A 65204-nucleotide genomic window follows, 5' to 3' on the forward strand; every position below is an offset into this window, starting at 1 on the left:
CCAATTAGACTAAAGTATAGTTTGCAATCTTATGTAATGGTTTTTTTCACTACGAAGAATAATACTTAAACGTCGGCTCGCAGCTGTGAATGAGAAGAGCGAAAGCGTCAGTTCCTAATAGCACGTGTTTTACGTACACACGACGCATTCGCAAATTACATTCGCGTGTATCCGCGCCTCCCCGAGACAATTTGAGCTCATAAACATAATTAATGGCGGAGCATTAATTCAGAGATTTTTCGCCGGTTGCAAACACATGTTGCCGTTGCGCCGCCAACTGTCTCGCAATTTAGCTAAATAATTACCGAACTTGCTCCCGCGGACGACGACGCATTGCCAGCCACCGACGAAACTTAATTGGTAACGGAGGCGTGCTGGTGTCGCTCTGTTTGGACCTCTTTAGTTCCACCTTTTGTCACTGAGCTTCAAAATTCATTTAAATCAGGTGTATTTGTTCTGGCAATAAGTATAAACGTCCTGCAATGAACAGACGCGTTAGCAAAGTCGTATTCTTTAGCCCGTGTATCCAATAAATATTCAAGTTCGATTATCTCGGAAACGAAGCATCATTGGGTAAAATTGTATTCTTTCTTTTTGACTTATTTTTACATGTAGAATCACAACCTGGCCGGTTGTACCACGATTTTCGGGACACCCTGTATACATCTGACAACATACCGTCAACAGTGCGATAATATCTAAAGGAACCTGAAGTATCAAATGAATTACAAAAAAATTTCAAAATTGTAGACAAAGGTCCATTGCAAGAGAGTGCATTCAAAAGCCTCTGAAAGTTACATCGCGTTCCCCACTAAGTCGCCGTTAGTCGTCGGAGCTGATGGCTCAACAGAGCCAGTCCGGGGTTCACGTGTAGTTGAAGTCGAGTACGTATATGCACGGTCCCTTGTTCCCGGGCAGGGCTGCCATCCTAAGCCGGCTTGACTAATTGGTAGCGTTATAATCATGGGTACACGGTTAGGTTGGTATTACCGCAAGTTATAGCCCCGTCTCCACATCGGCGACCGCCACGCACATTCGCGCGTAAGAGGGGTGCTTAATGACCCCGCCGTTTACGCAAATTTTCCCATTATGCGACGTGGTTTCGGCCCGCCAAACGGGACGATTCCGGGTGCTTTCGGAACGAGCGTCATTTTCTACGGCTACGGTGGGGAGCTTAAAGCGTTCCGAAACCGCGAACACCGCTTCTAACGTCGTCTATCCGTGTTCGCGTAACCGTGTGTCGTCAGGGAACGTGGTTCTCTTTATTCTGAATTCTTGGATACTCATCAAACCTGCTTTGGTCCAAGTTTATCACGTTCTTAACCGGTCGAGTACCATTGAACGCGTTTGCCAACTTTCACTCCAGGATATTTTCGATAAATTCATGCCTTGCTAATAAATTATTCGCTATACCAATAAATACTCTACTATTTTTTTTATGAAACTATGTATTCGTTTCGAAATAATTCAAATACAGGTCATATTCTAACAATACACGGTTAATTTATTCTCATTATCCTCCATCATTTTGATTAGACAGCGGACTGGAAAGATATTCTCAATTAACAATACGTTTCCACTATATCGGAACTATAATGAATAACTTATTGGTACAGCTAAAATTACCACAAGAGAAGCTTTAAATATACTTTCCTTTACCACATTTCCATAGTCTAATACAAACTAACAAACACACATAATATAGAAGTATAAATTTTAAACTTTCGTCCAACCATCATTCTATTATAGGAGCAAGTTACCTCGTGCTCAAGGGGTTAACCAATACTCCACGATATTTTCGTGACTCCGTGAAAATAATCCCCGGAGGATAGGTTATCGCGACCGTGTCCGCCGGTAATCGAAATGATCCGATTTCACTGCACGTACATATACACCGCGTGTGGTCGCCGGAGATACTGATAATAAAAAATCGCCGGATATAAAATAATTCAAACAAATGCGCCCGCACGGAGAACCGGGCCCGCGACGATATATCCCGGGCGGGCTTATCCGCGTCCGGTCATTCATATACGTGGGAAAAAAAGTGACGCTCTAATGGCCGGCTATCTGTAACGGTTAGGAGGTGGGCGAGATTTGTTGTCGTCGCCGAAAAGAAGGGAACGGAATCTTCTCTCGAAGTTGTCCAACGTGATACCGCCGTCGATACCGCGGAGACCTCTCAACGACCGGAAAGATTCCGTCGAATGGACTCTATATATAAATTGAGAATAATCTCAAACGATTCCGTCGATTTATCTATGAAAAACGAATTGCTCCAGAGATTCTCTGACGTTTTAAATCACCACGAACGTTTATAACGTGGGGCAAAAAGCTGCTAGAAGCTTCATATCGGCCGACTCTGTGTCCCATCGGTTTGAATCCCGCGGGTGTGATCGCTGGTAACTAAACTTGTAAATCTCGACGGTCGGCCGACCGAAGCTCGAGCTATGTCCCAGCTGACCGGAACGCATTTGTCTGTCTTGCGACACCGGGGTAAACGACACCGTTGAATAATCAGCCCTGTTCGGACCATTTTCGCGTGGTTTAAGCACCCTGGTGTTCAGAATGTAAAGAAAATTCTATTCTTTGAAATCAAATGACAATGGAGTGACGGGGTGAGTACAGAGCCTGTTAGATCTATAATATAGTGTTAGATAATTCTTCAAAGTTGACACATTGTTGAAGACTAAGCATCTGACGAATAAAATTTATTCGACAGTTCTGATTTATTTATGCATAAGGGATCATACTATCCTTTCGGTCGCACCCTGTGTGACATAGATATACCTTATATTCTTTGAAAATGACGACAGGAGGTCACAGATGACGATACAATCTATTCTACCGATTGAAACTACTTTTCGTCGAATTTAAAATTTACCTAATAGAGTAATGTATCTATCTGGGACATGCAAATATTTCAATGCAATCGATAAACGAGCGAATGCTTCTCGATTTTTGAACGAACAATACTCACAATCGCGTCGAATAGGTTCAGCACTTCTAGCGAAGGGTTCCAAGAAGTCTCTGTTATAGAGCATACCCTCTGGTCTGGTGGCTCCAGTCCCCAAAGACGACGGGAAATAGGAAAATGAAGGAACGACGCGATCAAATGCCTCGGAGATCTTCGCTCCTCTCCCATAAACTCAGACGCCACGAGTTCTCGTCGAGACGTAAAGGCAGTTTCTGGGGAGACCAAGGCGGCCGCGCGCCCGGTAGGGCATTAGAAACAAAAGCTGGGTAAACGAGGAGTTACGAGGGCCCTTTATACCTCTGCCTTCGCATCCGGTTGTCTCGCGTATTATGAGTGATGTCTTAGTTAACCGTTCCGAGCGAGGCGGTCGAGTCTGCCCGAGGCTTTAATGCTCGGGGAGGTGGAGGATGAAAAAAAAAAACAGAAACAGCCTCGCGAGATACAACCACTTGTGCCAGCCGCGCTCCACCTTCGCCGCGAAATTGTGAGGGATGGTTATGGTGCATCGTGCACGCGCGATACGATCCCGCGAGCGGTCACAAATCAAAGCCCGCCGCGCACATTTGCGTCGCTCTTTTTCCCCGGCTCCGGACCGTGGAAAATTACAAAAAGTTCGAGGCTCCGACTTTTGATCGGCTCGACCGTCGCACCTCTCGCCGCGGCAAATGATCTTCGAAAAACTCGATAGACGACCCTCCTGTCATCCACGTCGAAGTTTCTGCATTGAATCCACACCCTTTTTTCCGCCTCTGTTTTTATATTCTTCGAAATGTTGAATCAATATTAAACATCAATTGACGGAATGAAATTGAAAACATTGGAATTTTATACGTATGAGAGAACACGTAGTTACAATATGAATATATATTACATACGTTAACGAAGCTTTCCGCGTGGAATTTTTTAGTATATTGTAAGTTATTGGGTTAGGTCTGAGTTAGTTAGTTTGAACCGACATTTTCCTTGAGAGATTCTCCATTTCAAGATTTGAACTAAAGTTACTTGAGTTTCAGAGTGCTTCGAGAAAATTATTGCCAAAAACTGCACGAATCTTTTGGCAAACTCACTATAATGCTTTGTGTATATGTTACTGGAGGTATAAGAATGATATTGGATGGCTATTACGAGGGTTGATTCGCAAATAATTAACGAGCATTTGATATTTTCTCGAGGCACATCGTATCACCCAACCTGGACCCCTTTTTTCTGCATGGATTTTTTTTTTCGTTCGCCGCGAGCTCTAATCGCCGCCGCTTCCCGCGGTAATATTTAATTTTTAATCCGAGCGTATTCAAATGCGCGCGCCCCGGCTCGCTCTCGGCACCGCTCCTAATGGGAATACAATTTATTCCCCTGGCCGTGGCTTATTTTACATTTTATGCTAAATAAGTGCCGGGTACGCGCATCGTCTATACTCTCGCCCGGCGATTAATTACACAAAAACATTGTACAACGGCGAGAAACGTGTTCGCGTTCCATAAAGAATAAACTGGAACAAATTACCGTGCCGTAATCTTGTTAGGAAATTATGGAATGCTGACCGAGTACAAAATGATAATCTTCATCTCTATTGCGGCCTATTATCCATAAGTACTTGGACACTTTCACTTTCTTGAAGTAGTATGAAAAATATGGAGAAAACTAAAGTTAATTACTACAGACTTGATCCCGTTTAAGTGACAAAAATAATGGGGTGATTATTAAAAAGTGGTCGTCTAGACCCCAAAATAATATATCCTAGTTCTTCTATAATTCAAACAACATGGATTAATATCAATCATACTTGGAGGTACTCACACTACATCATGTTCTTTATGGTCTTTCTAGTGTTCAAATACCTATGGACGGTAGTACGGTACGTTCACGTATCGATAATATCCAGAAACATCACATTGGAGGACCATCTCAAGTGCATTAACTTCCCGCGAACCCTTGCTCGAAAGTTCCAGGGTTATATCCGACCCTCATAATTATCTACAAGGAGAAATTTGGTCAACGTGGCCGAAGGGGTCGACGCGAAACTCAGTTACAGCTTGGTCAGCCACACTCGCGAAATTCCCGGGGGCATCTTTAACCGGAGATTTTTAATCCAGGATCGATTAAGGCCTAATAGGCAATTCGAGACAGGAATTACGTGTGGCTCGAGGGCTGGATCGTTGTCCCACCTTCTTAATCGACCTCACGTCCACTCGTTACTACCTAGACCTTCCTCTTGCAACGCTTTCACCTTTCGTCTGGCTTTGCTTCCGTCTGAATTACGAACGAATACACTAGAATCGAATTTCTCGTCTTGTTGTTCCCCCAATGACAGTTCCAATGTGTATTCCGCTTCGTTCGACAGCTTCAGTAATAAGAAACACTTCCATGTACCGTCGACAGGTTACTTGACCGTTTAACGAGGGACACATCAAAGCCAAATCGAGTTAAAAGATTTTGTTTCTCGGTAATCGACGAGTGTTCTGGGCACGACCGTGCGCATTGACTCGCGCGTAAGTTTACGCGTTCTCGTCGAATTCCAAAGGAGCTTCTGCGGAGGGGAGCGAGCCCAACGAGTCGTTCATAAGTACGGAATGGCTGGAGGAAGATCGCGACAAGTCCTGCGATTCAATTAAACAAGCATCCGAGCAACATCTCCCCGACGGACGTCCGCTCTGAATCAGTGATGAGTGGCTGTAAGCATGTCTCCGTTCTCATTTCCAGACAGGATGGACAGGAAAGAACGAAGAAAGGGACCCCCTTCCGGCTCTATCCACCGCTCATTTTTCGGCCGCCTCTTCATGCATTATTTAAGACTCGGACCTTGGAAACGAGCGTTGAAGTCTCTGCTGGATTTCACCGACGCTTCTGATGGATTCATGCAATTCGATCGTTTTTCGCGTTTTGCGTAGAAATACGAAAGTGGGGTGTTGAAAAATTTAAGAATGAGCGTGAAATAGTACTGGGATATGTAGAATTTGAGGAATATTGTCGACTCATGAGATATTTTTGTTTTATGCTTTTGAGATACCTTGTCAATTGAGAGATAATTGAAAAATGTACTTCATTTCACCCTATATTGGACTTTGTTCTAATAAAGATAGAAGCACTATTGTGGCTTAGACACAGAAGGCAATTTGGTATTTTCTTTAATTATAGGAGTCGTTAAGACTAAAACTGCCGAAGGTGAAAGTATTTCTATTTCTACCAAGATGATACTAGGGTTGAAAGTATACAAATCAATAAATTAACGAACTTCTTCATTTACATATTGCAAGAGAAGTTGCAAAGAATCTTAGAAAATACACTGTCACAAAATTTTAATAATTTTTATGAGTTTAATTTTTATATTGTTAAAAACTGGTCTAACATTCTTGTAGGTGAATTGAGCACTCCTTTCACAACTGTTATATTTCTTCACATACTGTAAAATTACCATTTCAGTTAATTATGTAGTCAGGCAATAATTTCTCAATACTTCTTCCAGTCTCTTCTATAAATATTGAATTCAAACCTATTAACCTCCATTTTGCACAGATTAAACTTTTTATTTCACGTAAAAAGGGAGAAAAATGGTTACTAAAGTATTAGTTAATGAGAAACTAAGTTTACGAATTAATTCATGCATATCAAACTACAAATCTAACAACTACTGGTTCGACTGTAGAAAAACTATATTATGCAACTCGTGCGATTGGCAAATCATCGAAAAAGAACCTGTTTGTCGACGTTTAGAAATACAGTGACAGGTGTACAGGGATTACATAAAATTTACACGCGCCTGTTTTGTCCCTCCCGTACCAGAGTCTTCGTCGAAATCTCTTTTTGAGCGTTTCACGGCGAACTGTTTTGGCAACGCTTTGCATTTCCAAGCGAATCGAGCGCTGGAACAGCTCGCAGTTGTGTACGTGTTCGTTGCAAAATTCAAAGCAACGCGGGGGCAAGTTTAGATTTCCTCCGCGGGAAACTCCGGACATAGCCTAGATCTCGATTTAGACCGACCTAACGAGCGGCCGACTTGAATAATTGAAGGAATCATAAACCTCGTGTCCGGCTATTACCAACGTTGAATATTAAAGGAATCGTTTCTCTGCGGTGGACGCTACATCGCTGTGATCAGGGCACACGGTGGGTTCTTCAGTGATTGGTCGTCAATATTCAAACACTGCTATCTGTGCATTTCATAGTCTACTCTTACAAATTCTCTAATCTAATGGACCACCTTTAGTTTTGCAGGATCTAATAGGCCCTACAATTAAAATCGTTTCAATTGATACAAACGTAAATATGCGCTGTTTTTCGAGATACACAGACTCAAATACATATTAGATACTGACACATTTTTCTATGTACTGCCTGGATTCTGAATACATATTCGTAAATTTTTAGCAATCTCCACTGACTCCTGGTACACAATTAATTTCAAATGACTAGATATTCCAATAGTTATCTTCGAAATAAATAGATTAGGAACCTCTCTTTACAAGAACTTCTTTGTTACCCTAGAGGAATACAGTATACTTCTACATTTTTCGTTAATTTTTCTTTTGGAAACTAAATACTCTTCCTTTTCATAAATTCATTCCAGACATTAACTACCGAATGTCTATCTCATCTGCAAAGATGTTGAAATGATTATTCTTCCTACCATCTACCTGCAACTCAATACGAAAGAGAAAAGAGAACTTTTCCGTCGATCATCAATCTGAAGTATTTCCTGATACGTATCCTCTGTAAAATAGCGTCTTATCTATAACTTCGAGTACTTTCGACCGTCAACGACCCGCAATCCCAACGAACCATCGCGGAGATAAAACAGGAGAATAAGATCTTCTCCCTGAACGATTGCTTAAAGTAATTTCTCATTCGGTAAGAATGTAGGAAGAGGCGATAAAGCTGAGAATTACATACGGCTCATCTGAGGAGAGCAAGCTGGAAAGGAGGATGGCGAGGTCTGGTCTGTCGCGACGGAGGCTCCATTCCTCTTGGTTGCACACCTCCACGCCGGATTCTTAAGCACGATTTGTACGAGTGCCATATTTCTTCGGTAAGAGCGCCGTTTGGTGGTAATAGTTACAGTATTATTTACCGTTAACGGCCCACTTTGCCCGCGTAACGCCGGGGAATTAACTTACTGCGCCCGCCTAACCGTACAGCCAAGGGATACTTTATAGCCGAGCGACCACCGAGCCCTTTTGACTTTGCTTGCTTTTCGACCTAGGAGTCGCGCGCGACCTCGACGATAGCCGAACTTCCTAACCTCGCACTTTCGAGGATTCACGACGGTGTATAGTTCTCGGACGATCGGGGTCTTCGTGCAGGTAACGATAAACCTTGGAGGTAATCTTCCTGCTCGAACGGAAGGAGGTACTTTAATCGCAATCGAAATTAACGTTTTCCTTAAAGATATACGAGGTTTCGAGGCGTTAATCGTCCAAAGGAAGCCACAGGCCACGGGGTGCCAGACTTTTATGGCACTCTTAGCTAATTGAATCGATAACTATCCGAAGCTGTTATCGAATCATCCCCCCATTACCTGCGGGAGACAATTCCGTAACGGTTCGGTAAACCGTGTGTCAGCGGAAACGCATATTTTTCACTGGCAAGGCAGAGCGCTCCAACTTTTAGGACATGCAGCAGACTTAAGTCCAAGATGGACCTAACAATCTTGGTTATGTTACACTTCGAACCGTAGAAAGTACAATAATTGGGTATACTTCAGTTGTTTCACAAATTTCTTCATCAAGGAGCAAAAACCATTCTCTATATTACACTATAACTCAGATTACCGAGTAACATTTTCTCACTCACATTCCATCATCCTCAATTACGTCGCACCAATCCCTAAAAATTCCTTTGTGATTCCTTTCGAACATCGGATAACGCGTCGATAAACCTCACACAGCCGTCAACAAAGCACACTCTCCTCAACCACAAGAACCTCCGCCGTGAAAACCGCTTTAGGGGGGAGGCCTAAAGTCATTAAAGGCTACATCGCGATACGGCATCACGAATGTGACGTCCGGGATCGGGAACACGGGTATAACTATCGCGCTCGGCCAGCTACCCTAACAACACGTGGCCCCGCGCTATGGTTCGCGCCCAACACCTAAGATACGAAGATATATATTATACGGATTATTAAGTGTTCGCGCATTCACTTAATCCCGTAGTGAATATCCCCGGTGGTATATCTCCGTGCCGATCAATCACAGAGAAGGGAGCCAGGATAACCCCCTAGCCAGAGGCGAGCGTCGAATCGGGGATGTTGGAGGGGGGTTGGGGGGAGGGGGCGAGAAACAGCAGAGGGCAGGACGAGAGAGCCCCGTCGGTTTCGGTTCTCCTCTTCGCTATTCGCGCCCGAGTCATATATCATTTCGTTATCATCGACTCTTTATATGCGGTTGCGCTCCATTTTCTGTCTGTTTGCTCCGTTAAACGGCCCGAGCTCTGGTTTGATTCAGTGAAACCATTAGCCGGATTTCGGTCGCCGGCCGCATTTTCCGTTCTCTCCTATCGCGACCGAGCTATCTCTCCGCATCATACGCGACTGACTGCCGCGCCCATTATCGGGCACCGACCGGCGCGAAATGGGGAATGCGTGGACCCCGCGGCTTTGACTCTTGGCCACTGTGCTATCTGATCGCGATCGTTCAGCCGTGTCGGGTCCCGTTGGATACACCGGTCGATCTCGTGTTCCTTCGTCGATGACAATTGAACGTGAACCAGGCGTTAATTCGACGCTTAAAATACTAACGTAGTAATTTCTTTTAACATTTTAGTTTCGGCAAGACATTCCGCGGCGCTATTACTGTATGGACAATTCTGCTGCGGGCTGCATGTAAATGACGTTAGTACCGTGAACGGTGTTTTATTCTATCCACTATTCATTTAACTGCGTTTAAAAATAAATAATGCACAGGATTTTCAACGCGAGGTAAACAAGTGCGCCACTATTCAGTCAATTATCGATGAGTGTTTGAAGGCTCCACGGCACTGAGGGTTCAAACGTTATCCCCACCACTGGGCGTTTGATTGGTTCCACGGAACCAACCCCCTCTCCTAGTAGTGGGGATGACGTCCGAACACTCAGCGCTGAGAGGCCTTCGAACACTCATCGATGATTTACTGTAGTGGCGTATCGTTCAAAAATGTCACTTAAGGGAGAGCTACTATAGTGGCGTATAGGAGCTAAAATGTTAATCGCGGCGTCACATCCATATTTCTTGCGTCCGGGACAGGTCACGTTTCCCAGTTTAGTTTTCTTGTGCCTTCATTCCTGGCCGAGTAACGTATGCGTTCAATCCAAAAACCAGCTGTGCAAACCTGGCCGCCATCTTGCCGTGCAGAATCGGTAGCCCGAAATGTGTGGCTGGTGAGCCGGAAACAACTGATAGCGATGTCAATGATCGACGCTCACGGTCGTTCGACGATGGTTAACGTCGATATTATCCATTGTCCTACGAGTACGAGCGATAAGCCGAGGGTCGATAATAGATTTTACGGGACGGATTCATGCTCCGTTTACCCCGACGGCAATGGCGGACCGACCGCCAATGGGATACGACGCTAATAAAACATCTTGAACGTCGGTTCACTGTATTCACACGGACACTTTTTATATTTTTCGTTCAGTCCTGATCCTGAGTGTGTCTATTTATCGGCAGTCTCACGAGTCCCGTGGAGTACCACGATGGCCTCCCGGAAGGATCTGTAAGAACCGTGGGCTTTCCAGAATCTTTGCGGTTTTATTCGGGGGGTCGACAGGAAATATCGCGTGAGCCGCACAGGAAAGGGGATGAATAAGATTCCAGCCCAGGCGCACTTTCGGTCGCGCAGTTTCGCGACGACGGAGATTGCGGCCAGGACGGGGGGTGTGCGGTGGTTGCAAATGGGGGTGTCAACGGCATCAGGCCTGTATTGTGGAACGTCAATGCCACGGAAACTAACACCGTTCCCTTCTCTTCGCCACCCTCCTAGCCTTTGCCAAGCCAGCGAACAAGCCATGGAACAAGATCTATATTCCGTAGGTGTGTTTGGTTTGATGCCATCTTACGCGTATGGCCCCTGTTCGATTAACCGGCATGCAACGTTCGCATAATGATCGATTGTGTGTGACTTTTTTTTCGAAGATTCACGGAACACGTGACCGTCTATATCTCTCAGTAGAGAACGTATATATAAATCCTGCGGATTGTCACGATCACGGGGAATATTTCGTCCGTTAATGGGAGTATAGCGATCGGTTGTCGTCTTGTCGGATTGCGCCGATAAATTCGAAAATTGCCGATAACCGATAACCGGCTGTCAGAACAATCCACTCGTTCTGACACCTGTGTCACTTCCGGTTATTCAGAGCCCGACGGCGGGGGAGCGTCGTCGAAAACGTTGACAGCGCCTTTGTCCGTCGCGTTCGAGGGCGGAACGTGGCAGCATCGTCGTCGGCTCTATGATTATTTTCGCGACCGGTCACTCACTTTAGATGATGTTCTTCGTTCCATCTAGATCGAAATTGAATATTTGCGAGCGACGAACGCTTTCCATGTGGTCGACTTCGAAATTGGACTGTGTTTTAAGTTTCACGATTCGTTTTTATTGTATACGAAATAACGTCACCACCAGGACGTACGCGATCATTGTCAAAAGAAGAGCGAAACCGGCCACGGCTGTTCATGACATGAATACGTTTTCCTAAATCCTTCGTCAGTTTTGGAAACCAGCCGGGTATGTCGGCGAACGTCCGAAAAAGATTCGCGCATCGTTGCGTACAGAACCACGAGGCTGGTGGACTTAATTAATCCTATCTTTGTTTAGTGTATACAAGTCGCTGTGTAACAGACATTTATCAGTGTACCTGCAATTTCATAATAGACCGAGTAAGAATAGTCGGAACGCTTGGCGGAATAGAATTGTCACGACAAATGTTATTACTGTTCGTTTATGTACATATTTTATCTATATAATAGAATACTTTGTTTGATTATTTTAACGAAGTTTGATCAATTGGATATCGTAGGGTTTACTGTTAACAGTTGGAACAAACATTACGACAGACTGAAGATAATTATACACGTATCGATGAATATGCATTAAATATAATACATATAAATTTCAGACAAAATAATATGTTCAGAAATTCTAAAAAAGATTACATCAAGGTCCATATAGAAATATGTGATTCAAATACGTTCTTTGTTCACTGTATGTGACTGCGTACCATAAAATATTTCAAGAAAAATACAAAAAATGTAGATCACGTTCCACTATGTTTTTATTAAAACTAATAAACTAAATGTAACTGAATATACCTTACAATGACTAAATGTACTAAAAATCACAAAGAAATGGAACGTCTGTATACTGTCGTTTCAGTCAACATAGAAAGAATTACAATAACGGATATTCCGTGAGTAAATCGGAGCGTGGCCTGCTGATTTTCCCAGGCGACGGGGAAAGACCCAGAAAGTAAACGACTGATAAAACGATTATACGAGAGAATCTCGGGCTACTTTGCGCGCCGAAACGGCAAAGAGCGCAGCCCTGGGACCGTGTTACCGCCTAGAAGGGCGTGGATCGAAGGGTTAAGGCTACCGTTTCCTACAACGATTTCCACTTTGGCTCGAGTCCTTATTAATAAAGTCGGATTAGCATAACTGCTCGGATCCGTTGGCCGAACTCCGCATAATTAAGCCGCGCGCCGATTGCTATCTTCGCTGGTGGAGTTTCTAACCGCGAGATAAGCCGATAGGTCTGAAGGAGATCTTGAAATACAAAGTGGGCCGGCAGCGATCCGAATACGTTACAGAAATAGAGTTCCTATCGAGGAGAACTTCGCGCTAAAGACTCGTTGAAACTTTCTCACCAATTCGCGTGTACTACGCGCTCCTGTGTAATACAATTCGTTGAACACGCATGGACTTCGTGGTTCGAGTGTTCGTATTTAAACATTCCGAAAATTAATGTAGCGCCAGAGACGGACGGTGAAATTTTCAATTATTAAGCGCGGCGACATTTTGCTCTGGTACGCGGTGTAATTGGGGTTGCGATAATAGAGGCGATGATATCGCGGCAGAAATATTTGGAGAGTCGGGAGAGTCAGAGAGAATAAGATAGAAAGGGACAGAGAAATAACCCTTGTCGTACGCATAGCTTTAACCCTGTGTACGCGAGAGCACACGTGGGCACCGATAACGAGTTCTGTCAGTGACTGGTGCCGCTGTCACGCGGGATCGTCAACGAAGAAAGGGGTGCTGTTGCTGCACGTTTGCGTTTTGCTTGGCAAAAACTGTGAGGCTACTACCGTCACGACGGTATAACGGCTTATCGGTCGGTGCGGTACATTAAGCACGACCGTTTACTGGCGCTACCGCAAAACGGGGATGCTGTCGGTCACGGTGGCTGAAAGAGGGGGTGTGGGGGGGGGGGGGGAATTCCTATGGAACGTTCGGGATGATAAATCGTTCTTCTCGATAGGAAAGATGCGTCGGAACCACGTACCAGGACCTTCATCGACTCCCGCAGCCTCAAACCACGTTCGCGGTCCGCCTACCATAGCTCTGTTTGCCCCCTGTTCGAACTTAACGCCGGAGCCACGTGAAATCGCCTCCAGTCAGACGCTGTCAATAACGTCTTGACGCTGTCTTTTTCTTATCTCGTTCCGCGGCGGACTGGAATACTTTATCGCTTCGTGAATAGGACAATTTCATATTTTTTCTTTGTCAAGTTATTGTATCAGTACCATATAGATGGAAAGAATTTACTGGTACTATTTGTTAATTGTCTGCAGAAAATAAGACCTTGGCAATAATACCTGTCACGTCGCAAAGTAGCAGCTAGAGGACCCCGACGATCTAAATTGTTTTATTACTGTCAAACCCTATGAACTTGGATTTCTGGACACCTGTAAGCCGTATTCGCTTAGGTCGACATAGTAGCATTGTACTAGTTTTTTTAGAATGACTAAGTCTAGGAATCCAGGAACAAAGTGTAGGATAATCAAAGAAGCTTCATGGTAATTCTGTTCTATTTAATGACGTCCTATCAGCCTAAGCTGAAATGTTCAATTATCCACGGGTATAACGAAAAATATTTTTCCATGGAATAACATTTCCTTTCTTCGAAGAAAGTTTTCCTACCTCGAATACACCATTGCCATTCTCCCCATATGATATTTTCGGGTCCCGAGTACGATGAATCGTGGAAACCACAGGATCGGCATGTATGCGGGTGCGAATGCGTCCACCAAGAAATCCCGCGGGTATCAGTATAATAAAACCATTAGAATGATCCTCGTACGTGCATTCAAACCGTATAAATATCCGCGGAATCCCTCGCGCCGTTTCCAACTTCTGTGTAATGTTAAACTTGCGATAAATCCGAAGTACCCGGGCCCCCGGGGGTGAATCTGTTTTGTCCACGGCGGTATAGGGGAACGGTATCATCCTCGCTCTTGACCATGGACAATAAATTCACGGCTGGCATACGTGGAGCGTGGTGGAACCCCTATGGCGCTGTCGCTCGTATTACGCGCGATATATTTTTTTCTCTCCCGGACCCGGTGTGTACTTTCGAGGTTTCATTATTTTATGTGCATTCATCACGAAAACAATAACTCGGTTGACCTTTCTTTTTCCATTTGAATCGGGATCGGGCGTGTGCCCTCGACCCGCCACGGACCCACGAATCCCAGGGACCCCGCTTGCCGGTGACAATTTTGCGAAACGTCATTCCGTTGGGTGAAAATCAACTGGGGGAAAAAAAATACGGTGATCCCGTTGGTCATGATAATCCTCGAGTCTGTTATGAAATTGGAAAAGAGTGCATGTAACCTATGCTCCCGTTCATAAGTCATCGAACACTTGATTGTTTTGTGAAAAATGGAAATCGAAAAGGAAATGCAATTTCTTGAAGCAATATCATCAATTTGTTCGATTTTTAAGGGAGATAGGGATCTTGAACACACCTCGAATGTCTTTCAGAATTACTTTAAAAAGTTACAAAATGATAATCAACTGTAAATTTTGTAAATAATTGTGGCACTCATTTTCGAAACGGTTATGAACACGCGTAAGAATTTACTAGGACCTCGTGGAAATCATTATAATTGAGTGGATCCTCGGGAGAATTATTTTTAAAAATTCATTGTTAAAGCGTCACGATTGATTTGAATGAATTTTCCTGAATAAAATGAACGCATCAATTGAACAAATAGATACTTGAAATTGTTCATAAGGCTGAATAGAATTTACATGTTTCTACAATGTGTAAAATTAAGATTTCGTCTATTTCAGAATTTAAGTAACATTTCAACTCCAATTCTTTCCTAATCTACGTTTAGCATTACTTACGGGCGGGAGTGTATGTGAATGCACCCTGTTGAAACAATGATTCTCTGCTAAAACGGGTGGTCCGTTTGTAACCCTTCAACATTTTTGTTGACATAATTACGTTATCTCGTGGACACCCGACGAGAAGGCCCCCCAGTCATCAGAGTCCTAAGTAAAGGCTGACATGGCACTACTGGTTCCTTGTGTAGACGCGTATATAATTATCGAAGCGTATACCGAGACGATGTTGGTGTCAGCAATGGTCATTTCCTGCTATCGGCTGGTTCACAGGCTATCCTAACTGCTCTGTCCTGTCTGATTATTCTCCGTACCCATTCTACTCCATAAAGCCTGTTAGAGGGCAACCCGTGCATTACGAGCGGTAAATTAGCGATTTCAGAGTTAATTAACACGGCGAGCCGTTGGGTGTTTCGGCTTGAAAAGAACAACTGACTCGACGACTTGAGCTGTCTTCGGTATTTTATAATAAAAATAGTAATAATAGTGTACTATAATTCATGCACTACTAATTATAGTCATCGTTAGTATTGTAGCTCGATACATTAAATATACTCAAGTTGACTGCTTTTTTGTATTTATACGGTGAATAACACTGATTTAATAATTGTGTAAAAATTCTGCAAAATTCTTTGCAGCCTCATTTGCCCGGAAACAGCTCGCTTAACCCCAGAAATTAATCAGAGCCAAGCTTCGACCAAGCATTTTGGCAGTAATTCCGGTCGATCGATCATTTCGTCGAAGAATCAACAAGTACCGTTCGCGAACGACAGACGGGTGGGTTTCTTCGTGACCGCTAACACCCCCGGTGTGTTTCACCGTTTCGTACCTCTGCCGCCAGACACTTCTCGCGAATATCGATATATCACCAAGCGCGGTAGCGGCCTGACGTTTCCTGTCATCGGTTTAACGGAGCACCCACTTGGATTAAGTGTTCCCGTCCGTGAACGAGTTGTACTCTTCGACCGGTCAATAACGAAACTCCTCCATAGCGAGGAGCGTAAGGGACGCCTGTCGAGACCTCTTGGATGTCCCCCTCGGCTTCGACGGCCGCTTTGTCTTCGACGTCGTTCTTTCAGAACCATCGAAACGTCAAAACTCACGCCGTCCACCTCCCCATCTTCTCCTGATCGTAAATTCCCTCGGGAAGTTCAATACTTTATTCATTGTCGAGCATTTTATATTAAAAAATCCATCAACCGTCGCAGGAAGAGTTTGGTAGGTACGTGTTGGTATAAGATGGTATAAGATTGGCTAAACATGGTGACTGCCACGTCACTTAAATATGGATGACACGTACATTGCAAAAGGTCGTGATTATTTAAATACGGTTTCACAACTACTGGGGAAAATTAATATCGCAGTATAATTTAAAACAAGGCCAACAGCCTCTATCAACTATACGGATACACATTCGACGATTTATGACTTAAAAACGAAATAAAGCGTGTCTGGCTACGTACGGCATATTTCACTGTGGCAGACACGTGTTAAAAACGGTCCATCTTGCGTGCGCGTGATAGCTTTTAAATCTCTAAATAAAAACACGACACTTTGGTTTCCTCCTCTTTCTAAATATGTACATTTTCGAACGTCAATACTTCGTCAATAAATATGTACCTTATTGTCGAATCTCGTATAAGCAAAAGTTAATTAAAATTAATCGTCAGGAATGCAGGTGTATACGAGGCTGTTGGAAACATGGGTCAAACCAGACCCAAGCATCGCCACACGAGCGCATAATAACACGTAATAACGCAATAACGCCGCACGTAATAACACTTCATCAATGTCAATTGCTGGTGTTCAGTCTCGCGTGAATGAAACCGGCCTGACCGAAAACCGATCCAGAGTTAGACAAAGGTCTCGCGTTGAAGATAGCGTATCTATCCACGTAGAAGGGTAGTCGAGGAGAGTGTCTAGGTTATTTACCGACTAACTGCTAACGGCCAGCCGTTCCTCGAGCAGTACTAACTCACGCGCAACGACCGAGAATATGTCCCGAGCGTCCGGACCTTCGTCTTATTGCGGCGAGACCGTCTTGAATGAGTTATCCGGGCCAGACCAAGGATGGCTCGAGTTAATCATACCCTTTGCCCTGGTATCCAACCTGATTTAACAAATATTCATAGCGTTACAGGTCTAACCCGAAATGTTCTTTGGTTACTTCAAGACGCTCGTAACATCCCACTTTGGCTCCATACTTTAAACGAACAAATTGTCTAAATGAATTTCGTCATTCTCACAGCGAAACGTTGTTAGTGATTGTGGCCAGATGAGGGAAAATAATTAATAAACATTCTTTAGGGAGATATCCCCGTTCTCCTTTCCCCGGGGCTGCATACCGTGCGTTTGATTTACGCGGACTCATAGGAATGCTAATTAAATCGCTGCTAAAATTTCTCTTAAAACTTTCTGCGAATCTCTTGCCCGCTGTAAAACAACGGAACTGGTCAAAATTCGAGGAGATGCTTGAGTAGAACGGTTAACGATTGAATCCTTGTGATACTCTATTCTTATGTGAGAGGAAGGTGTTTATATATTTCCTACATATTTTCTTAGTGCTTGCGAAACAGTATGTTACTATTTATACACATTTAGTCCCAAGTGGTTCTGAAGTCGATCATCGACAAAATCGTACTGAATGATTTGACCCTTAACTGGCCTGATGGAAACATTATTTATTACACTAGTCCTACTATACACAAACCTTGTTCTTATTACTCATTACACACCCAATTGCTTTGCATTTTTATGTAAGAAAACTTCGAAATAAACAAACACCTATTAATGAAACTATTAAACAAAAATTAAAATATTCTAAAAATATCCATTGAAGGGTTAATACACTGCTCAACAGAATTAGGTGACCACTACAGTAGACAACCCTATTGCATCAACTAAGCGAAAGAAATGAAACAAATGCTGTAGGTTTAGTTAATTAACATTATCTTCGTGCAATGCTAATGAAAAGTGGTTCAAGCCAAATAAATATTTCCCAAAAATCCATCCATATTATCGTACTATAAATCGATGTAACGTCAAATAAGTGATACGTTCAATTTTTTCAATTTCGGATTCACACCATTTTCAGAATCACCAGCACAGTTATTTTCAGCAATTCATATGAAGGCGTTGTAATCGACAGAATCATCATGTTCAGAAGAATAATGACCAAAACCCATCACGATCCAACGTTTATCGGCATTAACGCGAGACATCGCTGCCTCAGCGAGCGCAGCCGCCGACAGAGGGTGTACCAAAAAACGCGAAGAAGTCTCCAAACACCGTGAATCAACCGGCATCGAGCCACAAGGAGAAAGGGCGCGTCTCGTTTCGACCGGCGTGTGTTATCTTGCCCGCGGAACATTAATAATAAAAGTTTTCGCTCATTGTCCCGCGCCGTCGCGCTAAACGGCAGACGAACGATCGTCCAAGGGGACGCGCGGGGTGGTATAGAAGGGGTGAAGGGGAGGAAAGAGGAACGGCGACACGGTTACCACCACGAGGCGGTATACAACCGAGCGCGTTTTGTCTTTGTCATGAATGCTCCCTTATCTTCCGCGAGTCCATCACCGGAGACCGGTTTTGTCCTGGCGGTAGGACTGTCTGCGAATTGTAAGGAGACAGGAAGCTGGACAGGCGAGCAACGTCTGGACGGGCAGTTGGGAAATATTTCGAAACGTCGATCAACCGCGAAACAAGGGGTCGTGAGTTATACGAATGGGGGTTTTAGTTGATGCAAGTAGCCCCCTTTGCGCCCCCCCTTCCCACCCTCGAGTACTTTCCAGGCTCTGAACGTTGATCTAAACCGTGACGAAACATGCCTGTAACTCTCTCGGTGTTTGGCGACTCGAGGTCCCTCTTTCAATGGTGGACTCGGTGATCCGTCTTCTTATCCACGATTCCACGTCAACTAGTATCCCCTCCCCTCCCCCGTGTTCTTTGTCTCCAACCGTGGTTTCCCCCGATTCGTAAGGTATATGGAGGACGTTACGCCACGTGAATCGATGCCTCTCGATCGTTTGCCGCATCTCTCAACCGACCACAGCTCTCCGTTCTCCCGGACACTCGCGCGCACTTCGCTTTCGGTAAAGGGATACGATGTAAATCAGTCTGACGCCCCGCCGCATGCACTGACCGCACATTAAGTAGCCTTGACCACTCGAGATGGAGGAGGGCTAATCTCCGCAGTCGGACTGTACACGGGGGCCCCTTCGTTCGGGCGAACGCGGCGGTGCGCGTGCTCGTGACGATAAACCGTTCAAACTGGGCTTAATCTGTACAAATTGTACATTCCGACTAGAACTGATACACCTCCCCAGGGGATGTGCTTGTTGGATAATAACGTAAAAATTACGGTAGAATTTGAGGATCCGGTTTTGTAAGAAACTGAGCGTACCTGTTTATTACACTGTACTGTGTTGAACTGAAGATGGTGTGATGGTGTATGGTGATATGGCGTGAATTGAAGAATTTAACACTACTTTAATTTAACACTAGTTAGTTTTATATAATTTAACACTACTTGATAACACACTTTAATTTTGATAAACGTAAAAGAATGTATGTAAATGATGTATGTGTATGTGTGCACTAGTTGTGTTTGCTCTGACTGATGTGTTCTCGATGATGGTTGACTGTGTTCTGCCTGGTGTTTGTATGCGTAGTCGCTTATTCCTACGGGTCGACTTATGATTGGTAGAAAATTCAGAATTTTGGTTGGTGTATGTTGCGGAAGAAGTGGTACTACGAGGTGGAAAAAGTGGGGCTTAGTTTGTATTGTTTCTGAGATTCTTAGAGTTCAACCTCGAAATACAATAAAAAAAACTGCTCCTAGGGACAGGGAATTTTTCGCATGTGATACGCAGCTGTCAAAGGAAGCTCTGTTTAGGTGCGTAAGTCGTTACAATCAGGTTAAGGGATAAGTAGTCCAACAAGCCTTATGGTACAAGCACAGTTTTTTATCAATGAAATATATTCCTACTCTCCATAGAAATGTAGAGGTTTCTGAACGGGTGAACATGTAATTTCATTTAAGTAAAATATATCCTTAAAGTATTAGGATACAGATTGTTCAGAAAGGCATTAATTTTAATCCAACTATTTCAGGAAAAGATCATTAGCACAGTCATATTTTTGTTAAACAGCTCCGTTTTCGTTTGGCTGCCTATTTCTAGGAACACCGGCGTAAAATCACCCGGAAAATGCGATTCGTTTTCGAGACTTGTCTTCGGGAATTAGTCACCCGTACCCGTTCCCGTCCGTCTCGACGTCTCGGATCGAGAATTGCCGGGCACGTATGTGGAAGGAGGACAGACCGATCGATCGTTAAGTTCGTGCCCGGCTGCCGGGGACACTTACAAATTAGCCAATCAAGTTCTAATCCCGCCACGATTTACCCCAATCAGCCCGCATCCCGCCGCAAATACTTTAATCCGTCCATTAATCCTGCAAGATAAAAGTTTCCGAAGTTGTTACGGCCCCTTTGTCGTCGGAATCGGCAATGTATCGGATCCGCGACCGGTCGAACCGATAGCTGAACGATAAGAACCGTTTCGATCGTACGCTATCTGGCACAATTAGCGTTCCATCGAAGACTCGTTAATCGTTCAGTCCCATCAACTAGAATGAAAAGAACAGTGACGATATCCTATAAAAACTGTCTACAGAGCAAAACACAATCTCACAAGTGTATGTTTCAATCCAAATGAGTAATCTCTCACAAGGATGATTTCGCTCGGCAAAGAGGTCCAAAATAAAAACTTGATCCAAGGGTTACCCTTAACGACAACTTCTTCCAACTGGAATACCGTGTCTTTCAAGAGTAATTCCAGATGTATTTAACCGGGCGGTGGGATTGAAATAAAAAAAAAAAACAAGAGAAACGATTCAAGGGGAACCGCGAGGGTGTGGCGGGGGTTAGGTGTGAGCGTCGCTTAAATTTATGCCCAGCATCGCAGCGCTCGTCCCCGGGCAATTTTTTTTCAACTTCAACCTCGGGCGATTCTCTGTCCCTCTCTCTTTCCCCCGCGGGCGCGGTCCCTCCGTGCGGTGGCCATATACAGAACGCTGGACAAACAACAATAAATACATTTTCCCAGGCGGGGTGGCAAACCCGGTGAGGGGTGGAACTTCCATGCGAGCACGTACGGGCATAGCTTAGCGTAATCTGACTGCACACCACCCCATTTCGACCGCCAACCCTCCGCGCCACGACGTACGCAAACCCCGTACCTCCCCCCCCCTGCTGGCACACCCGTCCGCCCCCGCAAGACTGCGACCATCCCCCCTTCTTGTGGTGGCCGAGGAGAGGGCAAGGGAGGAGGTTGGCAAGAGATGCAGAGATAGCGAGAGAGACAGTTGAATGGACAAAAAAGAGAGATAGAGAGAAAAAGGAAAACAAAGAAATGTAAGAGCCGAGAACGGTAAACCCAAAGGGGAGTGGGGAGGGGGTAGGTGGCATCGCCACCTGACGAAAGAATTCCGCGACCTGACTAGAATTTCATTAACCGGGGCCCTGGCAGAAGGGGACGACAAATATGAAGAGAAAAAGAGTGGAGACACCGCCGTGGTCGCGTTTATCGGCGCGAAAGAACTTGTTAAACAGACCGTTTGTCCGTTACGCCGTTTCCGTCGACCTTAAGGGGCCGCGGATGAAAATTATACGGAAGGATGACTACCCCCGGCCCAAGTATTTTCGCTATATTTACTCTTCTCCTTAGGGATATCAATTTTACAGGGAAAATTATTTAAAACTTTTTTAATACAGAAAAGGTAGCAAGATACGTATATAATAATAGAATGAATTGGGTTGTCATTCTGGTTTTCCGTTGATTTATCGTTGAACGTCGTGTAATGCGTGATTACGTCGCGACCCCGCGCCAGTTGTAATACGTGAACTTTTTGTGCGACTCACGTGTGGCGGCGGCGGACCGCTTAAAACATCCCTTAAATTACCCCCATTAGCAAGGGCTGAATACCGGGTAAACGAGAATTTCACTGGCGGTGTTACGCGAGATTTATTCCGTAGGAAATATTCCTTTCGCCCGTTAAATTACATCGTTACGGACGCCAACTCCCCCCCCCCCTCTCATCCCCTGCTTCGCGGGCTGACCTAAACACGCGTGTAAGCCGATTTGCCGTGGTTTTACCGGAAAAATCAGAACGTTTACGAGCGGAAGAAAACGATATTTAACGACAAATTCTGCCGACGAGTCCACGCTGGAGGTTTAAATCTAAAAACCATTGCATCGAACATACAATGCCACTCGTAAATATTTACCAATCCATATTACAGTGGGTGATCAAATTATACCACCTGCATAAATTGACAATGGTGGCAATACATTTTGGACTCAGAATGCCTTTCAAATCTTCTCTTCAGTCAAAATAACGGAAGATAATAGGAACAAATAATGAATATTGTTAAAATACGTTAAAATTACAATTCAGTAATGTATGTAGTAGAATATGTTAAAATTACATTTCAGTTATTTCGTTCCGAATACAGTATCCCCCTTCCCCCCAAAAAAACAATGGACTACTTAATCGGTACACCTAATACAAATGAAAAAATCTGAAAACAAATCCGAAAGGTACCACTCCGACAGTAATAACCAGGACAAAGGGACCCCCGTCACGTCTTTATCAACTTCTTTAATTTCCCGGAAACGCGTAGCAGCGCTGCGTGTCCGTTTAACGGGCGGGGCGCAGGGGGGTGGGTATATTCGGGACGATTTACAGAATTTAAACAGTCTCTGGGGATAAGGCGGTAGCATGGCAGGTCGGATTAGCAGGCTGCCGCCGTCGAAATAATTCCCCCTCTCGCCTTCCCCATGGTCGCCCCCTTCAACCTCCGGGGAAGGTTACGTCCTTCCTGCGGGATAAAACAAAACAGCCAGCGGAGTATATTAATGCTGGGCTTAATGTGGCCCGGCTAATTAATGGACCGACTCACCGGATGCCCGTGCTCTCGTCCTAAAAGTAAAAGATAACGCTTCCGCGGGGGGCATTATTAAAGACAAAAGCGGGAACGGTGTGCACAAACCATCCTGGGCAAATTTTTGCGAAGACCCAACTTACCCCTCTACTGGCCAAATGTATAAACTTAGAAAATAATATTTTTAAGAACAGGTCGAGGGTCAGTAAAGATATCGCCTGGACCGGGCTCGGTGTTGGCTGTTGGAATTGAAAAGAACGGGGAAAATTTTGTTTTTCCGCCGTCGAGATTCCAGGGGTGGTTCTCCGGGGAGTGTCACGGATGCTACGAGGGCGGAGCCTTGAGAACTGCATCCGAGACTGCCCAGTTACGTCGATAAATAGAGAGAGCTGCTTTTCCTCCTTTCGCCTTTCGGAGAAATTCGCCGGGAGCTTTTGGAGAACTTGTTAAGTAATCCAGAAAGTTCGACAACTGAAATAGTAACCGATCCGAGAACGAACGAACAAAATTCAGTCTACTTCGGTGTAACAAATAAATATAGTAAAATCCAGTGAAACCAGATCAGGAATGGGTTAATTCATTATCCAGATAAAAAGTTTCAAATAATGAATAAAAGATAAAAACAGTACTTCGCCATTTTACCGTGTTTGATCGTGGTAATTACAATTTTTTATGATAAAGTAATACTTCTTCTTGATTGAGTAGACACTTGGCGAACAATTATTTAATCACATTAACTGTTTGAAGATCAAGATGACCCTCTACTTTTCACTATGGAACATTCGAATGAAATTCTGCCCAACTCTGAATCAGACAAAAATATATTATTTGTTATTAAAGAATGATCTAATAACTACATCGGCTCTTAAAGGGTCATTGAAATTCATTCATCTGGAGTCGAATGCGTCACTGGCGAATCAGTGATTTAACACACGTATAAGACTCTTTGCACTCGATTAATACATTCGATACTGGTGTAATCGGCAGAGCAACGAAATGGTCAGAATCATTCAACGTCCAGGAAAAAGGATGTTGCAACGAAGAGTCACCAATGGATGGAAGTAATTTAATTAGATTCAGGAAGTTGGTTAACCAAGAAGATGTACCGATTGGAGGACATGTCGGCGGTCGTCGAACGTGTACGGAGATAATCGAATTATCGTCGCTTTGAGGAGCAGCGTCCGTGGATGATCTGATCACGTACCTGATGAACAGATCGCCAGCGATGCGAGCAGCTTCCGAAGGGTAGGCTCTCTCTCTCTCTCTCTCTCTTGTTATGGACCCTTCACGGTTACGTTCCAGCGAACCGTTTCGACTGTGCTCCGCTGGCTTTTCGACGGACAGTAACTTCTCTGTCGAGCAATTAAAGCCACGGCGAGGCACGAAAAGGTGGGCAATATATTGGTGGAATAACCGGTGTTTAATGTTGCAGCACAATCGTAACGAACGTACGCGATAAGGATGCGTTTAAATCACTAATTAAATACCCTCCGTTCGAAAACAGTTTCATACTTTATTACGGATGTTTAGTAACTTGTTTCTATTGTTCGCCGCGGGATAATCGTGCAAGCCGGACATCTATCGCGAAGAGAGAGATAAAGAGAGAGAGAGAGAGACGACGAGTACACGAAAATTGTGGTACAAAGTGGAAATTGACTGACCACATAGGGTCCGAGAAAGGTTTTTGAGGTCTAGGTCGGTATTCAGGTTGGCTGCCGCAGGAAGTCCCTGCGGTCGAATTCCGCTATGCCTAACTCGAAAATACTTCTGTTATTATAGAATACAGAGTATTCGCTCGTTTCATGTCTCAAAGGAGACGTTTTCAGGGTGTGTGCTTGATCGACAGTGGATTTTATACATCTCGTGTACAAGTTCCGGAAACGCTTGGCGGCATATTGGTAATTCTTGTCGATTAATCCTATTCAATATATTGCCTCGCCTGGAGTTATTTTCCGATGGGTATATTAACGATGACTTTAATCAACCTATAATAACAATAAAATGTATTAATGTCGGACATAAATTTCAGCCGGGATGCATTCGATCGGTGCCGCGATTATTATGTGGGCAACTTTGCGCGCATTCGGATTTAATAGTTTGCATAATTTACCTGGGTTGTTGGTTATTCCATTAATCACTGGACTCATAGGAATATACGCTTACGAATAATAATTACACCATTATTTATATCATGTTCGATGTATCCATGGCCGAGAAGGCACGTAAATGGATCCAACGCAATTAATTAACTCGCTTCCGCGTCATCCTCGCGACCGTGTTTACTGTTTCCAAAGTAATAATAAGAAACAGTCGTAACACAAACTGCACAAATTTTTTAAGAATGCTGTCTTCTTATAACGAGACGAGCAATGTCCGTTCACGAAAACGAAATCTTCACTGTGTGCGAGGAGTTTGTAATATTTCAGTCTTTAATAATTAACGTGTCAAAGGCTCGGTATTAATATTTGCTGCGAAGTCTGAACCGCATAGAAGATATTAACGTCCCCGTAATATTGTGTCCAGGCTAAGGGGAGAGGACATATTGAAACCGCACAAACTTTGCTCATAGCATTCACGAGTACTCGTAAATATACCGGGTGGCTTAGATCGAACAAGTGGATTTGAGTAAGCCACTAAAGGACACTCGGAATATTAGGTCTATCGCCGTATCTTTTCTTCTTATCGAGTAGCATTGCATAAAGATGAACAATTCAAACTCTAATTGAAAAACGTATTTGTCTCTGACTGTATTATATACTATTAATTTAATGAATGGGTCCACTGGAATTACCTTTCCTTTATTGAACAAGGAACAACAATCTCACATTTCATTATATTTGCATTGAATTTATCAAATTAAGTTAAGTAGATTATGTTAGTTTAGATTAAAGATAGTAAGCTATAGAAGGTAATTATTTTGTATAACTCTTAAAACAGACACTGGGACTTGAGTAAAAGTAATTTTCTATCTCTCTTCTACTTCTTTTTCTCTTTTACCGACTGCTACATAAAATTTGTACAATATAATAACATCGTGTTATAATCACACAAAAGTATTATATACACTTACCAGAAGAGAAGCAGACTTAAAATACTATTAAAAAATTATTGATAATACTGAAAACATATTATCCTGAGAATATTGAAGTTCAATAGTTAATACTTACTTAAAACTGGTGCAAAACACGTAATCCATATGAAACATCTACTTTCCATAACCAAAACAGTTATCATAATATTTATGAATAAGTGTGCATATATGAAATCCCTGTGTTAATCGATTCTGATAAACATACATTTGCAAAACAATATATTCCTCCGCTACTATATACAATACCTGGATTCATACGTTTAGCAAATAGCGTACATCACCTGCACAAACAAATTCTCATATTCTTATTATTCCAACAATCATAATAATCCAATCGACTGAAGCGAAAAGTCCAGCGAAACACGGGACGCCGATTAAATAAACGTTAAACTCTCGAAATTCCGTTTAAACGGAGCACAGGGGTGGATTCTACATATGTCTTCGACCGAAAACAATTAATGTTTATCGGGAAGCTCGCGCAGCCGTTACCCGAGACATTTGTTTCAGAACTGGTGCCGTTTAAACGTGCAATAAGTGGAGTGAAAGTAGAGTGAGAGCGGGAAGTAGAGAGAGATGGTCAAACTAATTCGATTCTAAACTCTGACCGCATCGCGAGAAAGAGACGCGGCCGTGGAGAGGGTGAGAGACTTCGGGGACGAGAAAGGCCGCCCCCGCTCTGGATGGACACAGATGGCACTAACCGCGCCGTTAAATTCTGAACCTGTAACTCTAATTGCTCATAGACAAGCGGACGTCCTAGTGCCAGATGCCGGTGAAACTTGTTAAAAGCACGCGAACGCGATTACTCATTCGATCCTGTTCGCCCCCGTTGATTTACCGCGTAAGCTAATCGAAGCAATGCGAAAATTAATTGGCTGATACTATATAATAATCGTTGCTCGTATTAATTGGGCAACAATATTATGCAACACTCCCTACCCGCTCTGTGACTACCCGTTGAATCGTAATAATCAGTCAGGATCTTGTTTGGTTCTAGGTAACGAGACGAACACCGAACGAGTAATAAAATGACGATGGATGTTAGCAAAAGCGAACCAAGCAAGAAGGGTGCCTCGCAACAGGAATGCGCTGGCTGCGGCAAACCGATCACGGAAAGGTAAACCAGGCTAACTGATCGTGCAGATCGTTGCGCCTTGGTGACGATGGAACGTTAAATCAGCACTAACGCGTTCTTCTATTGAAGGTATCTCTTGAACGCGCTGGACATGTACTGGCACGAGGACTGCTTGAAGTGCAGCTGTTGCGCGTGCAGACTCGTCGAAGTCGGCTGGTCGCTGTACACCAAGTCCAATCTTATATTGTGCAAGAGGGACTATCTAAGGTGAGTTTTTTTTTTAACGGTGGAACAGATTGACGATAGAAATGATTTGTTTAAAAATGTACACTCCCGCTCATATATGTATATTAACGGATATGCAGTAAATATGTTACAAGGCATTAGGAAGTTGCTTAAAAATCTGAAATTAATATTATGTAGGGGATACTAAAGATCAATGAACAACGATTGTGCTACTATGAAATAATAAACGAAATATTACATTCTCTCTATACAGAGCAGGTATGTTAATAATTGTGGGCAGTAGTGTACGCGTCTTGTTCCTTCTAGATGCTCAAACTCATAAGATTCTACCAAGTATTTATTTGTACGATTATTATGAATTTTATAAATCTTTACACCACTTATTCCTATCTTTTGACCACTCACGACCTGCCTTGTACAATTTTAATTTATGATTTTACACCTACTTTGGGTCTTACGTTTTTATTTCACGATCACTCTTTACATACCCATTTTCGCACCAAATTCTAAAATACACGAGCGTTCTGTATGCCGTGTGTCGCGAACTGCGTGTCTCACGCAGGATACAAATGGCTGTGTGTATTTTCCACACTGCGTGTCGCATGCTGCAATTCCGAGATCCAATGCGTTCAATGCATAACGGTTGAATCAATTACACGAACGTTTTCCACGTTGCGTGACGCTGACGTGTACAGGCCACACACGCGTCCGATTGCGTTGGAAGTCAAAATGCAGAAATACAAGAAAATGCAACTCATTGGTTGCTGCCTTTTCATCGCGCAATATCGCCTGTAACGTACAACAACATTCCATTCACGTAATAAATAAGTACATTTGATCTAGAATCGACATGTCTCTGTGTATCCGTTACGTACATATAGTGTACATGTTATACACTACATTATATTCTTCAACAAAAATAAATGGAAAAAGTATCTCATCTTCGTCTACAGTTTTGCACCTTGGATTATCTTCACGTATTTTACACTCTGTATATTGTATTGTTAATTCAAACATTATTATTTAAACTAATCCTTTCAGAAAACAAACGAATCGTTACATGGTATAAAATCTTCCGTACTCTGTGCTCCGTGTTTTGTTTATGAATACGATATCCGAACGTTAATTCATTGAAATTACAATTCCGTCCGCCTCGAAGTACCCTGACGGACCATTTCATTATGTTTTCGCGAAGTAAATAAAGGGGCAAAGAGGAGGAGAAGAGCCCGGGATGAGCGCACGTACGAAGAGTCCCGCGGAGGCGAACGGAAGCAACAAATCGAATTTTACAGATGAGTTTCCCTTATTGAATACATCCACGTCCCATATAAACAGGCGAGGGCAAATAAACCGTGTTGAGATTACAAAGTCCCGAGGGAACACGCGCAGGTGGCGTGTCTGCAAAGACCGCTCGCCTATCGAACCTCTCACCGTGGTCTTTATTAATGGCCTAATATTTGAAGATGGCATATTCGTGGCGGTTCGTAAGCTTATTGGTTCCCGTTAGTACACGGGCCAAAAGTCCTCTCTAATATCACCGACACTAGGGACATGGGGTGGGCCAATACAGGGCTCTTCGAAACGAGTGACGTAAGCACACCGGGGAGAAAGAAAAGCAATATCATTTGGGAAACATTAAATGTCGCGGTTCTTGTCATAATAAAATCAGTAAAATCTCCTTCTTTTCCGACTGTGCAGACTGTTCGGAAGCACCGGCCACTGTGCGGCTTGCAACAAAAGCATACCGGCCTTCGAGTTGGTGATGAGGGCGAGAACCAACGTCTATCACTTGGAATGTTTCGCCTGTCAGCAATGCAATCACAGGTAAGGTATAATGAGATGTTAATATTTTTGCATGGAAATTCATGTAAATACAAGATTACCTCATCTTCATTCGGATAAAAGGAACAGTGAATACTGTGTACTAAATATTTTTTGACGAAATCAGTAGTCGTTTCTATGGATATCAAAGAATTATACTGTTTAATTTATATTCATAGTGCTTTTCTTGCATGCTACACAATTGTTACTCAACTCAAGGTAAAACATGTCGCCTCCCAATTAAAGAAACACTGGATTACTTATTCGAACACCTAATACTTCAAATTCAATTCAATACTACAAGTTATGCAAGAATAGTATTCAAAATAGAACATTAAGCTTCTCAGACTCCATAAGATACTTCAGTTTAATTCATAAATATATACAATATGGGCCAAGATAGGTGGTATAATCAGGTAGAATGTTATTCTACATACAAAAACAAATCGAAAATATAGACTAAAATTTTTTCATATAATGCTTCATTTCCGGAATAGCATTTGGCCTAACGCGTCTGATCATTGCATTCCATTTCTACTTACCGTAAACACGAATACATAAACACGAATATCATACGAAAAAATGCTGTCGCACTTTTTCGATTTATTTTTACATGTAGAGTCACCTTCTGTCTGGATGTACCATTTGTTTGAATTGAAGAGAACTGCTACCACGAGGTCAACACGCTCACCGCAGAGCCCAGTTTAGCTGACTTTCCGTTCACGCTGATTGTATTATTTCATTTTAGAATTTACATTGCATGTTGGTCACCAGTTACCAACGCTACGATGCATCTGTTAAGGAATATCAAACTAGATATGAAATTTTTCTAAGTTGTAACGTCAATGTCAATTGAAGGACAATCATATTCTTCGATTAGACTTTCATTCGGAATTCTTGAACTTTTCGTGAAGCAGAGAAATATTAATCCCTATGAAATGGATTATTTGACACTGAGGACGCCAGAATACTGACACAGTCTGATACACGCAAGGCGGTATTATTTTATTAAATATAATGAGAGTCGGTGATTAAAGATTCACACCCGAGGGTGGCTGGAAAGTCGGTGGTTTCAGGGCTGGTATTCGTCGTGGCAGCTCATCCGTATAACAATTTAATTCGAGCCATCCCCGGCCACGCGCCCTGAGGGGTTGGGGGGAGGGTGGGGGTGGGGGCTTCGCGAAACTTCTGCCAGCACTTCGCAACACTTCGCTTACTTATTCACAACAACCAAGTTAAGCTGAAACTCGTTCGAGTCTGTGTTTAAGTCGGAACACCTCGGTGAATTCGCCGGATGAGGATAATCGGCGGAGGAATCGGGAAGCCGGGGAGACTTTGCCCGGGCCGGGTAATAAAGTCGAATTAGTTACACCGTGGCTTTCGTCGTTCCTTCCATTCGGCGTCATCTGTCATTGATTCCATCCACTAACCATTCGCCGGTTACTCCAGAAACCATTAAAAAAGAAAAGAAACTCGATAAAATAGGGGGAAGTATGTTTCTGGTGATGTCGATCGGGCGCTCTACGCTTCTTCGTTTTCGCCACTTTCGGCAAAGCACATCTGGCGTCCGTTTCGCGAGGGGGCAGGTTGGGCGAAAAAACCCCGAAATTTCTGAAAAATAGATCCATTATACCGTCGAGGGAAGGAAGAGCCACGGTGAAATTTCAAGCCGTGACGGGCGTAATTGACGCGGGGAACGCCCGCGAAGGGGCGTTGAGACATCCATCCCAAGTGAGGAGAGAGATCCGAGTGGAAAGTCAGAGTTCCGAACTATGCAAGGGACGTGTAGGTGCCCGGAGGTGTACGTCAGATGCAAATCACCGCCGACTAATTTCCCGGAAAACTAACGAATCCCGCGTGAGAGGGTAAGGGGGGGGGTGGGCTCGAATGCCCACCGTGAGAGACGTTCGTGCGTAACCGAGACACCGATAATCCAAAATTAGCAAATTAATTAATTTTCCTGGCCCGGAATTATTCCAGGAATATTCAACGGCGAACATTACGCCAAAATTAACGGTAGCACATCGATCGTACACAATGGCTTCGAAAACTGGCCGAGGGTGGGCTGGGGGTGTTAGTTCTTGCCCCAGACCCAGGCTCGATTTAAAGGGGGATTCCCCGTGGCATTTCGCGTAACCTAATGTCAGGCCGCGGTATTTCCCTGACCTTTCTTGCTCCCGAGCGCTTCCGTCTCGGATTAACGAGCTTCCATTCGACCGATATCAGTGTATCGCGCGTCTGTACCTCAATATAAACGTGCCCCAACATCGTCGCTGCACACATAGGCAACCCCTCGTGATTGGCATTGGATTAATCAGGCTTCTACCGGCCCGGTTGAAACGAGCTACACGTTTTCCTTCTGAAATTCACGTATAATCGACCATGAAAAATAGAGCCTTATTTTTCCCTACCGTGGAAGCGAGTGCCTATCGCGAGGCGGAGGAGAATAAAAATATAAAAAAAAATGAGAGAGAGAACAACAGGCATTTGAGCCCGCGAGTAAAAGGTTTAGCGTTAGGGTACACGGCGGTGCTCTTAGCCGGCGCCACGACACAGCATACACACACGTGACTATCGAGCGAACCCGATTACTGCTTAAAGATACGTCGAAAGTATACTTTCTTTCGTGGTTCGAAGGTAACGTGCAACCCTTAAGGCGAACCATTGGTTAGGGGTCGAAGCGGTTGACCGTAGGTAAAGCGGAAACGGATGTGGCCGTTGGGTCACGCGATCTCCACGAGCCGAGCATAAAACACCTGAGTTGTTTAATCATACGCTCCTAAGCCCAGGAGTCGTACATCGTAAACCCGTAAGGGTAGGCCCTACCGTCTCGGTTGCCCAACCGCGATCGTCTACGTTCCTCTTCCGCGGACTCACCTGCCGAGATGTGCCCTGGCGATAAAAGAACTCCGTTTGTCCATTAAAAGGCGCGTCAGTTGACTTTACGGTGTCAATCAGCCTAATCGATGTGAATTAATTATCGAAACTTATGCTTCTTGAATAAAGCAACTGCATTGATGTTTATTTAAATATAGAAGGATAAACACAAATCGAGTACTTTGACATTAAAATTTGAAACGATTCAAAAAGTGGAGTTAGTCAACTTCAGTTACTTCAATCGATAATTACAATCACGGGTAATATTGTCAGTAAATTGGCTCGGTGAAGCTTACAGTTTACCGAAAACAATCGGAAAGTTTCGAAAGATGCCATGATGGATGGACGAGTGGCAATTAAACTTGTTGGAAAGTCTCATGGGGACCCCCCTTCCGATGGAAGACGTTAGACAGCGAAGCTTTTTCGACTTGCGATCCAACCAGGTGGCGATGGAACTTTGAGCCGCCCATTGTCTATGGAAGCACACCGGGCATTATAGAGCCGGTGTACGGCTCCTCCCCTTGCAATGAGGGGGTGGGCGGGGTGTGCAGTTCATTGTTCGTGCTTATATTGTATTTAGGCATTACGAGGCGGGCCGGTTTAATTGTTATTGTTCCGCGGAGCTTATCGAACCCGTTGCCCTGCTGCATTCCCACGCGAGTCATCGCCTGGCCTCGTAATTACTCGAAAATCATTAAACTCCCACCTTCCTCTGCCGCGTACGAAATGCCTAAGTAACGACGGGACCATTAATAGATACGCTTCCGGATAAGCTTCCCAGTGGGGGAAGAGGGAAAAAGAACGGGGGGAAATTATTACGAAAGTACGATTGTCCACGATATTCGGGTTCCCATCTGGTGCGAATAGAAGACCATTCGTCCTCAGTCGCTAGCGAAGACAGCATTTCGATGTTCGAGCTAGACGGCCGTCAGGCAGCCAACAATGCAAAGTTAACTTCGCGTTACGAATTCACGCTCTCTTCGGGAGGGTTGGAGCGCGAAGAGAGGCGCAACGAGGTGGCGGGCAGAAAGGTCGCGACGCCGGATTGCAGGGGTTGCGGTGGAAAGAGGCGAGTCGCAGTAGAGAAGGGAGCGGCCATTTTGTTTCCGGTGTCCCGGGAGCACTTCCGGTCACCGTCACGCAGTTCTGCGTCGCGAAGTGCCCCCGAGCTCCTGAGATCTCCTTCCACGATTATATTCAAATTAAATGCGGGAGTCTGACCGGTAATATACTGCCGCCAATTTAGCTACAACCCCCCGGAGGGTGGTTCGCCTTACCTCGTTCACCGGGCATCCGACTTTAGTATAACCCCCTTCGCTCTCCTGGAAGAATCCGGCCGAGTCGTTTCTATCTCGTCCCGTTGATCGCGCGTGCCGAAAGCACACCCGAAGCAAAACCAGCGAAATTTCACCTCCCTCCTTCGTCCCACCTGGTGTCCCGAAACCGCGTGTTTCTCGGTAACCTTTCAGGTTTAGCTTTACTACTCCCTTCTAGACCCCTATTCGACAACGTCCAGGAATCCGGTAGATCGTTACTGGTGACAGGTAACCGTACACCAGAGGCATCGATCAGAGGTGAAAATTTTGTCGATGGCATCGCGACCGATGGAAAAACAACACCGAACAAGAGAGTTCTCGGGGGGAGGGTGGATACACCGTCAATAAATGCGCACGACAGGACAAGGAATTCGCTTCCGGTTTTGCGATGCAAAGCTTGGCCCGCGTATCGCGTTCAAGCGCCGCTGCATCCGAACAGTGGGGTTTCAGTTGCACCATTTTCAATGGTGATAATCCGACGTGCCGGGGGCCTCGTTGCGCGTACCGAACCAGCTTTGTCACCGGATAACCTAGACTCGCATTGCCGGCTCCGGTAGCGACAGCGATAGACCTCCCCTCCCACCTCCCAACCACCTCCCGCCCTCTCAGCCTCGACTACCTCCTCCCCTCTCCCGTTTCAGCCAGCCTATTTCATCCCCTTCGTCGAAACAGCCTTCGAAAACGGCCCCCATGTAGCCGCCGTCGTACGCACACCGATCTACACGTCGTCCACGTAGCACACGGCACACAAACTCGCGGTAATAGACGTTCCGGCGCGATTATAAATGAAACGTGTGACACGTAGGATCGAATTACTTGAACGATCGCCGGATTCTCTGGCGGAACGATGCCCGACCGACGCGGCGGGAAATCGAGAGCTGCACGCGCTTCCGACGTAACGAGCTCGTATTCATCTTGGAGCCGCCTGTGTGTCCCCGGGTTCACGGGCAGGATAAGCATATTTAAAAGTGCAATTACGTCGCGAAAGGGTGAATTCCGGGGAGTAAGGGGATAATGTACGTGTGCTGGACAAACGTTTTTTGGATCGATTGACAAATTTTTTGTAAAATCACGTTACACGTATTTCTACGGATCATGTAATGTTTGTCACTTGATTTTTATTTGTAGTTGCTTGTGTTTATTCTTCTGATAGTGTGGATGTTTACTGTTCTTGATCTTGACATGGTCTTCGGATGTATTTCGAACCGATCACGGTTTAGGTTCTGTAACACTCATCCGTCCCTTATGTCAACTTAACACATTTAAATTAATTCTATTATATTGATGACCAATGATTTCCTGGTTCCATCCCCTATAACCAAAGATTCTTCGATTCGTAAAATAAGAGTGAAGACTAACACTCCATGTATAAATCTGTAATAATTTGTGTTACTGATTGTTGCAGAATATTGGAGAGTTAAGTAACATGTAGGCCCTACATCTGTAGGTACCACATTTTAATCCATAAAATTACGCTTATTCGAGTCGTTCGCTTAGGCAAAAAAGTAAATGTTCTGACGTCACGCGTAAAATAATTGGTGGTTGAAAGTGAAGACTGTAATATCATCAGTCGTATATACCCACGTCCATTTCACGGTTATACGTGTATCCCTACTGTTACATCGATGGCATCGTATCGAGGCACACCGATGAAACAGCTATGCATAGTAATCCGAGCCAAAAACTCTGTGAGTTTAATTGAACGCGATAACCGATACAAATTGAACATTGCGGTCAAATGGCAACAGGTTCGGTAAAGGACGCGTAGCTAAACCGAAAATACGAAAATAACATGTTACGATGGTCCGGCGAAATGAAGGAAAAAGCAAATCCCATCTCCTGTTTCGTAGAGCCGGAACGTAGGAAATTGAATCTCGATATCAATTTTGGTTTGTTTGGTTAACCGATCTGAATGCAAAGAACCATTTAATTTAATCGAGTCAGCAGTGTATGATTGGACAAACACAGAAAAACCCCCAGGAGTTTCATCGTTGCAAGGGAAGTTACCATGACGTTACATTATTTTGACCAAATAATGGTTATATGTTATAGGACTCGACGTTCAAAGACCTGAAATAAGTGTCATTCGCCTGGAAAATTCAGAATCGGTCAGAAAACTGGTGTCTAAACTCATAAGCAGCTCTGAAAATGGATATAAATAATTTTCTTTTTATAATTTCTTTACTTTTTAAGTTTGTTTGAATGCATATAAGGAATACAACTGGTAAAGGAAGAAAAAACACCGACATGGAGTTTTTGTTCACCTTGACCAAAATCTCCGCGCTGTTGATCGGGCTACCTTTCAGGATATTCTGCGCCGTCAGACTAATGACCTGGATCTGTCGCTGAAATTCGAAAAACGAACATGGATTCCATGTTGGTAGTTTTTGTTTCTTTTCCAGTTATTTGATTTATAAACATCCAAAAACCGAAAAATGTCAAAGGAATTATAAGAAGAAATTTATTTATATCCATTTCCACAACTATCGTACTTATAATGGACTTTAACGCCGTTTCTCTGGCCAATTCTGAATTTTCAGGGGCAAGTGACATTTAATTCAGTTCTTAAGAGATCTAATCCTATATATAATTACCAACCATTATATTTTCAAAACTAATTAACGTGCCTTGTTAGTGGCCGATAGAAAAAAAATCGAAACACTTCGCATTAATCGACAATCGTGCGGCATGTTTAAAATCCTCGAAGGAGATTTCCACAAACGGCGCCCGTCGCGATTGAAATCTCAATACCCCAGGAATCTTTGGACGAAACACGTTAATCGATCGGGCCGGGTACGTGAACGTGGCACATTTCACGCAGCCGGCACGGGGATTGTTCGCCGGCGGTGCTTTTGGCGCTGACAATACCGCAATGCACAGGTTGGCCTAATAAAACTATGATCGCCGGATAAAACAGTGCAGTGCATGCTGGTAATTAGCGGTATACATAAATCATTGGCAACGTAGCACGTGAATGCATACACACACGCCAACGTGTACGCGGGCGCCCACACCGTCACCCATTACAAACCCCCCGCAACCCCCCTCTCTCGCCACCCTTCAGCCACCCTTCCCCGACAACAACCGGGCGAACGAGAGCCAATGTGTACGTATAATGGCCTACGCAACGTTGCAAGCTTCGGCCCGCGCGCGTGTACCGCCCCGGAATCTTTGCCCTTGTTGGATCAACGTCAATTTCAATGGAAAAATGAGTGACAGTTTCGCGCCGGGCGAGCGTGCAAACAAAGAGTCGGATTAAATCTGTCGAACGAAGAAGAAGAAGGAGAACCGAGAGAGGAAATACTGATTTGCTCGGAAAGTTATTATTGGGGAAAACACAAGATCGATCTTGCGGAAATGTACTTTTCTTTTTTATGGGAAATAGAAACAAGAATGATCAAGAACAAAGTGCGTTTCTGTCGTGCTAATTCAAACGTGCTAGGACACCAGGCTATTAAGAAATTTTACAGAATCTACTCCACTTATCGGGCGTTGCAAATGGTTGGGGCATGTGTACTGCATTCTATATTAAATATTAATGCATTGCCCTATTGTCGAATCATTCTATAAGAGGAAAACATTTCGGAAACATAAAGATCATCCAGAAGCTCTTTAAAGAATTTTTCAACGAAAAGAATAAAAATTTTATATAACAGATGTAAGAAAATTGTCATGGAAAAAAGTAAGAAGAAATTATAAAAAGGACTGAAAACACAAACTTAAACGCAAATTTGAAAGTTATAGACTGCCGTTGTACCCTCGAAATCGCTACGAATTTTTCCAACAATCCAATGAAGTTTAAGCACAGGTTGGGTTCAACGTTGGTTCACCATTCAACTTTGGAAAGGTGGATAACGATGACGGATGAAAAAAGAAGGGAAAAAAAAAGGGAAAACGTTATCGGGAAGCCGGGGATGGGATAACTCTTGGCGTCATAATTAATTCGCCCAGTCGCCTGCCGACGCTCGCGCTAGCGCCGTTGCCTAGACGTAAGCCTCGGATTTTTGAAGTGCCCTCATGCAAAGTGATGGCTTAATCTCCGGTTTAGGGGCCTTGTTAGAAAATGGACGTAGCTAAGCCTCGCATGGCTTAAACGGGGCATTAAACTCTTCTCGTTGTACGGCATACACATGCCCTATATCACTCTGACAAGTTGCGATTAGTTCGGCCCCGCGTAATGTCAGCTTTACCGCCTTAACGATGCCTCGCGTTTTCTGGTCCGTTTTAATATTTCATCGCGTGCATCGTCGTGTGGCTGATTCTTCCGCGATTTTTCGCATCGGTGAAAAGGGACAAAAGCGCCGTATGCACGTAACCTCCAACGCAGGAATCAAATGAAACGGAAGGTTCGAAAGATGCATTCTCAAAAACAGGAGAGACAATTGACGTCCATTGATTTGTTACATTCAATTCTAGTAAAATATTGTTAAAGGAAATTTGAAAGTAAACAATGAGTTAGCACCTACAAGATGAATGATTATGTATTAAGTCACTATTTTCTAAATTTTGCAGATTGAAATTTCTCCTGTTTCCTGATGGACGTGAATTTTCACGAATCAATTGAATGGAGTAATATCCTAGATTTAGGGCGACCAAACAGTACAAATCCGTTCTGTGATTAAATAAAAGAGAAATCTGTTGTGTAGACATAGATCGGCGATGGTTCGAATTAAAAGTTATAACGCATACACGGAACGATTGAAATTGAAACGAAAACGGATATGCCCCTTTTTTTTATAAAAACACTACCGTAGAGAAAAACCAGGTTCGCGATATTTGACTAACCTGTCTATAGACTGTACTGACACAGTTTACTAGCTAAATCGATGCAGTACGCTGTGACGTTCATCAATTGCGTCGTACATCAAAATATTCGGTAACGACCCCCCAGTGTTAGACTCCGATCGGAATCGAGAAAAACCAGCCAAGAATCACGGTGTTACTGGTATCAGCGGCTCGCGGGTATGTTCTCCAACAGGGGCGATGGATGGCCACCCGGCGAGAAAGTAGCAAACGAGAACGGTGTGCTGTGTGCGTGTCCGTGGGTGTGCGTGCGGTATGAAGCGCGCACGACAGAATAATTAACGAAACATCAAATTCCGTTAAACGCGGGAAATTAATCGAGCAAACACGAAATTAGCTGAAGCGGACGGCAGATACGGGGGCTGTGTGCCGCGGCAGCGGCGGCCGGGGGGCACGTACACGGCCGGGTATCATCCGCACACGAGCGCGCGCGCGCGCGTACACACACCTGTACCCTGCGTTACGTGGCCGCCCGATAAAACGATACCGAAATTACCGCACCGCGGCGAACGTCGATTCTGTGAATCATCTTACATCCTTTTTTCTCTGCCTGGCTTTTGTAAGGAATTCCTTACGACGCGTTTTCATACGAGTTGTACCAGGAAGCTTCACAATGGTGGCTCACGCGACCTCAAGACGCCATTCTTCGTTTCACAAATATCATTTGTTCCCTCGTGCTCGTAACGATACACGCTTAGGTACAAACAAACAGCGACCTGCCGCGAAATGTAGTGTTTTTTTTTTCACTGCCCAGACGCGCATGACTTGGCATGAACCGTAGCCAATTACGAAAAACGACGCGTCGACAGCCACACGTTGTACACACATGTCTGGACGACATTAACGGGGTCGAAACACAACAGCGGTGAACACGTCTGTACCATGTAAACTAGGGGAAATGTAATGCAACTACGGTCGTCGCGAAGCGTGTTTCTGACGAGGCGGCGGCGCGGCGGGGAAAAAACGAGGATCGCGGTCGAACGCCGAGAAAACTGCCGGTTCGTATTAAACGATCGGTTGAGGGTGAATATTCCACGGAACTCGAGTGTGTGTAATCGCAGAAACGCGGTCTACGGTAAAAAGGAGCCTTTAATCGCGGATTTAGTTCGCGAAACTATGCGACGAATGTTTCAATGGCCGATTCGGAGAACGATAATATCGCGCGAATTTATGTCCGCCCGCTAAGCAAATTCTTCGAAAACAGCGGAAACACCGTCGATGGCGATCGGAACGGTGTCGGAACGGCGGAATCGAATACGGGAGCCAATAAATAATGAAAGAGAGAGAGACAGGGAAGAAGAGAGATCGAGCCGCGTTCGCGCGTGACCGTCGATAAAATAATAATTACCGGCGACAATGCGCCCTGGTACAAATTGCCCGTTAATTTTTCGCCGATAAACATTCGTAAGCCCCCGCCGTAGAAGCGAAAACCGTATGCACGCGACGCGTAAATAATGGCGAAAATACGATCACGGAAAAGCGCGCGTTCTCTCGAAACACGCCCGCCTATTTGTATGTATGTGTGTGTGCGCGCGCGCGCGAGGTATGAGTGTCTCTCTCTCTCTCTCTCTCTCTCTCTGTATAGAGTACACGCGGTCGAACGTGCGGCGGTGGAGGTTAGCCTCCGCGTAAATATCACTAGACAATAATTTGGGATGGTTATTAGCGATAATAAAATCCCAATTTATCGAACGATCCACCCCCTACCACCGTTGCCCAAACATCCCACGCCTCATGCCCGAGCCAGCCACGATTTATAATCTGTGTTCCGAGTGCTTCGTCACGATCACAGACCACCGCCGCGAAACAATGCGCGGAAATTATAGATTGCTGGGAAAAATAAATTCTCCCGTTAATATTAGTATCGCGGGAGGTTCATGATTCATCGCGGTTTGTGTATCGCGTTGCCGTGGATGTGTTCGTCGTGTTCGCCGTGTTTGGTTTATCGAACGACGAGCATGTAGGATGGGTGGGTGAAACAATGCGCGACCTGATCTGGCTGGAGCAGCTCGGCAAATGAAACTAAGTCGCGAGGCCCTCGTTCCTCCTCTGTGACACCATCGGTTTCTGAGTTACACACAGACGTCTGCGACAGACACCCCGTATCTAGTGGGCTGCAACGGAGTTAGACGAGTACGGGTATAATATCACTTGTCACGTCCAACGTCAGTTCGGAAACCTAGACTATTCGGTTGCCCTGTACGGTTTGCAATAACATCGCCTACAGCCCACCCGACGAGCGAGCGCGCGCGCCCGTTAGGCATAACTCGAACAGTTCTCGACAGCTCGTCCAACCAGGCACGTTTGTGACAGTCGTAAAGGATACGACGTCCGCGGTATGCCGATATCATTCGCGCTCCTGACCCCGAGTGTCTATTAAACGTTGTTAACTATTCCCGAAACGGTAATAAGCTCGACCGATAATTCATGCTTTCCCTTCAGATTCGCCTTGTTGAAACTTACACACGGTCCATGCGATTCCTGTAGAAAGAGAATTATTTGTGACAGAGAAATTTTACCAGAATAACGCGACGATGACTGACCCTCAGCCTTTTACTCCCAAGTTTGCTTTTAACATTTTCACGACCACGTCACCCAAATGTGGATGAGACATACATTGCAAAGAGGGGCTGGATTATTTAAATACTGTTAAAAAAATTTGGGTAGAATTATGACTTAAGAAACGAAATAAAGCGTGTCTGGCTACGTACGACCTTTTTCACTGTGGCAGTTCGCGTATTAATAGTCGATGACGATCACACCCTGGGATTCTTGAACAGCTGAAAACCACGTGCAGGACAATTAAGGATTTTTTTACGGTTTTTCTGAAGAATTTCAGGTCTACATCGAGAAGTGGGATTTGAGTACGACGCTTTCCTTCCCGTAATTACCAAAATCCGGGTCACTTTTAACTAATATTGAAGTTTTAGAAAATGACTATATCACTGGACCAGAAACATACACAGGTCAAAAGTGACCAGGCTTGGCAGAACGTGGATTAATTTGTTCTTCGAGAAACGATGTTCGCGAGATAATCCAACTTAACAATTCTCGTGATTATCATCGCAACACACCTTTAACGTGGATTGACGTATCGATATCGGATCGACGAGCAAAACCCGGTTCTGTTTTATGGACCCGTCGCTGGAAGCACGATAGATCGGTGTCCATCGAGGAGCAACTTCGAAAAGTTCCACGGAATAGTAACACGCCTGGAACGTGAACCACCGTGGGGCTCAGGGTCCCGTCCAGTGCATCAATTTCAACTTTAGCCGGCATCCCCCATTTTTCGAGGACGCATTTTCTTCCACTTAACTTTCCCGGCGATAAGGAGAGACCCGACGAGCGCCGTTCGTCGCAAGGGATGAGAGAGGAACGAGGGGTTCGCTCGAACGCATGCAAAGTAAAGTTGTTCTTTAGTTCGTTAGGTCGGACTACCTACGGTCGGGGGAGGTTTTCCGCTTTACTTATGAGACCCGAAGGTGAAAAGATAACCTGGAAGCATTATTCACCGCGGGAGAGGAGAGGCCGACGCGGATGTTAGAGGAGACTTTAAAGACTAAACCGTGGCAACCTGCTGACGTTATACAATTTGATCGCGTCCCCCCGCCTAAATTCCCTTAATTTATGTTTACGTAGATAGCCACCGGTTTACACGAAAGAAAGTAAAAGTGCTTACACGTCGATAATATCGAAATATTAGAGCACTATGGAGAAACGTTTCCAGAGTTCGTTTCTGTGCGGATCGTATTGTCATTATGATCTCGTTAAAGGCAAAGTTTTGCACACCTCATCACGAGGGTAAAAGAGGATGCCCAAGGGCCAGTCTATGGATGGGCTTCTCTTCGAGGGTACAGGATGGATTCGAACTCCCAAGGGTGAAATGGCTCATTCCGACGCACTTATCCGGCGCAAGCCGTAGATAACCATAGATTAATGGGGCTTGGAGTCTCGGAAGGCAACGGAAAGAGAGGCAGAGGGGGTCGAAGAGTGAAAGGGACAGAGAGATGGAGGTGAAAGGAATGAAAGAGCAAGGGCGAAAGCGAGTAAAGACATGTGTCACGAAAGGAGGAAAAAAGAAGGTCGATCTATAAGAGGAGGGCGTTATACCTTACTCGGCGTCCTCGCTGATTTATTGTTTATTGAGAAATATGGCCGTTGCTAGGTCTCTACGAATTAACCACCTTCGCCCTTTCATTTCTAGCGTTCGATGGACCTGTCGATAAAACGAAATGGAATGAAACACGACAAACGAAAAATATGTACCTACTGTTGTTTCACAATGTTGCTGATCGAACAAACCTTTTGTTCGTATAGACGATAAAATTTTTAACGCATTCATTTCACAACGCTATGTTAATAGACCGTAGAGAGTCTTCGGAACTCCTCCAGCTTTGCGCCAAGTTGATGGACTTTGCTTAATGCAAAGCCGACCCACGGAAAGGATTAGGCTACCTAAGCTCGCTACCAGAACTCCGCCTCTCCCTATTTCACCCCTTTCTCCAGGATATTCAGGATATTCAGTTATCAAGTGCTACCGGTCAGAAGGAGGCCCCGCTAGAAGTCAAACAAGCTGCCCTGAGCGAGATAACACTGTCAGTCGGACCTGTAACTTCTTGGATAAGACAGCTATATGTACATATATCCTCCCCTTTCTCCGTGAAAAGAAAAAACAGCCCGTGTAATTGGATCAACGAAATTAGCATTCCGTACTTTCCACGATTCCTCCTATTACGTATGCCTCTCGCCGTCCCGATGATAAAGCATGGTTTCCCGTACATTAACTAAGCCAAGAAGTTCGCGGGTCGGGATCCTGCAGCGAACTTGCCTACAAGATTTGGTAATTAAACCGTGGTTCGCGCAAGTTTGAATTATCCGTGTTCACGGTCCCCCGCGGCCGGGTTGCTCTTTGGGGACCAATTTGTTGATTAAGCCTTCGGAGGTATCCTTGCCTTCGGAATCTCGTCGTGTCCCCGGCTAACTTTCCAGGCAGCGTATCGGCGCAAAAATTGATCCGGCAAGCTCAGTCCAGTCGCTGACTTTAATTCACGGGATCGAGTTTCGGAGCCGAAATCGATCAAGCTTACCCGGGAATGAGCGTCGCGGGATAAGTCATCTAATGAGTTTCACCCGGTTTAAATCGGCCTTCTATGGATCTCTTTAATTGTGAGCTTAATTTCAGGGTTTACATTCATAACCCTTCCCCGTAGCCCGAGGAGGGTTGGGTATTATTCCGCCGTGGGGTGCAATTTATTAAATCCGTTCCGGGATACGCTCGATTCACGCGTAGGAGGCAGCACAATGCGCGCGCTAGAGACTACGGGGCTCTCACCGCGGGCGAAAGAACAGGCCCTCTTGAAACACACAATGAACCGTACAAAGTAATCGGAACGTTTGCCGCGTTACGCTTCGATTTTCCATCATCGTTTCCCATTACTGCGAGCCGGCACGAATAAATGACCGGCAGTCTGCCGTGCCGCTACGAAATTGATTTTAACGACAGAATTAACATCGAAACAATCTGCAGTTTCCGGTGGAATTACGCGAGTGATTTGGATATTTTCCAGCCAAATTACAGGAACGTCAACACCATCGTCGGTATCCCTGTCATCCACAGCGGCCGGGCTATGCATCGAGGGCAGCGCCGCTCTCTTTCGTGCGTAAAATTGAATCACCGCTTTTTAAACACCCCCCGACCCCCTTCCCCGACCCCTTGCGCTTACTTCTGTACGTTCCGGTCGTCCGTGCTCCCTTGCGTTTGGTACAAAACATGAATTTTCCAATCAATGACCCGTTGTCGAAACGAAAATCGGGGGAAGTACAAGGTCTAATGAAAATGTTCGGGGAGTGTATAAATCATGGTGATTGTATAGAAGTATTGTCAAAACTTATAATAAATACCCCAACTTTACGATTTGACTTGGTATTGGGTTACGATTACAGTAGGAATGCATGGCATTTGTTTCTTTTCTTTTCATTTAGCACGAGTAGTCACAATTATTAATGTGCCTATTAACCCTCCGACTATGGTGTCTGGGCCGATTCTAACCCAGGAATTCAGAAACTGAACGCATCGCTACAGCTTACAGAAACCAACTAAAGTGTACAGTTGTCTATCTTCTAGAAAAATTCGTTCCAACACCAATCCAAAGTAAGATGATCTATCTGGACACAGGTACCATCGTCTACTTTATCATCAAAAGCCTCCAACTTCCAGAGGTTGAAAACATTAAAAATCGATCATTGTAGGGTCCAAAATGCTAGTTATCATAGTCCTGATAAATTACCAAAATAGTCTTAGAAAGAACGAATGAAAGGACAAGTTTTGATCCAAGTTTCACTGTATTTGTTCTTTCGGGCCACCATAAAAATAGACTAGACTAAAAACGTACTAGTCTCGATAACCCAGACGATCTTGCCCGAAGCTTGATCATGGGTGGATGATGAGCCAAACGAAACCTCGACAATGCCCCCCGGTTACAGTTACGGTTACGGTTGCAGCCACAGCAGCCGACCCGATAACTTTGACATTCGATATCAGTCTGGGCAGAAGATTTCATCACTGGAAGTTTGCCATTTCACCTGGCTGCCGGCGACTTAATCACGGAAAGTTAAGTATCAAGTCCTGATTCGCGTTTAATCGTGTTCTCCTTCATGGACCGACAGCTCCATGGTCCGAAGCGACTTAAACGGACCACGGTTCTCCACTTCCGGGCAGGCACGGCACACTCGAATACAGCCCCGGCTCTGGCATCGGCCCTATTCAAATTAGCCGGAGTTTATCTGGAATTATGGAGTACGATGGCGTACTTCTCGAACGGTGCTCATCGACGAGCACGGTAGGTACGTGCTTACGAGCGGATCGATCGACTATCGTTCGATGGCATAATTGGCAGATTTTCCTCGATTATACACACCAATTAAGGTTCTCGCCGGGCCCAGCCGAAAACTGTTTTGTCAATTTCCAATGTGAACTGAAGCACCATCGCGTTCGCTTCGGTTCGTTTCGGCGTTTAAAAAGAAATCGATCTCTGCCTACGTGTACGCGGGAACGTACATATGTACGTGTGTGCGCGCGCGTTCATGCGAACGCGATATAGTTCGTTCCCGTTAACTGGCAATTATGCAGAGTGGGAGCTTAGCCTTTCGAAATGGGCATCGATCGTGTCGACCATCCATACGGTTATGCCGGAGCGTGTATCCAGCCAATACGCTTCCGTGAAACTGAGATAATCGAGCGTCGAGTACAGAGCCGCGATTTCCTTCCCATCTCCTTTCGGGGGGCAGTTTATCGCTCGTGTTAACGTTCGTCACTATCGTTGCCTTTTATTTGCCTGGTCGCCCGTAGAGATCGAGGAATGACGAGTTCGTTACCGATGTGTACGAGTCGAGGGTGAAACAATACCTACGGAACGGCGCTCGTCATAATTCGGGGATCGACGAGCTTATTTGGAGTCCGGGCGTCAATTTCGTGAGATGAGTGCCCGCGAGGCTTTTCTCGCAGTCACCGAGGTCGCGGGTGATCCTGGAGAACTGATAAGTACCAGCTCCGGGCGAACGGTAGATTTATTGCCAAGCTTGTCGGTTAACCTCTCTCGCCTGCCACACCGTCCCTCCTCTCGTTCTATCTCTGCTTCATCCTCTACCACCCCCCTTCACTGTCCCTCCTCCTCCCCCTCTCGTTTTCTTAGAATGATTCTTGCCCCCCACTTCCCCTCGCTGACTTGTTCCGCGACCGAGAACGATTCGTACACCACCCCTCTCCCCCCACTCTATCGCTCAGACGAAACTCGACTTCCGTTTTATTGGCGGAAATAATCTTTGATGTGATTGCGCTTTGCCTTGGAACTTTTTTCTCTCCCGGCCCACGAGGGCGACCGATTCCCCCTTCTCTCCCCCCACCCCCGCCGATCGATTCGCGATACGAAGAGCCGATTGAACTTGAACAGGCACGAAGCACTCTTCGTCTGCATATTTACGATAACGTGTAGTTTCTTTTCTCCTTTCCCTTGTCAGAGTTCGTTACATATTAATGCACGGTCGGTATTAGCATAACATCGAACAATGTCGGTGAGAAGGAATTGTGAGAACGGGATATACTATAATGGATCCGGTGTTTTTCCCGAGGGGAAGAAAAAAAAATGACGATCGCTTTTGTACGGTGGAACGAAGAGCGATGCGTTACAATTGTTCGATAAGACGCGGCATTCATTAAGGGACGTTCCAACGACGATGGCCGAACGTGTCGCGTTAAAATATCGCAGCCTCATTCCGGGCGGCGCGCTTCAACCCTTTCGGCCGACGTAACAAAGCCACGTTCCTGAAGGTATCAAAGACCCATCGCTGTCTTAATTTCCTTCGTAATCCGGGTTATTAATATAGCTTAGGGTCGCGCCTGAGCGTAATTTCACGGCGCATAGAAATTAATAGAAAGACGAATGCTTCCCTACGCGCGGCACGGAATGGCAAATGAAGGTGTTCGAGGGTTGCCCATTTTCGATTTGTAAAACGCGTACGGGAAATCGTTGTGAATTTGAAAATTGTAAAGCTTCTTATGATTAATCTGAATTAGTAATTTGGAAAAAGTTTCGTCGATTCTCGACCAATCGTGAATTCATGTTCGCGATTCGACGTCGATGGGACAGGTGACGTGACGTAGAGCCCGTGAACATTTCCATGTCACCGACGCGCCGTTACGGACGGACAATGAGTCGCGCGATTCGAGACGCCTGGTTGTGTATTATCGAGTGGCATTCCGACGCGACTCCGAAGCGACATTTAGATAGCGACGTCAACTGTCTACCGCGGAGGGGGTAGGAGGGTGAATCTGTCTTGGAAGCAAAGGCAGCGCACTTCCCGCTCCCCCGGCCCAAAGCGTCGGCGACGAGCCCTCGCTACCGAAGCGAGCGAATTCACTTCTGATCGAATTAGCGCGTCACAGTTCCCTGATACCCCGACAGTCTGAATTAATTAACAGGAGAACGCGCTAGGTAAGCAGCCATTATCGAAATAAAGCGGCCCGATATGAGGCGTTTCTGACGGCAGATATACTCCGCAACCAGACGGTACAGGTTGACGCGAGAGCATTACCGCTAACGAGGACAGGGGACGCTATAAATAGAAATAAAGTCAGAAAGACAAATGAAATTTTGTCGAACGTAGCATCGATTTTGAGAAAAATAATTGTGAACGTGTTCCGCAAATAAAATCTGGAAAATTTGAAACGAGACTCTACGTATTATTTGCCTACGGCTCAGATATAATATTGATTTTTAGACTGCGGATGTTTATGCAAATATAGAATTTTATTGATTAAACTTTCGAAACTGGACGCAGCAAAAAATGTACTTACCCTGCCAAGGGTTTTTAATAGGTTCGGAATAAAAACAAGACCAAATACTTTTTACTATACTCGATTTCAGAGAGTCGGATATTCTATAAATGCATAAAATCCGCAATCTATAGATTATTACCTATGACTCAACTAGATAAATTTTATCCGACTATGAACTCTCAGAAACCAAGACAGTCCACATTGGACTCATAGGACCCGACAGAAGCCACTTTGAGCTTGTAGAAATACCTATATAGATTACCTACAGCTCCAAAGGTAAAATGAACCTCGAGAGCCCCTAGAAGTCCTCAAACCTTAAGATCCTTCGGGAGCTTTCCAAACCTTAAGAAACCGACGCAACTTTCCAGAACTTCAAAAAAATCTAGACCACTTGAACTTCCCACACTATATTATAATCCCTTGCATTAAAGTCCTGAATATACTATACACGCTAATAACGCTACGACTACCACAGCAGTCAAAATGACTGATCTGTAATTTCATCTAAGAATTGTAGCAACGACATTGCATTTTCCCAGATTTTCAATGAGTTCTAGTGCTGTATGTAAATGAATAACTTTTATAATCGATTAATATGTATTTTCTCGTAAATCTATAATTTTTGTAACTATGATAAAAATTACTGTAACTTATTCAGTGACAATTCTAGTGTTAAGCATCTACTATTTCATGATACCAAGATCGTTTATAACAAGTCCAGTGAAAACAAACGAATCCATAAGATGAAAATACATCCTCGTCGTAGCTTGCCGTAATATAAACGAATAGAATTTGTCTCTGTATTTATGAAAAATGGTATCCGCTTCCAGCCTGCCTAGTGGCATGCCGGGCAAACGTCTTGGCGCGGAGGAGCAACGTCTTGACTCCATTAACTTCACACTTAGCAGCACCTTAGAAACCCCGTTGCCGTAGGAAGATCTGATTAGGGGTTCGAGTCTCTGCTAAACGCGTTAGTCTCGACTGTAGAACGTCGAAGGGAGTGGGAGTACGGCTCCATCAGGTGCTAGAACGGTGGCTTTGCGCTGGAGTCGGGATAGAGCGACGGGGGGGTTTGGAGCGGTTGTCTCTCCATAGTTTGATGCAAATTGAGTAGGAGCACCACCAACTACCAAGAATATAGACGCTTTCTCTAGCCTCCTCCTTCGCTCTCCATTCCTCTGTCTTTCTCTCGACGGGGACTCAACGATCAAGTACAAAATTTATTCCCTGCAACCTCCACGCCCGCCGTTGCACCTTCTCCCCCACATCTCTGGTCTTGACTACCGCCAAAGTGTTGCCGTTTGGGGTTTCTCCACCCTCCACTCCCTGACTCTGTTTGCCGACGAATCTCGGAGGCTTCCTCTCGACTTAGCGACGTTCAAAGTCGCAACGTAGAAAACGGTTAACGGTTTACGAAACAACCCTTCCTGTCACCGTCGGTGGGTATCCGTTTTGTTCTCCAATTCTTTGGCGTCTCGTAGCTTGTCACCGAGGAATATTAATATCAAACACTAGAATTCACGCTGACTACTAACTATAGAACGTAAATGCGGTTCTTCCGTGCGTATGCCTGCGTTGCAAAAGGACATTGCGGCGAGCCGTTTAACGTCACTAATGTCAGAAGCGTTTAGGCGGTGCACAGACGCAATCTATATCGCGGTATCTAGTCGGAAAATCACAACACCATTATGCTATGATCTTGTTGTCCTCGTCTTCTTCTCTCTCTTTCGCGTCTCTGCGTTATCTCTCTCTCTCTCTCTTTGTCTAATGTTCCCTTTTTATGGCGCACGATTCGAGGCTGCCCCCGGGATCGATTTTACTTCGCACCATGGCACTTATCGTACCCCGTTACGATGGAGCATTGCTTTTTATGGCGGACCATGCTAGATGTTCCGATCGCTCTCTGGTTCTCTCGCGCTATTTTCTTCCCCTCCCGTCTACACACTTCCTCCGTCTGTCTCCTCCCTGTCCTGTCTCTCCCGGCCTTCCGGAATCGCGGAATTAGAAGAATGGAAAATCGAAGGGTGATCACCGACCGCGATGTCAGTTACGTACACGAACAGATGCTATCTCAATTCATTTTTGATGACGGTAAATCACCGCCGCGGTGACTCCGTCCGTAATAACGCGATGCATATTGGAAATCGCTCCACCGTTTCCGACTGAATGGAAAACAAGAATCGTTTCCCCGCGACGACACTTTCAGGAATTTTAACGACGAATGTTCTAACGTCTCGACGTCGAATGAAGATAAATTCACGTTCGAATGTGAACGCGAGCTCGTCGCGTTACGGTGTCTCGCTAAATGTTTAGAGAACGGTACTCAACGCCGTTGTTGGCTCAGGCTCGTTTCGAATGCTACAAATGCTCTCTGCATATTCGTGCAGCTGGGTCGGCCGGTAGGTGGTGAAAAAAATCACGTCTGCATTTACATAAGCGCCGGTATAAACCACTCGACAGAAATCCCGGCATAAAACTCAAACAGGATCCCAGCACGGGACAGCACATCCGTTGAATACGCAATGCCCGTATGTACTCGATGTACTGTCCCTCCTTCACCACTCCCCCACCCGAAAAAATGCTTTTATTATTCACCGGTGAGTTACGATACTAAGATACACCCTTCGCGTTTACACCTACCCAGAGCGCTCTCACGTCGACGACGGATCGCCATCGTCTTCAGGCGCCTTTCAACGAGAATTTAAATCAACCGATCTACACATTCTTCCGAAAATATGTACATAAGTACCTATAGTCTTTCCCATATTTTTTGAGTGGTAAGTTTTGTCAATGTTTATTTTTATTTTATTTTAAATCATCTCTATGAAATACGAAATAAAATTGCAATTTGATTTATAGAAACAAACAAATTGATTACGTAGTGAATTAAACTGGAGAGATATACACTGCTCAAAAGAATTAATGGATCGTTAATGTGGATGGTTCTATTGCACATACCAGGCGAAAGAAAACCGAAACAAGTGCTATGCGCTAAAATAATTGCAATACTTGATCCCCTAATTGTTTCAAGCAGTGTATCAAAGCTAAATTTGTTTAGCACCAAAAGGTTCGCATCTAGGAGTCCATTTCTGATATCTGCGTACACCCGCCATAAAGTTACGTGACCCGTTACGGGCTTAAATAATAAGGGCGCCAGCTCGAAGCGTTTTATTCGCCCGAGACAAATCGCGGGGACAGGCTCCCGTCATATCACGGTCGATACGGAGTACGTATAACACTCGGAGAGCGATGTTCACGGCACCTGACAAGAATTTCAAGACACCGCCATCCGCGTATCCTGACAAAACGATTTTCGAGTCCCTCATGGATCCCGGTGGATCTATTGTGCTCGTTGGAAGCCAGCCACCCTTACGATCCTCCCGTTCGCCGAGGCTTTTTAGCATTTTCGGCGTATCGTCCTTTATGCGGACACCCGGATAACGCACGCCCCCGGTTCTTTCGGCGCGCGGTTAGAGAAAAAATTGACTTTTAAGCCGGCAATAAAAACGAAAAATGCGAAATCTTTGATTTCAGAGGCACCCACTGCCGCAGAAGAGGGGGGGGGGCGACAGTTGGTCGATGCGTATAACCCTCGCGGTAACCTTATTTCTCTTATATCGCAAGCGAAGCACGTTCGTACTTCGCCACCATTCCGAGATCTGCCTCGGTGTGTGTATATACATAGTTGGATACCGCAACGGATCGCTGGAAAATCCTCGCGATTTCATACGTTGAATTTCAACACGCATTACCTGGATGCCCGAAATTACCAGGAAAAATATTCTTCACCGTTACGAATGATTCTCGCTTGTTCCGTTCGGTTTACAGGTGAAATCGTACGATTCTTAGACCCGCGCGAGATCTCGTTATCGAATCACGATGATCGTGTTATAAGGAAAAGGGAGAAAGGTATGGAAGTAGGAAAAGACCGAGCGGTAATCCAGCTACGATGTAGCGTCTGCGAATCGAGTGGAAATTTACATTTAAAGGACCTCGAAGACACTGTCGGAAGCTACGGGGGCCACACCGCCTAGGCGTTTTGCTGCTTGTTTTTATTTTCTCGCAATTTCCTCGACGAGGCGGAACGGAAAGGGGCCTTAAAAGGAATTAGCACGCTTTACTACCCCCGCCTATCTCGCCGACAACCCTTGGCCCCGGGAGTTTCCTCGAATCTTTGCCACTTGAGAGTCTCGTCGACCGTACTGATCATTATGATATCACGACGTCTTAATAATATTAACCTCTGCGAAATGTACCGAGAATCTATTGTCGTATTATTTAACACATTTTTATGTGGACAAGTTTTTTCACCGAACTTTTTCATTCTCTTTATAGATTCTGCATCGGCGATAGATACTACCTGTACGAGAACAAAATTCTGTGCGAGTACGACTACGAGGAAAGACAGGTTTTCGCGAACATGGCGGTACATCCGCCGCCAACGGCAACCCTGGCACAGATCAAGCGACAAGTGACGCATCTTCAACCACCGGTAATTCCTTTTTTTTTTTTATTATCCTCGTTTATTTGCAATCTGTTGTAAAATAATCATAAGCAAATGTTATTTCATCAGGAGAACAATTGTGTACGCTTCGTTTTTGTTCTTTGGAATTCGCACAAAAACTGTAGAAACCAGGAAATAATCAGTGATTATTCCTAAGAGCTATACAGTTCATCAAATTCTTATTGATATCATAGACATTGATATTCGGATAAATAAAACTATCCTTCATGCTTTTGCATTCTAAATCCGTAAACTGACCACGCAGGTGTATCATGTTCTGGTACACATCGACCAGGCTTGCTTTGAATCTTCCGGAGATTACGATCATCGGATGTTCGGCAGAGGTTCAAAACTCCTCAAGACGTAACCCCTTAAGGTGGGTTAAAGTGGCAGGTCGCTCATCCTGACCCTCTCGACAACAAAGGACTCCCCCGAGGCTTCAGCTATGCTTTACTACACCCCACCATCGTCTTACGAGTTAGGATATCGCGTGTCCTTATTAATTAAGCTCGCCCGTTAAGCAAGCCTCATCGCATACCATAACGATCCGTCTTCTAGAGCGGCACTGGAACGTACGAAAGAATTTACTCTTTGTATAAGGATTCGCCCCGGCGTCTTAAGTGGAATTACTTAGCGAAAATTCGTGTACCCGATCAAGCGATTAACCCTATTCCCTGCGAAAAATGTCTTTAGATTACACGACCTGAAAGACGATCTCAGAAATTTCGATTCTTAAGAATTTAGAGAGCTTAATCTATTATTTAAGGTACATGTAAACTTACGTGAAACCATGTGCTCTTCGTTCTCTAAATTACTCACAAGTCACACCAAACTATGCATCCTTCTTATTCGAACTAAACATTTACTAAGTTACTGTCACCAAGGCAATCGAAACAGGTACACGGAAATCTTTTGTATCGGTGCAAACACTACTCATTCACGCATAATTCTCGTAAATATTTCATTCGGCGATAAGCATTCCTAATTTTTAGGGTTCCTATGCAGCCACACACGGCATACTACAGATAGAAGGAGGGAAAATAGACTTTTCCAACGTTGATAAGAATGTTTCTCGATAGAGTGCCCTTTACAAGTTCGAATTATGAACTCGTCGCGTTAAGCCGTTTGGGTTTCTTGATTATCTTAAAGCAACAGCCGTGCCTCCGAACAATATCTTAAGCCTTTGCTGTACCGAGAACCCCAGTCCTGTCTGACCCGAGATGGATCCGATCTACTTAATCCTGCCTCCGTCTTGCAAGGATGTTTACGTCCCCTAACGTGCTTACGTCACGTACCGTAATTTACCAAGCGTAATATTTACCAATCGACCATCGTCTATCGACTAACCCTGTCCTGTATCCTTTAAAATTCAACGAATCCACGATAGATCATTGTGTTCACCGCTCAATTTTCGTAATCTTTGGTAGCCAACGTTTCGTTCGGGGAACATAGTTGGGGGCAACCTTGATCCCTGTTCATTAGTCGAAAGTCTCGCACGGTCGCGTAAAACTGTCGTTAAGGAAGTTTCAGGACAAACTTTTAAGACTGGTCGAAGACCCTAGATTGCCTGGGCACACGCTCGAATTGTACGCATGCACAGAATAACGAGGTCCCCGAGTCTGATGATATCGGACTCGGCGGCGTGTACTACTTATAATATGCAAATTTTCTACCCCCTTAACCGTACTGCCGGCGAGCTACGTGTAATTCAGGGGTTGCTAACCCTTGCGACTCTATTTCTACACCACGTAACTGTTCATGTTCTTGCGCGGAAGCCTTCTGCGTGCGACGCCGCTTCCCCGTGCACGCTGTCGCGACGTGCGTGAGTGTTTAGTTCAATTAATATCAGTTTGCACGTACGCCCAGTCGAAGTGGCGAGTGCAAACTAGGTAGTTGGAAAAAAGAAGACTGAAGAAATTGTTCCGGAAAAAACGATGCTAAGCTCTGGAAAAGTTGTGTACTTTTATGGTTGATTCGGTAAAAGTAATAGATACTTAACACGGTACAATGAGGTACAATTAGGGTTAATTAAACACTTAATAACGGCTTTTTGAAATTCCAATCATATTATGGGATTTTTAGAACCGTTTTACGAACAATTTACTTGAGAATGTGATTTATTTACCATTATATTTCATGCATGAGTTCGAATAATCGTGCAACAAAATTATCGTTCAATTCATTTCACTTTTAAATATTGAAAGTGCCAATATTCAATCCACTATTTTGTTTTAATTAAATCGTAATATAATTTCAATTCAGAATATCGTCAAAATAACGGAAGATAATTGAGAATGAGGATGCATATCACCGCAGTATCACACCCTTTTGATCAAGGAAAAACGAATCGTATAATCATCAAAGCGTAGCTTATACGGAACACGATTTCTCAAGTCTGACTGCAACTTTGATGTTCCGCGGATCCGTGAACCGTTCAGGGAGTATCGATTACGCCGTAGGGTTTACCAGCGGAGGGTTATAAATGACCGTTCTGCGAAATAACGGGATGGCAGACTAATGCCAATAATCGGCGTGGCATGCTAATGTCGTTTGCGCATCTATTACGTTAAGCCTGATGGATCCCTCTTGACATGTCGTTGCCGGAGCGTGAATACCTTCGATCGCAGCGACGTCGGCGGCGGCGGGAACACTCAAAGGTGTCTGCCAACCCAACATCCAACAGAGCCGTTCTATTTCCTCGGTAAATGTCGCCGTGACATTTAGCATCTGAATGGAAAAGACGATCGTCGGGGACAGCCTGGTCTCCGGTTGCCGCTGGTTGACGGGATAGATAATGTCAGATCACGAATCGCCTCTCGTTAATTGTCACGTAACGAACGCGAAACTGTCCTATGTTGAGGGGATTCATCATCTATTCAATGCTGATGAACCATTATTTCCCCGGAATAATTTTCCAGGTAAAGGAAAACAATAATACCTTAATAATAAAAATATAATTACATATCGCGAACGGGTGAACGTATTTCATATTTAAGAAGATCGTGGGAACGGATTAAAACGAGAACGAAGACGACGACGATCAACAGGAGTTAGGGAAGAAAGGATACACCCCCTCCTCCGACCCCTTGGAAATACCAGCCACGCTGCTGGAATTAGACGTCGCGACGAAATGCAAAGTGTCGGTGGTGCTATCTCGGCTTGACAAAATCAAGAGGGGATGGGTTAAGAGAAGAAGGAAGGGCGTTAAGATTCTTAAAAACCGCGAAGAGGGTGCTCGGTCCCAGCCGGAGCCAGCTGCCAGACCCCCTCCACGCTGTTACGCGTCTCCTTAAGCCGTGGCTATGGGAATAGCGGAGTCGCCTTGGGTGAAACGAGGAGAAATGGTAGTTTTTCTGATTGCCTGAGAACAGACAGCTGTCCCAATCTTTCTCAGCCGGTGCTGGCCGTGCCCGGGGAGGATCCCCGATCCGACTCTTGTAAATAATGCCCGGGCGTGCGGCGTTTACCGGATAACTCGAGCGTGCGAAGTGAGCCAAGGTAAACAGGTAGCCAGCGTTGGGGGGTGAGAAAGGAGCAGCGGAATGGAGGAAGAAAAAAAAACGACGGTCATCACCCTCGATAAATTCAATTACCATCGGTCGTATTCTTCAGACAGCCACTTCTGATATTCCACGACGGCTGGGCTCTTACAAGCGACCGACTCGTTGAAAACAGGCAACCCGGCTCATCCATCAAAACCGTCAGTCGGGGTCTTTAGATGCGTTTAGGAAAGACGTCCACGGTTGTCGCGATCGATCGCCAGGATCGTTAGGATCGTTTTTATCGTCGTGAAACTTCCTATGAACGACCCGTAATCCGTCCCCTGTCCCGTCCCACGGAGACGAGTGTAACGCGTTTAAAAATTGGCGAGAAGTCTTATTTTGATCTAATTTTCCCCTCGAGACCCCGACGGAGAAAGCGGAACGCGACGCGGGAAAGGGGATTGGGACGTCGTACGGGGTTGGAACAAGGACGGGATGAAATCGGGGACAGGGAGAGAGAGAAAGATCGTGGAACGGGAGAGGGAGTTCGAAACGATTATCTGAGTTTTAAAACAAACTCTCAAGTGTCTGCAAAGTCCTCCGCGAATCAGAGGGTTGAAGGGGGTAGAACTAGGGGAAAGAGGAACGGGAGAGTACCAGGCGAAGGAGGTTCGCTGGGGAAAGGGAGGGGGGAAGGGGAAGAGATAATATGCTAATGCCAAGACGGAGACTACATGGGAATTTAAGAGGATCAATGTGCAGTACGAGATTCGTACGGGCGAATAAGGTATTACAACGTCTTCTATACTTCTTCCAGACGATTAGACCCTCTAAAGTTCGCGAGACGTGCGCGCAGGCGGCCTGAATTAAATTAAACTTCGGAATATTCGTCATCCTTATCGAACGGCAGGTGTACCGAAGCACGATGTTCTCGCTTGAAAACACGAGCTAGAATTCCAGTAGATAACACGAAATTACGAAAAAGTATAGAATACGAGAAAGATGTTAAAGGAAGCATAGACACGAGGCAAAGAAATATCCGCCGTCGCATCGGCACGTACGTCGTTTTTGTTAATGAACGTATTATTAGATGCACCGTGGCTCCCGTGAATTTCAGGTAAAGCCTCCGGGGTGGCCCCTTACGCGCAGCACGCGCATAGGAAAACTCACATGGAAAAGCCCGGTTTGCGAGCTTATGCGAGATTATGAGTTTAGTTGTGAAACAACGGCACGGCTACGGTCGTCCAGGCTTTCTTTTACAACGATTATTGCGCGGACCAACTCCTGTGCACTTGTGCGCGACAGGCAAACCGCTAACGTCGAGTTTAATTGACTGGCAGAATAGCGTGTAATCTCGCGTTCGTAAAGCACGGGACAACAACAAAAAAATGTACGGCTGAACGTTAATACAAATGTCTTTGAAATCCTCGAAATATTACTCCCTGACGAGTACTTTTTTTTCTCCCTTAATTAACAATCATTATCTCTACCCGAGGGTCTATTTCGTCCACTATTTCTTTCGCAACGAGACACACGGAGATCTCGAATGATGAAGCACGTTAACGGAATCCTTCGCGATATAATAATCCCCGGGTATAATGGCGAGGTTCGTGGCATTCTGTTCCAAATGATCCTCCTTCGATAAACGACCCGCCTAATTCTCTCATCTCGTGCCTTCCGGCCGCGGATAGCCAGGCCGAGGATCGAGGTGCAGAAGGGGGGCCGGGTGAATGGTTGTAGAGGGTGGCGCTAATTTTTGCGCGTAAGAAAAGCGCCACTGTGGAGGAACTAGCTAGCACCTGGCCGGTTCCCAGCCGCGGGAGATCAACGGACAAATGACACGCGATTCTCCCAAGCTCCCGGCAAACCCCTCCGCCGATGGTCCGCATTTACCGTCAGTTACAAACTGCCTTCACCTTCACGCCGAGTCGCGATTAATGTCTTATTCACGGGCGGAAGACTCGCGTGGAAGCTCGCTTACGATGTGCTAGTGTGGTCGTATGGGAAAGGTCTGGATCGGATCAAATAAAAAAATACTGTCGTTTTTCTACTGAGAATTAAATAATTGCGATGATAGTAAAGAGTATAAGAAAACTTGAGATATTTGAACATTTTGAAGAGAAATCCACGAAATCTATGGAACTGCATATATCAGGGTTATCTGACCAACTCTTTTGATGAGAGATTTAAGGCTTTCATGACCTAGCATCATACAATTAACACTGTTGAGGCTTCCGGCTGTAAACCGTGTCCTTATGGAATTAATTGCCGCGTATTTCGCAAGCATTGCATCTAATTTCTTGGGGGATCGAATGACAGACTGATACTGGTGCGTGCGAAGCGGACCCTGCTTTTGTGACGATTCATTGCAATCTAAGACTTTTTTAATCGGTCAGCTGAACAATTAAAAAACTGGCAGGAGGGATCTCCATATTGGGTGCAAGTGGTAGCCTGTATCCCTATTGATGTTGTGGATCTTTGGGAGAGGTGTGCGTTTTTCTGATGTTGGTTTGTATAGTGAAAAGGGTTCTTATTTTGTGTTTCTCGAGCTGTCTTGGGTTTTTAAGGGTTCTGATACCTCTTGAGGAGAAGACTGAAGACTGAATCCTGCCAAAACCCGTTAATACCTAGAACTTCGCCCCTAATACATCTGAACACTCAGAATTTGAAGTCCCATTGAACCCCCAAGATATCTGGATCTCTCTGCTCTTCTCTTCTTGGTGTACCATAGCCCCGAGAAACGCCAGGCCATCATAACTCCAGGGGGATTCTGATCCACCGACAACGCTGGCTAATTTCTACGTGCCCCTTCGAATACAGAGTCGTCTTTATCGGTGTGCAGAAAGCAAGGATCGTTCTGTACCACCCGTTCCATGTTATCGTCGATTATTTAAAGTGACTTATAGTTGGTATGGGCCAGCCCCCCAAAAACAGTATCCCTGACGACCATGGAAGACATCCTGTAGCGGAGCGCGTGCCGTTTGATTACAAAGACGGCAGTAAATCCACGGGCACGGTAATTCCTCCTCTGGCAATTGTAGATAAAACTTGAATAAGTCATAGACTTAATTTAACCCGTGGTACCGACCAACGGTGGTCCGTAGCCTTCCACGGAGATTTCTTAATTACGTGCAGGGTACCCGGCCGAGGGTGTACGGAAGGAACAGCGAAAGAGAGCGAAAGGTGCGGAGCGAAAAAGATAAAACCGAAGGGTGGTTGTGCCAGGGTGAGGAGGAGAAAAAGAGTCCGGTAGAGGTTCGCCGGGAGGACTGAAAAGGGTTCTCGTTGCGGCAAGAAGATTTAGAAAATTCTTGCCTCGGTAGAGAGAACTCGGCCCCTTAGCCGGGAGGGGTGATAAAGCATTTCTTTTAGCGGCGCTTTGTCATTTTTATCGTAATTATTTACGAGTTAATTACTAGGTCCCGCCACTCCGTGAATCCTTCTCGGTCGCCTGGTGTTACTTCTGGACTTTCAAATGGTGGCTGGGCTGTATTTATCAATGTTCCCTCAAGAATTATTCCAGGCATTTATCTTCGCCTTCTTTCTCCTGATGATATAGTAGAAAATAACTCGGTCGATCTGCGCGGGTCCAAGGCAGTTCGGTAATGCCACGGCTGCGACGACGGGGAAAATCATGAAAACGGGCGGTACCGTTCGTCGTGCGAAAGTTAGCGTGATCCACTCACGGGGTAAAATCATGGTAAGGGAGGATTCTCTGGTCGAGAGGGGCTGAGCCGCACGGTCTGTCGAATTTTAAGCCTGTATAATTTAACACCTTCGCCGGCGAAACTAAGAGAAACTGATGGCGAAGGGAACAGCGCGGAGCTAGAGATACGAAGTTTAAAGTTTTCAACGGCACTTACCTATCCTAGCGGCATCTCATGTTCCCCGCGGTACCCTCTACCATTCCTCCCTGCGAGGGTACCATCTTTCTCTCTCTTGTTTCCCGTGAATATGCTTCGCGGATAGAGTCGAGACTAAAGACCGAGACAAACGAGCGTAGGAGAAAGAAAGGGACACGAACATGGTGGGATATCGAGAGGGAAAAGATAGGAGAGACAGGAGGAAACGCCCAAGTTGAGTTGCACGGACCGGAGTTGAGATACAAGTTCGTTCTTCTGGGCTTTTGTTTTTCGAGTAGAACCGTAGACGATGGGATGGGAGGGGGTACACGAACAAGAACACCGCGTCTAAAACGAATTCGTTAGTGGCGTCCAACCCCTTTCGTCTGCGAGAACGTTTCCCCTCTTCCGAGTTTTAAGTCTCTGTCTTGAATAATTGTTCGAATCAGATTAAGCCGCTGCCTGGTCGATTGATTGCGAATGTAATTATGGGACCGCGGGTACCTCCCTATATTTTCGGAACCGGTAGATTTATAGACGATTAAGAGAAGCCTTGAATTGTTCGCGCAAAAAGAATTCGCATATTAGGTTATTTTATTTTATAATATTAGGTTGTAATATATTAAATGTCCGTGAATAATGCATTTTCTCTGCCACAAACTAAGCGTTACGCTTTCTATAGTTTCATTTACACGTACGAATTGTTTTAATTGTCAAACCCCGTTTTAACTTTATGGTACTTTTGTCTTTCAGACTCTATCCACGGGAAGCCCGCAGAGACACGCAAACGGAGAGACAACCCATAACCACAATGGGTATCCCGCGCCGACGAGCTCCAGCGCCCATAACATCCAGAACCCCATGAATAATTTAAACGGTATCAATGCACAAACACCTTACGACACCAAATGACAAACGAAGTAAGGCCCCCCCACCCTGGCGGATCGATCGGATCGCGAAAGCGTTGCCAAATTTCTTTAACGGACACGAACGTCTCTTCTGTCAACGTCCTGACTGCCGTACCGAAGACACTCTCGAAGAGATTCCGCTTGTGCCACTGGAATACTCGAGTGGCCCGCTTTCACGATCGAGGCTATCACTCAAGAATAATAACGATAAGAGACCATTCCAACGGCGAAACTCTGCGATAAAACTAGAAAACTCGTGATAACTCTCAGCAAAATTTCCTTAGATATAAGACGACACTTGTCGCATTTCGAAAACGTCGCTAAACCAACAAATCGAATTCTTCGCAACGGGCAAACGGACTGAAACGGATTCAACTCGCGCGCTTTCATCGAATTTCTCAGCCCGTGGCGGAATATCCTCTCGACACGTATTTACCGCAACGAGCGGTACCAGGCGGTTAAGCGACCCTCTTAAGACTGTACGTACGAATCGAGCGCGTGAAACTATTGGTGCTGTTTAGACGAAGTTTAATTGTTCGAATTTCGCGGGTTAAAGTAGACTCGAAAAATCAACGGGGGTTGGGGAACGGATGAAACGAACAGATCGAAGAGAATCAAATGCAGAGATTGGGAGAAAGAGAGAGACAAAGGCTTCAGGAAGGTTAGCACTCACGGGGAAACAATGCGGGTAAACTGAATGCTCAGGGGTGATCAAAGTTTGGCCGTTCTTGTAGTCGACTTTGCTGTCCGTTGCGGGATACGCCGGTAAATCTAGCTTTACCGGACTACCGGACCAACGTGGCCACCGGAGGTAGAGAACTCGAGGAATGGCCACAGGGTGAAATTGGTGAGCGAGGTCGGCTTGGCAGATCGAATCGGTAGCCGGGGCTACGCCATCCAGCCAGCAGCCAACAACGAAGCCAAGCCAGCCTCGCCACCCCCTTGGGGCTCATACGTTAGGGGTGACTTAAGCATTGTTTCAACTTCGAATCTCCCGGTAGAGGGCCAGATTGATGTCGCGAACTTTTCCGTTTGCCTTATTTGCGAGTCAGATAACGAGGCTGAGTTATGCCGAAAGTTCTCTCTTTCTCTCGGATTGGCCCAGCCGGGGTATCAGTAACCCGTAGAGCCGTCGCGCGACCCGTATAGAAAATGTTTTATTTCCTTTATGCCATACGCTCGCGGAGATTTGTCGGCGGCACGCCTCCGTAAAAGAAAAAAAAAAAAAAAAAAGAGTTTCGCAGTCTCTCGAACGATAATAGGCTTACGTCCTTCGTGCGTCGCGATAATTTTTGTGGCAAACGAACACTTTCCTGGGCGAGTAGTACCTACCGTTCTCGCGCGACAAGGATGTGTGTGTCGTTTGCAGGTTCGACTCTCTCGTTGATATTGGCTTTCGTGTAACGCTATCGATGTGTCCAGGTAAGCCTATCGTCGTTCACCAAGTCTATTGCCAAGTTTTCCTATTCGAAATGTTCGTACTATACTTCATTCGTATATTTTTTTTTGTCGTACGAACGATTCGCGAATGCCCACGCCGTATTAGGGTATAAACGAATACTTCCACGATACTCCGTAATGTTACGAGTGTACGCGCGTAGTTCCTAAACGCTAAGCGTCTCCTCTGAACGGAGAACACCGTGACGTTTCACTGTGAAAAACGGAAACAGACACACGCACACACACACACACACACATTATAATCTTGTCGTACGACTACTAACCGATTGTGTAACCAAATAACTCGTACGGATTACGATTAGTAGCGGCCGATGTTAATGGCTCGATCACTAAGACTGTCGTTGCGTTATTCGTCGTGTGTCCAATCGGGACGAACGGGTCGCATTATAATCAAGCCGCTTATCTAAAAGGCGAAAAAAAACAAACCGAATCCCGTCTCGTCTCGTATACGCCGAACACGAGTGTACGATGCATGTAAAGAGAAAGAAAGAAGAGGAAGAAACTCTGAACGGGAATACGTAAGGAAGTGTGTGTAAGTTCGTTAGTGTAGGTATGTTTTGTATCATAGTTCTATCATAGAAATATTAATTGAAATAAAATTACTTGTTTCGATGTTACCACGGTGTCCGTTTCGTTGTCTATGGATAAAAAGGGATATTATTGATTTCGTCGACGTGGCCCACGAGTTTACGAAGCGAAGGTGTGAAGCATCTTTCGCATCCCCGTGAACTGTCTCGAGATTTTCCCTACGTTCCTGGCATCCTTCGCGCGTTTCCTCTGAATTATTTAACACCGCTACGTGATTGGCCGACAAATTCGGCGTGCCTCAATAATTTACCAATCATACGCGCGCGGTCCTTTGTGTTTTATACGCCGCGTTACGAATAAATCGCATTGCGTATTCAGGAGAGCGGAATCCAACTCTATTCGGGCGTGAACACGCGTGCGTGTATCATCGCCTTGTATTCGCCGCGAGAACAGGAAGAAAAAAAAAAAAGAGAAGAAGACGGTAAGAAAACGAAATCCAGATTCACCTAACCCGGACCGGAGATCGAAAAGGGAGTGATTTCTGGAAGCTCGAATCGAAATTTCGCCGAGGGCCGGAAACGTCTGACGGTTCCATAAAGTAAATCGAAATGTCTCCCTCTTGTTTCGTCTGCGCGGGGCATTCCGTAATCGTGTATGGACACTTTGAGGGTAAGTTTGAATCGTAACACGGGAAATCGAGTGCTGTAGGAAGATAGATTATCCTGGATTTTTTTTTCTAAATATTAAATTATTCGGAAAGGTAGCTTTCTTAAGGGCAGATGTACAATCATATTATAATTTCTTTCCATTTTTCAATTAACTTCAGTGTCACTTGTACAGAAAATACATTCAATCCATACCTGAAAAAAAGTACCTGTTCACCTGGATCAAACAATTATTCCTTCGACCGACAGGAAGGTAACGAAGCCACTGTGCGCAGAACGCAACAGACTATCCGAACGACCCAATAAAATTCAGATGTATACGAAAAAAGAATGAGTATCACATTACAGGCCTTTTTTATAATGTAAATTTGCTTCTCAAAGTATACGGAAAAACGCTCGAAAATTACTCGGTATTAAAAGATCGACGGGAGAACACAGTTTTCAACGTAACTCAGTGTAACAGGATTCATCCAATGAACGTACGGGTTCGCAGTAACAGAATGCGGGGGCCGATTTTGTAAGAGGAACCACCGCTTATCTACGATCGAACGTCTGGTTGGTAAGTAAACTAAGGCGGGTAACCGCCGCGGTAGAAAGAGCGAGCATTCGATGTAAATTGGCAATTTTTCTCGTGCTGCCCATGGTAATCATTGGCAATTAGACCGCAGGGCCTCCGATAAATGTTATTTATGGCCGCGATTATCCGCGGCGCACCTAGCTGCTCGAAGGTTCGCCCGACTATGGAACCCCCTCCCGTCTAATTGGTCAGCGATTATTCCTGTTTGTACAAAATGTCGGTACAAGCGCCACTTTACCTCGCCGCCAATACGAAAGTTTCTGCTCAACTGCGTCGTACCACTGATTTAATGCGCGTGGATCACGGATGCCCTTAAACAACTTCACCTGGACAGGATTTCATCACCTTGTTAATCTTAGGTGTTAATTATACCTGTTTACGGTAAGGGGAAGTATTTTAATACACCTCTAATAACATCATTCGCGAACTTAATGAAGCTTAGAGACCTGTCATTGTATCGTATCACTGATACTTGTAACTCTCGGACGGTGTCTGCGTCGATTTTAACCTAGGATTTCGGAAATTTTACACACTATTTCAGATTATTATACTGTGGATGTTTACGCAAGTATAGGTATTTTTTATCCATTTTACAAACACTAGTATCAGACAGAAATTCTATTAGGGATTCCACTAAGTCCCAAATAAAATTGGGTCCCCATCAAACTTCATTAAATATTTTGGTATACCAAGTTTTAAATAATCATATAAGCTATATGTGCAGAAAATTCGCAGTTTACAGATTACAGAAAGGAACTAAAGTATACAGTTGTCTATATTAGTATATTATAAGAAGACCAGCATATCTTGAAGAAATTCAGTCCGAAACATCTAACATCTAATGATAGATGAGTAAGGGTGTAAATGATCTATTCGATCATCAGTAACGTCCTCCCCCCGAAAAAAATCAATATTTTCACATTCGTCGTCTGTGACGTACAAAAATACGAAAATCAGTTTCTCAGAAATTATTTTCTCCACCCAACAAATTTGCAGCTAAATCACGTAACGAACGATATTTACAATTTCATGATACCAATATATTCCGCGCTTAATATCAAACCCTAAAATAATTCCGATAATTTTTCCGGGCCAGTGACGAACGTTGCCGGTAATCGTTCCACCGTCCGTATTTTTCCACGATAAAGCACGGATGAGAACGTATTCAGAGACGAGTGGCCCAAAAAAAAGGACCCCCGCCACCCTCCACCGGTATTCCATCCGTTGAACGTGATTAAAAGGGAAGGAACGAACGCATCGCGCTCCTCGCGGTCCTTGAAACAATATTATTATTAAAAGCTGTGCGCGCGGCCCGTTGATCCACGTGAGTCCACGGAATGGCGAAAAGAGTGGACGTAACACGCGGAGAGGAGACCAACCGAACAGTGGGTGGGGGAGGGGGAATGGAAGAGGGACGCGGGTCTGGCGACGGAAGAGC

The 65204-nt window shown here is 45.0% G+C and overlaps 1 protein-coding gene across 1 annotated transcript; it reads left to right on the plus strand.

Annotated features, from left to right (window-relative positions):
* The first annotated feature begins 27355 nt into the window (after positions 1-27355).
* On the plus strand, positions 27356-60539 carry LOC107185866 (LIM domain only protein 3-like). Its single transcript, XM_015573638.1, has 5 exons — positions 27356-27444; positions 27532-27669; positions 29347-29472; positions 52135-52291; positions 60381-60539. The coding sequence occupies exons 1-5, from the start codon at positions 27356-27358 to the stop codon at positions 60537-60539; spliced, it is 669 nt and encodes a 222-aa protein (XP_015429124.1).
* The last annotated feature ends 4665 nt before the right edge of the window (positions 60540-65204 follow it).

This window comes from Dufourea novaeangliae, unplaced genomic scaffold (assembly GCF_001272555.1).
Source record: "Dufourea novaeangliae isolate 0120121106 unplaced genomic scaffold, ASM127255v1 scaffold56, whole genome shotgun sequence".
Classification (NCBI taxonomy): domain Eukaryota; kingdom Metazoa; phylum Arthropoda; class Insecta; order Hymenoptera; family Halictidae; genus Dufourea; species Dufourea novaeangliae.

Coding starts and splice junctions, on each gene's coding strand:
- LOC107185866 (XM_015573638.1), top strand. CDS start 27,356: ATGACGATGGATGTTAGCAAAAGCGAACCAAGCAAGAAGGGTGCCTCG. Junction 27,670..29,346: donor TGCAAGAGGGACTATCTAAG/GTGAGTTTTTTT, acceptor CCGACTGTGCAG/ACTGTTCGGAAGCACCGGCC. Junction 52,292..60,380: donor TGACGCATCTTCAACCACCG/GTAATTCCTTTT, acceptor TTTGTCTTTCAG/ACTCTATCCACGGGAAGCCC.